Source organism: Rhineura floridana, chromosome 1, assembly GCF_030035675.1.
Source record: "Rhineura floridana isolate rRhiFlo1 chromosome 1, rRhiFlo1.hap2, whole genome shotgun sequence".
Taxonomy (NCBI): Eukaryota; Metazoa; Chordata; class Lepidosauria; order Squamata; family Rhineuridae; genus Rhineura; species Rhineura floridana.
Window position 1 is genome coordinate 219,189,900 of NC_084480.1, and position 72,089 is coordinate 219,261,988.

At 42.8% G+C, this 72,089-nt stretch overlaps 1 long non-coding RNA gene across 1 annotated transcript; it reads left to right on the forward strand.

Annotated features, from left to right (window-relative positions):
• Positions 1-13,210: 13,210 nt before the first annotated feature.
• Positions 13,211-45,510, forward strand: LOC133366052 (uncharacterized). The gene is made up of 3 exons (XR_009758346.1): positions 13,211-13,294; positions 40,293-40,426; positions 44,010-45,510. It is a non-coding gene; the product is annotated as an uncharacterized LOC133366052 (long non-coding RNA).
• The last annotated feature ends 26,579 nt before the right edge of the window (positions 45,511-72,089 follow it).

Below are 72,089 nucleotides of genomic sequence, written 5' to 3' on the forward strand. Positions count from 1 at the left end.
AATGTGTTTAATAACGTTGGCCTTACTGTCCGTGATATGGGTACAACACTCACTCCCAATTAACGAGCAAACCCGCCCGTGGGAGCTTAATAAAAAATCCAAGGCTAACCGGTTTTGCAAAACTACAGTTCTTATTTGTCCCTGTTCATTAGTAAGGTCTGAGAAAGAAATGGCAGAATCATTCATAAAACGTTCAAAAGCTTGAGAGAGCTCTACAAGCTCTTGGTATGTTTTGGCTGCACCGTACTGGGGAAAAAAACCTCTCAATACTGCCTCCCCCATGCTTCTCCTGTTCCGACGCCTGAGTGTCGGTAGCGAAGGGGAGACCCGGAGCCCGGGAACCACCCTCCCCAAGGTGCAAGTCCAGGATCCCACTGTTGGTAATTTTCTTACCGCTGAGTGACCGCAGAGCCACCAGAGCCCAGTCAGTGTTAGGTGGTCCACCAAGTCGGTTAAAAAAGGTACCAAGTGATGTTCCGAAAATGTGAGTTTCAACAAATACTGCCAAATGGCTAGCCATGTTGTGCCTTCTGCTGAGCGTGTTCCATTTAAGAAGGTCCAATTCCCTGGCCCCGTTGAGAAAATTAGACTTTCACATAGCATTCCTCCAGTCACTTGTTTCTCACTGCTAACACAAACCGGACTGGAGATGGGCCCGCTGAGAACCAACCCTCCCTCTAACTCTTGAGAGCTGGAATGTGACGCAAAAGAAAGATATTCTTTCAGCGGCAAAGGGGCCCCTGTTAAGGGGACTCCAGCCTGGCCGTGTGGCGGTGTATGTGCGCAAACATAACAGGTACCTTTCTTAGGGGCTGTTTCTTCCAGCAAAGCCACAAAAGTATTTCCATCCCATCCATCGCCTATTTTTGTGTCCCAATGTTTTAGTTTAGTTTTGAGGTTAGGTTCCGCTGGAACCTTAACTGTTGTCTGTTGTGGGGCTCCTTGTGCTTTTACCCTTTGTTCCAACCACGCGTAACAGCAAGGTTCACCAATGCCCACACAAAACTTTTCCTTTTCTGGTGTGTTAATCTGGAAGGAAAGCATGTTATATTCTCTTCTTATAGTTTTCTCATCCACATTCGGGGGACAAACATAGTTAGGCAGGGGGCGATATTTTTGACATCTTAAAGCTAATCTAATAGGCCATTCAATTTCCACTCGGGTGCAGTGTGTCACCCATTTTCCCGTGTAATTATGTTGCAAAATTACAGCCGCCTTATGGCACAATCGTCCTGCTATGTCTGCTTTTACCATCCCTTCCGTTATTTGCCCCACATCATATAAAAACGGATCTGGGCAATCCTTAGTTTTTGGTACTGTCCTTCCAAAGTCTATCAGTCTGTAATAATCAGCATCATTACATATCTTAACGTCTGGAGGGCAACATATAGTAAGTACATAAGAAATAATCACAAGAAAGATACACAGGAGGAAAATTGTGCATGGGAGGTGCTGGGCCATTCCTACACCGGCAGAGATCGGTTGTTGTTAAGTCAGTTCTTAGTCGATATCTGTGTTTTGAAAAGGAAGCTGGGCTGCTTGCCACTGTCCCGTTTCCTCGCTCCTTTGCAGGCGCAGCTTAGGAACCAAGGGAGGCGGAGACGCAGTCACAACGGCTGGTTTTACGTGTGAATGATGTATCCACGATTTCCATCCTTCCAAAAAAACTGCTGCTTGTGTAGACAAAAGGACCTGATGCGGACCCGTGTATCGTGGCTGCAGAGAATCACCCCTTACAAACTTTTTCGCCCAAACGAAGTCACCCGGACGGTATGGGTGTACTTGTTCCTCGAGGGGCACCGTTTTGGGGTGGAGTGGGGATTTGAACTCACAGATTCTGGACTCCCAGCCAGGCTCTCCTCCACACTGTGCTATACCAGCCACTAGAAAAGTGGCTAGTAAGTACTAAAATAAAATGAAATAGCTTTTCCTATTTGTTACAAGCTCTTTATGTGTGCTGGTCCTTCCATTCACAGCACTCTGATGTATTTGAGAAAGCTGGCTGGAGACAAATCATAAAGGCTGAGAGAGAATTGCTTGATATTTTAGAAACAAACTAACTTGCACATAGTTGAATGTGCAGATGGCAATGATAGGAGGTTGTTAAAGAAGAAACAAGTTGATCGGGAAGGTTTGCTTGACTGCATTTTGATTTTGTTTCCAGCAGACCTCCTCACATGGCATTGTTTATGCAAATCTATCCTCTTTTCAAATGGGGTCTGGATTCAGAAACCCCCTGGCAGCAGGACACAAAAGCTGAGTTGTACAGCAGCTAGCAGACCTGAAAAGGCCTGCTGAATGGAGCAATGGATGCAATATGCAGGCAGTTGAGCAAACAGAAGAGCCATTCTTTCCCGGGTACCAGTGGTGTGTGGAGAGAGGCAGCCTACCCTAGAGGCAGAAAGAAAAGGCCTCTAGGAAGGGGCGGGGGTGGGGGAAGAGCAGCTTGGTTCCTACAGAGAATAGAAAGCGCTAAAGAGATGGGAGTCAAGAATGACAGAGACAAGTTGGCAGGAAGGAATGGACTCCTTTAACTCTTTTTAGGGTCATTGGAAGGGTGGTTTGATTTGGGAGGGGGGAGTGAAAGACAGGGAGGGAAAGGTAAATATGCCTCAAAATCTGCCTAAATCGTTTTAAATTTTTAAATTGTGTTTTAAATTGTTTTTAAAAGATGTTTTAAATGTGTATATTTGTTTTAATGTTTTTAGTTACTGTAAACCGCCCAGAGAGCTTTGGCTATGGGGCGGGATATAAATACAATAAATAAATAAATAATCTACAGGTAAAGAAAGGGACCTGGCAGGGGAAAAATAGTACTTGCTTCTTTCCCCTTCCTTGTTCATAGACTCTCAGCAACCCTTTGCCTGATCCTTTTGGAGTACAAGCCGCGTGTTGTCACTGATTCTGCATGCTGACAAAGGCAAGGAAAAGTGGGGCTATGGTTATCCCAGAAAGCAGCACATGTTTAGGCATGCACAGAAAGCCATTTGCCCCACCTAGAAAATCGATCCCATTGTACCCACATTACTGCATAATCTATGGAAGCCTCTCTGACTCCATTTGAATTTGGTGGTTTTCAAAAAGATTTCCCTACAGTTAACAAAGAAGCCATCTCATCTGCTAAGTGAAAATTTTGTCAGCCTGTTATCACATTGAATAAATGAATAATGCATTTTTAATTTCAGCCATGCTGGGTCCTTGGATTTAAAATGGTAGAGAACAAGCCTAAAAAGACTCCCTCCTCTTTTTTGGTTTTGTAATGGCATAAAAGAGATACCATGAAATGCCTACAAAAAGCTTTTTAAATGCAGACGTTTGCAAAAACCTGGTCATTAATTTCTCTTTAGATCCTATTCTTTTGAAAGCACAAACATCCAAGAAAGCCAAATAAAATGGAAGATGGAACCCATCTGCATTTCAGTGGCAAGGTTTCAGTACAGAACCCTATCTCCTTATCTTTCTCCCCACCCCCAAATTACTGAACAGAGACTTTTTGGGTGGGTGGGTGGGGGAGATTAGAGGAATTTATTTGCTATCAGTCAGCACTTTGCATATCAATGCAAAAATTAATAAACTAATTTCAGGCATATACGACACAGTCAATGCAGCAGGCCCATTGTTAGGAGAGGAATAGTATATTCTTATCAGTGTCTTTAAACAGCTATTCATCATTTCTAAAGGGCAATTATTTGGAATCCATTAAACCCGAATTCATAATACCACTGTGTGCTGAATTTTAAATAGAAATCTGTATTTAGATGAAGGAATACATTAGTATAAGTCATTAGAGCACTGAGAAATCCATGACTTGTTCATTTTTCACTCTCTCTTTTCTCCCCAGATGATACAAATCATGAAGGATATGAGCACTTCAATAAGGGGAGAGCGGCAAAAATCATATATATAAAAAGCCCGTAACAAAAGTGACATGCTTTTCCTGGTGGATGCAGTTATAGATAATGATGTGTTTCTCTCTCTCTCTTTTTAATCACTGTGTTGCAGTTATTATAAATTACTGCTAGAAAATGAACCATCACAACCAACAGCTTAGCAATCAGAGACAGAATAATGATTGACTGATAGATAAGTACATCTGTATTCAAATGCCAAGATTTTTTTAAAAAAAATATGGTCATCAGGAATGTTTTCTTAAGAGAACACTACAAAACAGACAATGATAAATGTGCACAGCACATGTATTTCCTATTTAGAATTCTTCTGTTCTATTTGTGGTCATGATTCAGATTTATTTTCTGGATGGGATTTGTGATCAGCAAGCAAAACTAATAATAATAATAATAATAGTAATAATAGTAATAATAATAGTAATAGTAATAGTAATACCAAAATGCATGGCACAAAAAGATAAGGAGGAAAAATGGCAGACTGATCAGTAAATTTCAGCAAACCTCTCCTGGAATATCTAGAAACAAGTAAAGCCAAAGAACAATTGATTGCCCTTCAGGGATGCATAAAGAAAGTATCATATTCCTATACTGTAGATGTCATAGTGAGAATATTTCACTAGGTAGTCTAAAACAAACAAACCCTCTGTATAGAAAATTCCCAGATTGTTTTTTAATCATATGAATGTAATTAGCCCCAAGACTAAGAGATTACTTATCACAGCTGAAGCCTGTTTGACCATTTGATCAACACTGAGCTTATGCTCACTATGATAAAAAGGAGAAATAAACTTTCAGAAACTGTTGAAATTCATTTGCATTTTCAAATGTTGACATCAGAATTCCAAAACAGAAATTTGAGAGATGAAAATTAAAGATACCAATGTTTTGATTAGTTTTAATGAATTGGTTTTACCTTGAGGACTGCTTTTACCTATATCAAGCTGCCCACCCTTAGGAACTACTTCTGAGGCTCTGTTGCCATTAAAAAATACTAGATTGTCAGTAGGGATGTGCAAGAATTCCACCCAATTTGGATTTCGTAGCAAATTTTCCATTAATATGCCTATTCTCTATAGTTGCAGATCAGAATTTTATGTAGCAATTTTACGCAGCTATATTTAAAAATAGATTTTTTAAAAAATATCTGTCTCTAAAATATTGATATTAATAGTTATGAATAGTTTTATCAATATTTCCTTTCATTTATCAATTTCATTTATCAACATTTCCTTTCATTTATCGATATTTCTTTTCAAAATATCAATATTTATATCAGGTTTTTGTGAGGAAATAAGTGGATCAGTAAAAGCAGCAGCTAACAGACAAAGAACAAACTTGAATCAATACTGGCCTGCTAGGTTGACAAAATGCTTTTGAACCGGCACTGGCCAAAGGATCCCATCCCTAGTTTGCGGGTACTTGGAATAGGGTCTTTTCAGCAGTGCCTGTCCTATTATGGAATTCAATTCCAAGAGCAGTCAGGCCAGTGCCATCATTTGTTAAATTTAAATGGGCCTTAAAAACTTGTTTTTTTGATTATGGACTTTGAGGCTAATCATGATCTGTAAACTGAATGTTGCTTAAGCACGCTAGATTATTTTCCTTTTATTGTCCTTTGAATCGAAATGAGTAAATGTTTAGAGTGATACCCAACTAAGTCATACACAAAGCAGACCCACTGAAATAAATGGACTTGTTAGTTAAGTCCATAAGTGGATATCACTCTTCATGATTTTGTTGTTGGGATTTACGATTTGTATTGTATGGGGTTGTAAACCACTTAGAGAAGCATTTATGGCTTAAAAACGGTCTAGGCATTTAAAAATATTAAATAAAAATAAATAAAGAATGAATTCAACTCATCTATCAGATACTGCCAAATATTGATTGGTATTCCATGCCAGCTGCCACAAATTATAAAATGTTGATTAGTACATATCAGATTCTGTCAAATGTTGAGTGCTGTATCATGCCAACAGTCAGATACTGTAAAATGTCCAACTCTGTTGCAAAAACGTGGAGGTCAGGTACTGCTGCTGAATATTAAACATTCACTAAATACTCACACAAGCAGAGATGATTCAGAGAAAGGCCACCACTTTGCTGAAGCTAAGCAGGTCTGAGTCTTGTCGGTGCGTGGATGGCTGACCGTTTGGCAGCCTCATGTACACATAGATTTGGGTTCTATGATGGAAGACAGGCAGGATATAACTGAAGAATAAGAAGAAGAAAAATCGCACCAATAATTTCCTAAAGAGCATTTTATGGAGATTTTTGGTGCTAGATTTGATTCAGTTCTAATTGTGATTCCTGATGTAAATGAAGCCATTCCAAAAGTACAATCCTACTAGAATAAAGGCCTGTTAACAATTTGTTTACTCTGTAATCAATCACAATGTTACACCTGTTATCCTCCTTTGCCCTTCATAAACAGTGAAACATTGCACTATATAACCGGAAGGGATCTTGTGTTTTCTCTCTCTCGGCCTCTTCCTTCTCCTGTTCTCATCTCTTGTGGAGAACTTAGATTCTTAAAGGGCCAACTCACTGGTCTGAAGAAGCAGATGTCTCCTACATTCCATGGCCTTCTGCCTGCAGTGCTCTCGCTAGATCAGTGAGATACTGGGGGAGGCAGTTAGTTCTTCAGGTTTATGGAAAGGCACTCGTGAAGATCCTGGCTCTGGCTCTATAGGCTCTGGTGCTATGAGAGGTTGTTCTATGGGCTTCCGTCTGTCAGCCTCAGGTTCAACGGTCACCCAATCTTCCAGCAGCATTCTCAGAGCCTTAAACCTGGTCTGGCTCCTGAACTGGAGACACTAGCCTCTGACTGTGTTGAGATCACTGCTAGACTCTGCGGTCATGGCAGTCTGTATGGAAGACAGATCTTTTGACTGTATTTCACCTCCTTTCTCCCTTGTAGCCACAGGGGAAATAGCTGGCACCATGCAGCTGTGGCCATCTTGGAATGTTTAGCGTGACTTGAAGCAGGGAAGTAACAGAGGGTGATTTGTGGCAGCCTGCTCACACAATGGAAAAATGCTTGTCCAAGAGAGCTTCCGGTTTCCCTTCTCCCCCTCCCCAAATCCCCACATGGAGCAGATGTTGGGGGTGCAAGAGGGAGTACAGAGGTGGTGAAAGGAAGGAGAAGCCCTGTTGCATGAGTAGCTCCCCACTCAAGATACATTGGTTCTCCTCCCAAGTTGTAAACTGTCTCACTGTCCTGTGGCACGTTAGTCAACCACATAAGCTGCCTCTAAGTTATCAGTCATTTTGTTTTTATTTGTTATGCGTTTGACTTCTGTGCTTTCTCTCTTATTTACTAGCAATGCTTTTCTAAATTATGCACGGTTTTGTTTGAGCATTGGATGGCACTCATGAGTTTTGCTTCTTTTTGTGCTTCAAAAACATGATGTTTGGCTTCATCATTTTCAAACAGAGCCTTGTACATAAATCAAGGGGAAATGGGATCTAGGCAGCTACAGGAGGTGCCTTCTCTCCACTTGCATTTCTGGGCATCTAGCAGGCCATCACTTCCACCATGGCAGTAACTACTTAGTGGTCTGACATCCAATTTAGACTCTGAACAGGCAATAATGCTGTGTGTGGTGACTCAAAAGAAGAGTGGTTGTTGGGCAGCTCCTACTCTCCTATGTCTTCGCATTCACTCATCTTATTGGGCACAGGTCTGGCTGAGTGCATCCCCACTGCATGTACCAGTTATCAAAACCAATAGGGAAGTTCATCACAGATCTAACTTGTTGCCACATTTTGGATTGGTGGGAGCGTGTGAGGTTTTTTGTGAGAAACTTTTCCAGCTTGGTTCTCCATCAACTCAACTTGATGATGTGTGATAGGTATTGATGCCTCACCTCATCCATCCAAACAAATGGTGGAAAGGTCTACAAATTTATATCCTTCCTCTGCCACCAACCCACCAACCTAAAACAAGCAAGGTTAATTTCTGCCTCCGGCATCTGTTTTCAATGTTAAGGCTTAATCCTGGAATGTATGAAGTGCGAATAGATTAAAGTTTGGACTGGATTTCCCACACTATTGTGTAGGTCAGGAGACTCCTCACACATTGGAGCTTTCAGATGAGAGGTTTTGTTTCCAGGACAGGTCTGAGTCCTGGCATCTGTTTTGCTAGAAATTAAGCAAGGCCAATGCTTAGAACAATAGAATTGTTTTTTCCCCTAGTACATGTATACACTTTGTAGTACTTGTAATACCAGTCGGTCCTGCTCAGCTGATATGGTACAGACTAGAATTGCCAAACAATCAGAAAAAAATGGTCTAGACATTTTATTTAAGGTTACTTAGCTGAATGGTACAAACAGGGTCTCTCTCTCTCTCTCTCTCTCTCTCTCTCCCCCTTCCCCCCCACTATAGGTTTTGACCTATAAAGCCTATGTGGCACAGGACCCCAATACCTCAAATACCACCTCTCCCCAGACAAATCAACCCGGACCCTGTGTTCTTCATCTGAGACCCTTCTCCGTGTGCTGTCTCCAAGGACGTGCGGAGGTTGGCAACACACGAATGGGTCTTTTTAGTGGTAGCTCCCCACTTGTGGAATGCTTTCCCCAGGTAGGTAAGCTGAGCCACATAATTATCTATTTTTAGGAGCTGGGCAAAAACCTGCCTTTTTTCCAGGCTTTTGGCCCTTAATTTGAAGGGTTTTAGGTATCAATGGCCTCTTTTAATGTGGCAGGTCTTGCAAGACCTGTCTTTATTTGTACTGATCTGTTTTTAGGTTGTGTTATGTTTGTTACAATTGGTTTTAGTCTTATTGTTGTAAGTTGCTTTGGGTTGTTTTGCAGGGAAAGTGACTAATAAATATAAATTTATTATTATTATTATTATTGTTTAAAGGCAAAATAAAGAAATAACTTAAAGTGATCTGAAACAATTGCAACCCTTTACTCTTTTAAAGCACTTACTATACTCACAATCATAGCGGGTATTTTTTCTTCTTTTTCTTGACTACTTGATGGCAAAGCATGACAACAGTCCTAGAGGAATAGAAATATTGCTGTGTAATTACAGTTAGCTAGCTAACTAGCTGGCTGGCCACCTAGGCTGTAACTCAGGCCTAATTTCTGATTTTCCCAGTATGTACAGCTCAGCATGAGGCCTTTTCAGGGTTTGTGGACAGAAAAATCAAACCAGCAACTAGTTTAAAAAAAATGCAATTGCTTTCCACAATTAGTTTCCAATTGCTTAGTTAGTCATTTCCCTTGATTGTCCAACAGGAAGGAACATCTAAAGGTTAGGAACAAGACTAAAATGAGGGATTCTCAGAGAGGATTTAACAAACACACCCTAAAGTATTTATTTTCTCTCGTGCCTAAACTTCTTATATGGAAAAGTTTGTTTTTCAGGCGGAATCTAAAACTGAGATACCTAATGAAGCATCAAAGAAAAGCTCAGAAGCTCTCTGTCACTACCAAAGTAGTTCAGTTCATGAAGAATGAGAACACAGGGACAGACAACAGGTGAAAGAGTACTGTAGCTGTTGGCAAAGGCAAGCTTTTGAGTCTGGTTTTCCTGGGGATCTCTCAAAAAAGGGTGAGGCCAATTAAACTTCATTCATGTAAGGCCCTGTTCACACGTTACAGTCAACGAGTGTACAGTCTGTGTACCTGGGTACAGAAGTAGGCTGTACACTCGTACAGTTATTCACATGTAATAGTCAACGAGTGTACAGTCTGTGTACCTGGGTACACAAGTAGCTGGGCTGTACACTCGTACAGTTATTCACATGTAACATTCAACAAGTGTACAGTCTCTTATATACACATTTGCTGCCAGGGAAAGAAAATGGCTTCAATGACACTTATTAAATGTGCCATTGAAGCAATTCCCTTTTACTGGCAACAAGGCAAGGCATGCTGGGTTTGTTATACTTCCTGAAACCGTTTCTTGTCAAGGGCTGTATTCAATAGAAAGAGTGTTGGCAGAAACAGGAATATAGTTTTACTCTTTTCATTTTTCCTGCAGATTATTAAGTTTTTAAAATCAAAACACCAACTTTTAAAAAGAAAATACTCACCTGTAACTATCATAATTATAGTTATTAAAATATTGCATTTTTCACTGCCTGTTATTAGAGTATGTATGGGTTTTGATGTAGGCTTTCATGGAACAATCCTATACATGTCTATACAGTCCTATAGAGATCAATAGGACTTACTCATAGATAAATGTGTGAAAGTGCAGACCTAAATATATTGAATATTTATATATGAAAATATTTTGAGGGGGCTGCAACAAAAACAAGCTGCTTAAAAGATTATGAACTGAAACTATTCTTCCAGCATGGTACACCTGATTCTGTCTTGAGGATATCATGCGTTTTAACACACAAAACTACACTCAAAATATAAATGTGGGGAAAATTATTTATCAGTTGGGCTTTCCAGCCTACTGCTCCCACTGTAACATACTCTGTCCCCTGTGACCTCCTCCCTCCAGGAAGGCAGCTTGGCGGCCAGGAAGGAAGGAGGAAAGTGGCCTTTCCTTGCAGCCTTGCTTCTTTTTGCTTCACAAAAGCCCTCTCGTTCTGAGTAAGGACGTCATCAGTAGTGGTAGTGTGAGGAGACGGCAGCCAGTGGTAGTAATTCCCTCTTCTTTCTAGTAGCTCCACCTCAGCCTCCTTTGGTGTCTGTCATGTATTTTAGAGGCAGATGCCTGCCTTTGGTGTGCCTGAAAGATGCTCTAGCATTTGAGCAGAAGTCCTCCCTTCTCATTTGGAGCAAGGAGGAGGTGTCATCTGCAGCGGCAGTGGGGAGCAGACAGTGTCCAAGGAGTGAAGACTTTTTAAAAAAAATAATAATTAATTTCTTTACTGTTCGCAGCCCCTTCCAGATTACTTCACACACACCCAGGTTGGGAACCACTGATCTATGTCATAATATTTAGCTTTTGGATAGCACTTTAAATGCAGGGTGGGCAGAAAGTAGATCAAAATGTATTGGTGTATTCAGAGCTTGGAAAAGTTACTTTTTTGAACTACAACTCCCATCAGCCCAATCCAGTGGCCATACTGGCTGGGGCTGATGGGAGCTGTAGTTCAAAAAAGTAACTTTTCCAAGCTCTGGATCTCAGGATGACTCACAGAAGATCAGTGAGGATTTCAGACTCCTGTTTTACAATGAAAACAAGAAAATGACCACCCCACCATTATACTGCTGAAATGAAGAAAGTGGGGGGTAATCTGAGTGGATTTTTGTGTGGAAAGACTGTGAGCTCATCTCAGTTCTGATAACCCTGTGTTCAGCAGCTTCTCAGACACCATGTTCTTTCATACTAGACGTATGTCTTTTGCAGCTGGCTGCAGTTGGTGGTTCTTGAGGTTCTAGTAAAACGCAGGGTGGATCCCTGACTCTGCAATAGCAGTGCTCTCTCAGTAATCACAACATTGCCACTCACTGAATGAGACAAGGTGCCTTCATGTTCAGGGCTGGTGGCACCACCATCCTGCAGCACGTGGGCACACACCTGCAAGCTTGTGCTGCATTCCACCAAAGTACCCCCAACCTTGCCATCTCTGTGCCATTCCCCCCCCCATGTATCACTGCTGACCTATGTCATCAAATTATTGGAAGAGTCTTGGCTAAATTTCTCTTCTTGACCTTTAGGAGGAAATAGAAAGCACACAACAGAATTTACCTTACTATTGATTTCAATAGGTTTTAAAAGACCAAGGAAGAGAAGTATAGTGGGTAATTTATATTGGATTTATAGAGGTACTGTAGTGTACAAGTTCTGCAAAAGCCAGTGTGGTGTAGTGATAAGAGTACTGGGCTAGGGCCTGGGAGACCTGGATTCAAACCCTAATTCAGCCATGAAACTCACTGGGTGACTTCTGGGCTAATCACCTTCTCAGCCTAAACTACCTCACAGGGCTGTTCTGAGGATATATTTGAGAGGTGCAGGACTACGTATTCCACACTGAGCTCTTTGCAGGAAAGTTGAGACGTAAAGGAAATAAGGCATTAAATAAGATTAAGGCTACAATCCTTTGCACAATTACTTGAGAGTAAGCTCCATTGAACTGTGAAAGTTACTTTCGATAAACCTGCTTGGGATTTTGTTGTTAAGATACAAGGGATAGCTATTACCCAAAATTTCTATTATTTATTGATAACTATCATTTCTGAGCAATGTGTTACCTAGCCATTAAGTTATTTTATTATTGCAGTTGTGATAGCAGCTATTATTCATTACCTGCACAGGGGGGTTGGAGTAATTTTTGGAATCTATTTGTGGCACTATCCTGAATAGTAGGTGTACTACTTGTAACGAGCAACAATAAGAGTCACGTGATGACACATTGAACATTTAACAGACATTATAAATTATAATATTTATTGATAAATCACCTAGTATTTAAAGGAAAGGATTGAATTTAGAAGTTAAAGGCTGTAATTCTATATTAACATTCACTTCAGGAGTAAGACCCATTAAACTCAGTGGAACTTACTTCTGAGTAAACATGGCTAGGACTGGACTGGACTGTGAGCAGACAGAGAGGCAAACTCCCCTCCCTTTCTCTGCCCCCCCCACTGTTTATTTTAAGAGGCTTCTTACCTGAGAGTAAGTCCCACCAAACTGAATGGAATTTACTTTAGAGTAGGCATGGGGTTAGGATTGTACTTTAACATTGTAAACAGTCCTTGCCTAGCTCTAGCTTCTCTGGCAGAACACTTGCTTTTTTTTAGGCAATCCTAACTCCACTTACCTGTGAGTAAGCCCCATTGAACTGTGGGATTTACTTCTGAGTAAACATTTTCCCTCCTTCCTTCCCTCAAGCACATTGCTAGCACAAACAAGCTCCACTCCACTTACCTGGGAGTAAGCCCCACTGAACTCAGTGGGATTTACTTCTGAGTAGACATTTTTAAAATCCAAATGTGAATCCTGCAAAGCTCTCTCCTCTCCATTTTTTCCCTCTGTCCTTTCCTCAAACTCACTCATTGCCAGCACACAGAAGCACTGCACTCAATGGGACTTACTTCTGAGTAGACCTTTTAAAAACTGCAGTGAGTCCTTCAAAGCCCACCCCCCCATTTTTGCCTCTTTCCTTCCCTCAAGCTCATTTGTTGCTTCAGGCTGGTCTCCCTTCCCTCCATTTTAGCTTTACTTTTCCCCTTTCCTTCCCTCAAGCTCTTTCGTTGCTTCAGGCTAGTCTCCCTTCCCTTCCCTTGCCTCCATTTTAGTTTTACTCTTCTTTCCCGCTCTGTGGCTCCAGCAACTGACGTTTCCTTCAGCCCACTTCTGATTGGCTGCTGGTGCTGCTAGGAGGAAGGCTCAGGCTGTCCCCGGGGAGAAACTGATTGCTCACAATCAGCACCACGGATACAGCATGCAGGGAGAGTCACCACGTGAGTAGAAGAGGGCTTTTTTCAGGAGGCCTGTACACGTGGTGATTTTTGAACTCACCAAGTATACACTCTTTCTCATGAGCAGCTGTACCCAGGTACAGGGGGCTTGTACCTGGGTACAGAGTAACGTGTGGATACCCCTTAAGTTAACACATTATCTGGATTGAAGAGGAGTGAGGGTGAAGGTCACTGCTGTTCCCCTGGCCGAACCCTTATGTCCTCTATGCCAGTGTATGTGTATGGGGAGAAGGATTAGCTGGTGCTATGCGCCTCCCCTCCACAAATGGGGATCACCCCTCGGGGAGCCCCTTAGGGAGTGCTGAGGGTGAGGGTGCTACCCGCTTCTATTTTTAAAAAACCAGTCTGGAGGAGATTGGTAGTGGGGAGGGTATATAGTGCATGTATAGTTCTTGCTCAGGGTGAGAGTCTGTGCTGTGAACTGAATGATAGGAGAAAGTCACCAGATGCCTTCAGAGTAAGAGTCTCTAACTGGCAGAAGACTGGCCCTCCCTGAGTGTGAGACAGGGGGGAGTAGATGTGCCCTGTGTGAAAAATATTGAGTGGGCTGCCGCCTGACTGTTCCCAATTCTCTCAGGCCTGCTGGGATAATTGGTTCAAGTAGGTTTTCTTGGTGGGCTGTTGTTGGGTTCATATCAGGTATTTAGGAGGAGTCTTAGTAAGGAGGGACATGGGTGATGACACCCCAGTTTCAGTTATCATGGGTAGAGGGAGGTATAGCCATGGGGAGGTGAACTACCATAGAAGACAAGGGCAAGGCTATCTACACCTTGTTCCTTGCTCCCACTCCTCTCATGGATGGGTTCCTCATTGGTCATCTGATGTGCCCACTGGCCTGTGTGTGCTGTTGTTTAACACCAGATTGGTACACAATAAGACCACACTCATCCATGATTTGATTGTGGATGAAGGTGCCGATTTGGTGTGCATTACCGAGACCTGGTTGGGTGAGCTGGGAAGAGTTGATCTGACCCAGCTTTGCCCACATGGATACTTGGTGCAGCACCAGCACAAGCTGCAGGGATGGGAGGGAGGAGTTGCTGTGGTCTCCAGAACTTCCATCGCTGCCACCAGGAAACAACTCTGTCTTGGAGCTGGCTGTAAGGGCCTGCACCTGGTGTTGGACCAAGGAGACAGTAAATTAGGGTTGCTGTTGGTCCATCCTGCTGCCTGGCAGCTTCTCTGACTGAGCTGGCAGAGGCCGTCTTGGCTTGGTATGGGAGGAGCCCAGAAAGATAGTCCTGGGTGATTTCAATGTCCATGCTAAGGCTGTGTTTAGTGTTGCAGCTTGGGACTTCATGGCCTCCATGACTACTTTGGGGCTGTCTCAAGTTGTTACTGGCCTGACACATAGGGCAGGGCACACCCTAAACTTGGTTTTTGCTCCAGATGGAGGAAGGCGTGGTCTGGAGATGGGCGGTGGTGGATGTCATTCCATAGTCATGGTCAGACCACTTCCTGGTGAAGTTTAGACTTATGGCTCCAATCTTCCCCTGCAGGAATGATGGACAGATTAAGATGGTCTGTCCCCAGAGACTAATGGAATCCACTGGATTTGAATGCCCTGGGGGAGTTCCCAGTAGATAGAGCAGATGAACCTGTTGAAGTGCTTGTCATGCTATGGAACAGCGAGGTGCAGTGGGCCCTTGACATGGTTGCCCCCGAGCACCGTCTCCTGCATTGTGGAGCCCGGTTTGCACCCTGGTACACCAGTGAGCTAAGGTCAATGAAACAGGCTGGACGACGGCAAAAGCACAAGTGGTGAAAAATGGGCTGTGAGGCTGATCGGGAACGAGTAAAACATAACTGTCATGCCCACTTCGGATGAGTCCTCAGAGGAGGAAGACTGGAGGGCAGCAGCAGCAGACCCAGGAGAGGGAAGAAGCAGAATCTCTCTCAGCTGGAGAGTGTTCAGGACACAGCTGAAGCCCCTCAGTCGGATTCAGAGAGTGAACAAGAGGCTCCCCTCCCCCCTGTGGAGTGAAGACGCCAGCGAATAATGCAACAATGCCACCGGTCTGGCTGTTTAAGACAGGGCTGATTACCTGCACCTGTCTTAGGGAGTGGGATTTAAAAGGCAGTTCTTGACTTAATTGGGCTGCTGACTACAACATCGGTTGTGACCTCCATGCCAGACCCAGATTCCAGAACCCAGAACCTTGGACTGACCTCTTGGCTAACTGGACCCGGAATTCCCCCTTGACTTCGCTTCTTGCACACTGACTCAGTACGTGCACTCAAAAAGACTCCTCTGATTTTCCCTTGTCTCTTCCCCATTATCTTCCTGGCCTTGGCAGATTTACAACCCAGCCAGCTGCCAGCTAATGAGTTTATGGCCCAGCTTTCACCCCGTCGAAGCTGACAATAATCATGCCTACTGTGCGGTGGTGAGGGTGGCGAAGAAGGCCCACTTCTCTGCCACCATCGCATCCTCAAGTAGCCATCCAGTGGAGCATTTCCATATTGTCAGGGGTCTGTTGACATCAACTCCAGGAAATGGAGTTTTAGACCCTTCGGAGGCCCACTGTGAATTGTTTACAAGGCACTTTGAAGGTAAAGTTGCTTGCCTCTGTAGCAATCTTGATTCCTCATCCACATCTACTGTAGCCCACGGTTAGGTGTCCAGTGCAACTTCTGCTGCAAATTCTTGGGAACGGTTTCAGTTGATGTGGCCTGATGACATAGACAAGGTGCTTGTGACAATACAACCAGCAACATGTCTTCTCGATCCTTGCCCTTCTTGACTTATTAAAGCTTGCTGAGGAGGTTTGACTGAGTGGATCCAGGGTGTGGTCAGCACATCATTGCAGGAGGGAGTGGTTCCAGCCACCCTGAAAGAGGCGGTGATTCAGCCGCTCCTGAAAAAGCCCACCCTGGACCCATTGGTTTGCGACAACTACTGCCCAGCCACAAATACCCTCTTCTTAGGGAAGGTGATTGAGAGGGTTGTGGCGCAGCAACTGCAAGTACTCTTGGATGAAACAGATTATCTTGACCCATCTCAGTCTGGGTTCAGGCCTGGTTATAGGACTGAATCGGCCTTGGTTGCCCTGATGGATGACCTTTATCAGGAGGACAGCAGGAGTGTGACCCTGTTACTTTTACTAGATCTCTCAGCGGCTTTTGATACCATTGACCATGATATCCTTCTGGGCCAACTTGGTGAGATGGGTATTAGAGGCACTGATTTACTGATTTACAGGGTCGTTTTCAGAGAATAGCACTAGGCAATTGTATTTTGGCCCCCTGGCAGATGTACTGTGGGGTTCTGTGGGATGCCACAGGGTACCATCTTGTCACCCATGCTGTTTAACATCTATAGGAAGCCCTTGGGAGCGGTCATCAGGAGATTTGGGGCAAGGTGTCAGCAGTACGCTGACAATACCCTGCTCTATTTCTCTGTAACATCTGAATCAGGAGAGGCCGTGTAAGCCCTGGACCGAAGCCTGGACTCTGTGGTGGGCTGGTTGAGGACCAATAAACTGACAGAGATGCCGTGGGTTGATGGTTCCCGAGTTCAGATAATTGGTCAGTTGCTTGCTTTGGATGGGGTTGTACTCCCTCTGAAAGAGCAGGTCCATAGTATGGGGGTGCTCCGGATCCATCCTTGTTGCAACATCCGTTGCAAGGAGTGCCTTTCACCAGCTTCAGATGGTAAGACAGCTGCAGCCGTTTCTGGACAGGGATAGCCTGACCACTGTTGGCCATGTACTGGTAACCTCCAGGTTGGATTACTGTAATGCCTTCTATGTGGGGCTACCCTTGAGGTTAGTCTAGAAGCTGCAGTTGGTGCAAAATGTGGCAACTAGATTGCTCACTGGAGCAGGTTATTACCACCATGTCACTCCACTACTGAAAGAATTGCACTGGCTACCTATTAGCTATCTGGCTACGTTCAAGGTTCTAGTTTTGTTGTACAACGCTCTATACAGCTTGGGACCAGGATACCTGAAAGATTATCTTATCCCTTATACAGGCATACCCCACTTAATATCGCTTCACTTAACGTCACCTCGCTATAACATACATGCTCCATACACCACCATACCCCACTTAACATACGCGTGCTTCGCAATTATAGACACTTAATGGCATGATGCAGCAGCCATCTAGTGGCGATTGCAGTGCAGTACATGCATAGATAATTGCTTCACTTTAAGTACATTTTCACTTTACATACACGCTCCGGTCCCATTGCGTATGTTAAAGCGGGGTATGTCTGTATACCCAGTTGATCACTGTGCTCTGCAGGTGAGGGCCTCCTGCAGAAACCATCTCATCAGGAGGTCCATTCTGCACAACATAGGGAACAGACCTTTAGTGGCACCAACCCTTTGGAATTCCCTTCCCTTAAATATTAGACAGGCACCATTTCTGTTATCTTTTCGGAGCCTACTGAAGACCTTCCTTTTTCAACAAGCCTTTTAGAGACCTTTTCCCAGTCTGCATCTGTGTTGGAATTGTTTTTTAGTATATTTTTAAACCTTATTTTTTAATGTTTTTAAAGCTTTTTTAAAAATGTTTTTAAAGATGTTTTATTTTAATATGTTTTTAATGGTTGTGTTTTAATATATTTTAAAGTCTGTTTTATGATGTTTTAAAGTGTTTTTAGTGCTTTTGTTTACCACGCTGGGCTCCTGCTGGGAGAAAGGGTGGGATATAAATCAAATAAATCAAATAAATAAATAATAAATAAATGCTCCACTTAGAAATGGGGCTGCCCCACCTAACAAGCAAGGCTGGCTACAGGACTGTTGGCTTGTCTATATTTTAGGTAGCTGACTTGAGAAATAAGTGAAACTAAGAAACCTTTTTTGTCTGGTATTGTCGATGATGTGAATATTTATTTATTTATTTATTTTATTATACTTGTATACCGCCCCATAGCCAAAGCTCTCTGGGCAGTTTACAGTAACTAAAAACATTAAAACAAATACAATTTAAAACAGATCTTATAAAAACAATTTAAAACACAATTTAAAAATTTAAACTGTATAAAACACACGCTAAATTGCCTGGGAGAAGAGGAAAGTCTTGACCTGGTGCCGAAAAGACAACAGTGTTGGTGCCAGGTGCACCTTGTCAAATAGATCATTCCATAATTTTGGGGGCCACCACTGAGAAGGCCCTCTCCCTTGTTGCCATTCTCCAAGCTTCCCTCAGAGTACGCACCTGGAGGAGGGCCTTTGATCTTGAACATAGTGTATGGGTGGGTTTGTATCGGGAGAGGTGTTCCATCAGGTATTGTGGTCCCAAGCCGTGTAAGGCTTTATAGGTCAAAACCAGCACCTTGAATCGAGCTCGGAAACATACAGGCAGCCAGTGCAAGTGGGCCAGAATCAGTTTTATATGTTCGGACCGTCTGGTCTCTGTTACCAATCCGACCGCTGCATTTTGCACAAGCTGCAGTTTCTGAACCGTCTTCAAAGGCAGCCCCACGTAGACTGCATTGCAGTAATCTAATTTGGAGGTTACCGGAGCATGGACAACTGAAGCCAGGTTATCCCTAGGGACGTAGTTGGGCCACCAACAGAAGTTGGTAGAAGGCACTCCGTGCCACTGAGGCTACTTGAATCTCAAGTGACAGAGATGATTCTAGGAGAACCCCCAAGCTACAAACCTGCTCCTTCGGGGGGAGTGCAACCCCATCCAGGACAGGTTGGACATCCACCATCCGGTCAGAAGAACCACCCACTAGCAGCATCTCAGTCTTGTCTGGATTGAGCCTCAGTTTATTAGCCCTCATCCAGTCCATTGTCACAGCCAGGCACCGGTTCAGCGCATTGACAGCCTCACCTGAAGAGGATGAAAAGGAGAAATAGAGCTGCGTGTCATCAGCATACTGATGGCAATGCACTCCAAAGCTCCGGATGACCGCACCCAACGGTTTCATGTAGATGTTGAACAGCATGGGGGACAGAACTGACCCCTGCGGAACCCCATACTGGAGAGTCCAGGGTGCCGAGCAATGTTCCCCAAGCACCACCTTCTGGAGGCGACCTGCCAAGTAGGAGCGGAACCACTGCAATGCAGTCCCTCCCACTCCCAACTCAGCCAGTCTCCCCAGAAGGATACCATGGTCGATGGTATCGAAAGCCGATGAGAGATCAAGGAGAATCAGCAGAGTCACACTCCCCCTGTCTCTCTCCCGACAAAGGTCATCATACAGGGCGACCAAGGCTGTTTCTGTGCCAAAACCAGGCCTGAAACCGGACTGAAATGGATCCAGATAATCGGTCTCATCCAAGAGTGTCTGGAGCTGGCCCGCAACCACTCGTTCAAGGACCTTGCCCAGGAATGGAACATTTGCTACCGGCCTATAGTTATTAAGATTTTCTGGGTCCAGGGAGGGTCTCTTCAGGAGTGGTCTCACTACTGCCTCTTTCAGGCAGCCAGGGACCACCCCCTCCCGCAGAGAGGCATTAATCAACTCCCTGGCCCAGCTGGCTGTTCCGTCCCTGCTAGCTTTTATTAGCCAAGAAGGGCAAGGATCCAGCACAGAAGTGGTTGCACGAACCTGTCCAAGCACCTTGTCAATGTCCTCAAGCTGCACCAACAGAAGCTCATCCAAGAAATCGGGACAAGGCTGTGCTCTGGATACCTCGCTTGATTCATCTGCTATAACACTGGAGTCTAAGTCCTGGCAGATGCTAAAGATTTTATCCTAGAAGTGCAAATTCATTACAGCAGGCCTCAGATGGTTCTACCTTGTCCCTGGGGCCAGAGTGTAATAGCCCCCGGACAATTCTGAAGAGCTCCACTGGGCGGCAGAGTGATGATTCAATAGTGGCAGCAAAATATTGGTTTTTTTGCTGCCCTTACTGCCCCTAAATGCAGCTTACCATAGGCACTTACCAGTGTATAATTACATCCACCAGGAGTTCGTCTCCATCTGCACTCAAGCAGTCTCCGATATTGTGTCATTGCTCTGAGCTCTGGGGTATACCATGGAGCCGTACAAGCTCTACACAGGAGTGTTACACATTGAGTAGCTACAGTATCATGAACATCAGTAATTTGCACAGGCAAGCAGCTTTCCAGAATATGAAAGAATGATAAAATCCCGCATTACTAGCTAATATATGAATTTCAGTGTGAAGCATGCATATTGCAGATAGTCATAGTTAATTGTTACAGTGAATTAATATCATTGTCTCGGTGGATAACATCACCTGTTGCTCTTCTCCTATTGACAGGAAAGTCATTAGGGTTTAACAATGGCACGATTAGCCCAAGGCTTCTTTCAGAAAACAAATACTGTCAAATTCTTTGGTGGGGCCTATTTCAGGGGAAGAATTCTGGAAGGAAACCTCCTTGGAATTCTGTCTAGGGGTGCTTCCCAACAAAGGGTTTAATGTGGAATCACTATGTCTCATAACAGCCTTCTGGATGAAGCCAAAGGCCCGTCTAGTCCAGCATCCTCCAGTAGCTAGCCAGATGCCTCTGGGAAGTCCACAAGCAGGGCCTGAGTGCAACAGTGCGCTCAGCAACTGGAAGTAGAACATACCTGTTCATGGAGTCTTATGGAGGGTACACACATGGTTCTTGTCACCAAATTGTCATGCTCCCTTGTTTTCCTACTGCTTCTGCTTTTTTTCTGATCTCAGAAATCTGTTAAGGACATAATGAGCAGCACAGGGTCACAATATTTGCAGATATGGATAGCAAAACGTAGGACTGAGAGATTTGTAACTTTCCCTGGTTCATGCCTCTCACATTCCATGTTCCTATTGTGTATGTCGTACAACTCCGGACTCTCCTTTCACATCTGTGTACACCAGCCTCTGGGATTCCATCCGGCTTTGATCCAGCTGTGTCATTAGTCACAGCGCTGCTCGTACTTGTACGTTGTTCTTCCCCAGTGTCATCTGACCTGGGGGTCTCATCTTCCAGCACTATTTCGTGTTGCATTTTGGATACTCTGTTCTTAGGGTTTTCATGGTAAGAGGTATTCAGAAATGGTTTATCATTGCCTTCCTCTGAGTCTGGATGCATCTTAGTGTGGTGTCTCAGCTTTGACCATTCCGCCTTGGGTGCCCCTGCTAGGAGTCTAGCCTCTTGCTCTAGACTCCTGACAGCATTGCTTTCAGCTTCTTCAACACTCTCAAAACCCCTCACCGCGTTAAGGTGAGCATCATAGAGGAGAACAACAAACTCTACAGATATTTTATATATTTCCCCGAAAATACTTATACATATTGATGTTGTACATGTTATTGTATTATTGTATTTATTATGTGTAATAGTGTGCATATTAAATATAGTATTATTGTACCAATATGGCCAGTGGTAGGAGTCACTGAAGCAATAGTCATTTGCACAAACATAGGTAGATTGTCAAAAAAGGCGGATTGTAAAGGAAGGTTGTTTTCCCAGTTTTGTGATCATTTGTAGGCCATCTGATGTTCCCTTGCAGGATCAGAATTCCCACTGGAGGGGATAATTGTAGGATCTGGATTACTGAGTCTTGATTAGCACAGAAGGCCTGTTCCTGACACAATTTTTCTTTCTGAGCTTCTCAGATGTGCAGCTTTTTAATACACTGCTGTGAGGTTTAATAATAATACATCTTTTTTTCCTGTCTTACCAGAAACAGTAGTCTCTGCTTATTATATTTTACAAATTATTTGGTGTAATGGTAATAATATCCACGGAGCCAACTTCCATGAGTCAAAAATGGTCTCCTGCTTTGAAAATAAATGCTTTAATGTCAACATTTATTGTACAGCAGGAGACTAAAATACGATCACAATGTTCAATTTCATTGACATTAACACTGAAATTGAATCATAAATGGGAGAGAGATTTTTAACATAATGTGCTGACTTGGACAATGCTGTGAATAAGATGGAATTTTAGTTCCGAACGCATGAAACTCTCGTATCTTTTCTTGAAAGGTGCTGAATCTCATGAACATTACATGGGCGCTGATACCTCAGTACTTCAAAATGGGAGTGACTGGCAGAGTGGTGGCATGGGATGATGCAGAGGTGGGACAGGGCAGCAGTGAGATTGGAGTGGGGTGGGCACACCAATAGAGCCAATCCAGTGTTTCTGCTGATGCATCTGACGCTGAGCAGCCTCAACTTTGCTGTCACCCTGCTCTGCTCCATCTCACGGCCAGCTCCATGGCAACACCCTGCCAGATGCTCTTGCTTCAAAATACCATGCCTTGGTATTCTGAAAAGCAAACTCCTGCAGTCCACCTGATGTTGTAATTCCCAAGCTTTTGCAAAAGTTGCTTTGAAAGTACATATGTCCACATCCAAGAAAGAAGCGGGCACTGCCAAGCTGCTCCTGGATGTTGAAAGTACTCCACTTTTTTCCTTTTGTTGCATTAACATGGCAACAAATTCAAATGACTGAATAAAAAAAATACCTCTGGCACTCATACAGAGTAGGGCAAGACTGGTACTATATTTAGTTCAGTTTTATCCCTTGTTATTAATTTTCTCTGCCACTTGGATTCTGAATTTGTCCACTTGAACCCGGGCATCCATGAGGATGGAAGGAAGGAAAGGGTGGAAAGACTGAGTGAACTGTGCACATTTCACTGACAGGTGAATAGACAGGTGTATAGTATATCACATGTGGAACAAAGAGGCAGGCATCCAGACTACCACCACTCAAACAGGATTTCTGCTTGACTGACTGCATCAAACTATCCTATTATGAGCTCTTCTGTGACATTTTGTACACTATCATGTGGCCACTGATAGCCTTATCCTCCATGAATTTGTCTAATCCTTTTTTTAAGCCATCCAAATTGGTGGCTATCTCTGCCTCCTGTGGGAGTGATTTCCATGGTTTAACTATGCTTCGTGCAAAGAAGTACTTTTCTTTGGTCTGTCCTGAGTTGTGGTGAATCCCTTGTGTCCACTTGGCAATAATGATCTGCCACTGGATTAAGAGGTCTGTTGTTTCTTCTGGATCACACTGATCTCTCCATACAAACCTTGACTGGAAAAAGAAGGCATGCGGGGCCAGCCCTCGGGCGCTGACTTTCCAGAATGTGGAGGAGGCCGAGTTGCGGGGTGCCGACACCCAGGGCGCTGAGTCTGAGGACCGAGTTTGAGGTTACCGACTTCACCCTGCCCAGCTAGACTTGGATGCCGCCCAAAGCGGGGGGGGTGATATGGGCAGTGGTGGCAGCAGTGGAGGAGGAGGAAGTTCCACGCAAGGCACCCCTGGAGGCACCCCTGGAGTCCCCGGAGGGGCAGTGGGGTTGCCCTATGTCGCCTTGCTGGGGAAGCTGGACGCCCAAGAAAATCAGGACATTCCCCTCCCAACAACAAACATATGAAACTATAGACCTGGTTGCAAATGCAATTCAGCCGGCTTTGAGGAGACTGGAATTTAACACAGAAAATGCAGTTACTTGTACCACAGATAAAGCCACCATTAAGAGCTATTATGTGTATTGTTATTTAATTTTTGCAGATTGTATTTTGTATTGTTTTATTGATGCATTTTTATATTGTATTTTATATTTGTGTTTTTTGTAAGCCGCCTTGCGGGCCTTTGGCCAAAAGGTGGGGTATAAATAAACTAACAACAACAACAACAAAAATAATAGGAAGGGAATATGAAGCAAGCACCAGGGCCTTTTACTAAAGATATGTACAAGATAACTGCCTCATGTTTGTTCCTTGTAGAAGAGAAAGGTCTAGAGCAGCCTTTCCCAACCAGTGTGCCTCCAAATGTTGTTGGACCATGACTCCCATCAGCCTCAGCCATTGGAAATGGTGGCTGAGGATGATGGGAGTCGTGGTCCAACAACATCTGGAGGCACACTGGTTGGGAAAGGCTGCTCTAGAGGATCTAGAGGTGGGGATCAACTACTGTTCTGCTTTTCCAGTAAAAGTAAAGTGTGCTTGTTCAGCCGTTCAGATCTGAGGACCTTGGAGGCTGTGCTAAGACGTTTGGGGAGCATTATATAATTGTGCTAGCACAGCTGTTATTTTGAGGCTCAGTAGTACCAATCACTGTGCTAATATAGTCAACTCATCAAACCCAACAGTCAGAACAAAGGACCATTAGAAGAATCCTGCTGGATCAGACATAAGGTCTTCCTAGTCCAGTGTCCCTTTTCCCACAGATGCTACCAGATTCTCATGGGAAGCCTGCAAACAGGAAATGAACACAATCACCCTCTTCCACTGTTGTTCCCCACTAACTGCTCTTCAGAGGTATAGTGCCTCTGATCCTGGATGTAGCATGTAGCCATTATTAGTAGCCATTGATAGCCTTGTCCTCTATGAATTTGCCTACTAAGAATCCTTTCCAAATTAATCAACCTTAAGAGAATGTAATTATAATATCATTTGTTTTACTTGGTCCCATAGAAAGAGGAGTCATCATTATCCACTCTTACTTTAAGGAACATAAGGGTCCTCTTCGTCTTTGAAGCTCCGTTTAATTCTATTTCGTCTGTGCTTTTGTGAGTAAAATTGGTCATTATTTCCTAGATCAGGCTTTCCCAGCTGTATGAATGGGTGGGTCTCTGCCACTGGCGTTTTAAAATTTATCTGCTGTTTTTTCTGTTTTTTTAACTGTTCTTTTATTGTACATTGCCTAGAGATGATTGTAGAAGGTGATTAAAAATAATGATAAAAGGCACAAGCCTTTTAGAAATGAGTTGCTCCCTATATGTCTTATTTCCATCCCGGATAGCACATCAGCAGATGCATATCACATGTGCTTCTTCATTGGTGCAGGGGTGGTGTCACTAAGATGACAGGGTCAGGTACAATCATAGGTCCTATTCCAATCCAAGAGGAAGAAGAAAAATACAGCACCATCTGAACTTTCCCCTAGTAGCTGGATTAGTTCAAATATTGCCTAAGGTGATACATTTTAACTGGTGGGTGGGGACTTTGGTTGCTGGAGTCTGCAAAACTGCAGGTCTCAGAATGCACTGTGCATATGCACAGCTCTGATAGGTGCCTCTCTGCCATCCCTAGACACCCCTGTGAAGTCAGCTCTGAGTCAGGGATGGTAAAAGACTGCACAATCAGCTTCACTCACCTGGTAACAATAACTGCACACACACTGCATCAGGTGGAATAGTTCTATGAAGGAGCAGCTCCCAAGAGGCTCAGTGTGTCTGTGAAGAAGTCTAAGTTGAGGGTTCTAAGGATGATGACTTCAAGCCTCCCAGGGCTTTCTCATTATGCAGGCACAGACATAAAAGTTACATTGTAAGATAAACAGAAGTTATATTTCTGGAGATGGCAAGGTGGGCCATCTAGACATTTCACATTGACCTGTCACATCCTTAGAAATGCACTAAGGAACTTTCAAGTCATACTGACTTTTTTGGTTCAAAAAGAATAATATCTGTTTATCTGAGTCAATTTACAATTTCTGGCAGAATCAGTGATTCTTCTATACTTAGATTCAGTTCAAGCTTGTTCTCACTGACTTGCAGTCAAATGACAGCTATGTCAATGAATCTAAGATCATGCCAATTCTTGTTAGAACAAACAATAAGGCAACTTGCAGATCTGTATGAACAGTAGAATGCCAATCCCCTGACAAACACTTTGGATTTTACTGGCATTCTTCTGGATTATTGAATAGGATATGTATATTTGATTTAATCTGGTTGTCAAATAGCGCAATCATAATCTGATTCAGCATGGGCAGGATCTGTTCTAATGTAAAACAGCAGCATTACTTAGGTACATTGATTTCAATGGATCTTCTCTGAGTATGACTAGTGCTGGATATCACTCAGTGTACTTTTCCTATAGATTTCAATTTAGGTATTTGCAGAGCTTGGAAAAGTTACTTTTTTGAACTACAACTCCCATCAGCCCCAGCCAGCATGGTGCTGGCTGGGGCTGATGGGAGATGTAGTTCAAAAAAGTAACTTTTCCAAGCTCTGGTATTTGATGAAAACAAAATGCCCTGATTCATTTTTTTCTCTTTCAGAAAGACAAACTATGTATGCATTCACAAGGTGGATACCACGCCACAAACTTAAATTAAACCATATGGGTCTTTTATGAAAATAAAACCTTTTAGAATAAATGAGATTTTTAGCTGGCACTCCTGATTTCTAACATGTGTTTTTCTTTGGGGAAAAATCCTTAAGATAATGTATATGCCCACAAGGCAATTCCTTAGGCACCTACAATACTGAATTATTTTTTTAAATGGCCTTCTCATAAAGGTCCTCTGTTCAGTGAACAAGAATTCAATATTTGGAATGAGAAGTTGATTTTCCTGCCTTGACATTTGTTAAAAATGAACTACCATATAATCCATCAAAGAAACTATGTGCCAATATTGTGTGGCAATCATTGGTATTTTCAGTCTGCAGCTGACATTGTTTCCATAAATATAGACTGGTCATATGTAGTTGAAGTTAGAATAGTTGCTTGACTGTCGCAAAAGTCTACATCAACCTTTTCTGGCTGTTGCTGACGGGAGTTGTAGTCTCAAACATCTGGAGGGCAACCAGGGTGGTGAAGGTGATATAGACTTTCATTTTCATATCATTTCAATGAACAATAATTAAGGCCACTGCAAAAAGCTAAAAAAGTGCAGGCTGCAGGATGGTTTCATATTCTAGCCTTTCTGCACCCAGATTCAGTTGCCCCAACCTAGGGGCCAGAGTGTATATGTGGATCAGCTACTTGTATTGAAATGAATGAATCATTTGAATGAAATCTCTTGCAAATAAGAGGGCTCCGTATGTGTGTCAGAGCCACCATTCTAATCAGAAACCACTAGATTGGGTCATCCTAAATGGAAACATTTATAAGATGTACCTGGAAATCTTTGTACACTACAAAAGACATTTATTTGAATAAAGATGCAAAGATACTGAAACATTACAACCCTTTGCAATCACCTCCTGGCAATAACATTGCTAGTTTGGTGTTTAGGCAAGATTGTATAACTAAAAAGAGACAATACAATCCTATGAGACACTGCCCTAAGGCACTGGCTAACAGGACCAGATACAAGGGCATTAGCACCATTGCTAGCACTCAACTCCAATGCAATGCAGCAGCAGGGTTTAGCACAATTGCTCCTCTGTTTCCACAAGTGCTGTGCACCACAGCTATGCCATGCATGGACTGTTATTACAGTACCTTGGATACAAGAGGTCAGGATCTCCTTTTTTCCCCATGGTCCATAGCACATTTGGAGGTTACTTCTAAGTTGATTCAAGCTCATGAACTGGAGCCCTTGCTCTCACTGCAGTGGTAAATCTGCAGCTCACCATAAGTCGGCAGGGCTGGGGCTCACATTCATGATTTTAGATTGGAGATGCTCCTTGATTTATCTTTGTCACTGGAGGCACAAGTTGCTTCTGTACTCTTTACTTGCTTAGACTGGGACACAGGTACAACCCAACTTGGACAGTTAGTTATCCATACTCTGGTAACCTCTAGGTTTAACACCACAGTGCAAATTAGTCCAAACTGGAGATAATAGAGGGTTTCTCCTCTGGCATGGCAGCTGTCGTGATCTTGGGGTTGGATCCCCCTTCTTCAGTGGATGAGGTGAAGGACTTAGAACCAGAAGGGGAATTTCATGGAGGGTCAGCCCCAGAAGCACAACACAAGCCCATGATGACAGTGACCATCTGGCCCAAGGATGTTGCATGGTCATCCTCTGAAGAATCCACCACAGAAGTCCCAGTACAACCAAAGTCCCCACTCTGTCAGAGTACAAGCTTGCTAGAGTGGGTGGGGCCCCTGTAACTAAAGATAACCTGAAGGCTGAGCTTCCACTTGAGACAGACCTGCTGTTCCTATATAAGGCTCAGCCTTAGGTTGACTGTTGCTGAAGTAACATTGGAGTTCTTTTTTAGCATTCAGCCTGAGCCTCACACAAGGCAGTTTGCCCTTGCTGAGGTCAGTGGCTTTCTCCCTAGGCATAAGCTTGACCTTTGACTAAAGTAATATGTTATTAGTTCCACCAGTATCAACTGGTCTATAGCTACCCAAGATATTTCCATTTGTAACCCGTCTTGCTCTCTGTTTACCTGGGAACTGGTCATTTTTTCATTCTGCTCATTGAGATGGTTACCTACTGGAAAGCAAACAAGCTTGTTGAACATAATGGACGGCTGTTCTTAATTTCTGGGTTCAACGAGCCCTCTCTATACCAACTTATAACTTAAAGCACCACACAGCTCTGCCCACTTTTCTACTTTAAAATCGTCCGGCTCTGCATCCAACTGATTAGTCCCCACTTGTAGCTGCTGGGATTGTTGCACCTTTGGTAGCGTGCTGCTAGACTTAAATAACAAAAGGGGATTGTGTGCTTCCCCCTCCCCCCTCCCAATGTTCACATTGTGATCCTTTGATGTTTTCCACTGACCCCATTATAAGGTAAAATGTCATCACACCACCTGACTTTCCAGGACCATAACAGAATACGGCTGACTCATCGTCTGGGAATTTGGAATAGAGCTTTCCTTTGTAAGGAAACTTTCAGTACTAGAAAAACTGGTTGCTTGGAGCAAACATAGATCAGATGTTTGACACCTTTCCTCCCTTTCTCCCCCACCCCCAGTAGTTAATAGTCCAACCACTTTTAGGTTGAAGGTGAAGTGCATTTGCACAGCCTTGAGAAGGGGAAGCAAGAGACCTCCTGCTCTCATTATTATAAAAGTCACTTCATGTGGACTGTGGAACCCCTTAGAGATTGACCATTCCTGTAGGGGTAAACCCAGGCTGAGTTAAGATCTGAAGGGAGGGGGTTTAGCTCTCCCATCCAAACAGCAATTGTATAAAATGCTCTGCTCCACAGGAGCAAAGCTAATGAAGGAGATGGGAAACATCAAGAGGTGCTTCGTCTATGACGGGAGAAAGGGCATGTCAGCCTGCCTTTGTGCTGGTGCGTATGTTTGTGTGACAGGAGGACCAGAGAGGAGAAAAATACAGCAAATGATATAGACCGGCTGGTGACCTCCAGTTGTTGTGGACTTTTTGCACTATAATAGAGTCTCCCTGGGCTGGCGACCCAAGGGAACAGGTGCTTGCCCTTGCCATGGGTTGAACAGTAGTGCATGAAGAGAGGGAATGTAGGTAAGAGAGTGATCTTCAGGAACATTTCTCCCAAAGATGCCTATACAAAAGGATGAACAAATGGAGGGGGTTAGGCTCTCTTCCTATGATGCAGAGGGAAGAAAAATGACTTGAAAATCTCCTCAAGGCATGATAGATGCAAATGAAGAGGGTCTGGAAAAGAGAAGGGTGGGGAGATGAAGTACAGTGGTTTCTTCAATTTATTTGCAGGAGAAGCTGAAAATCAGGACTCTTACAGCCTGCACTTTATAATCAAGTGTTGCATTGGTGTGTGCATGCGTGAGGTGTTAAGGATGTTTCAGTTTAATATTCTATGGCAGCTTTTTTCCCCCAGCCTTGTAGTCCAACATCTGCGGACCCAGCTCCCATAATCCTTGGCCATTGACTAAGCAAACTGGGAATTATGGGAGTTGTAGTCCAATGACATCTAGGGACTCGTGTTTGAAGGACACTGTTCTAGGAAACATATGTCTGGATCCCAATCGCATGAGAACCATGTGACCTTCCTAGCAATAACCAACCATGGCTTCATTTCCTTTTATATGCACAATAATCAGTTAAGTATTGGATGCCCCATTAGTCTCCGAGACCCTGCTTCTTAAATAGATGTCTGTTTTCCTCCACTTTCTCCTCTGGCCGACTTAATTTAATTTATAAGAAATTAGTCAATTACCTTAATTCTGATAAAAAGTATTTTAAATGGAGCCTGTGTTATTTTTTAAAAAAAAATGTTCTGTGTCTGTCTTAGTGTTGTTGCTCTTTATATTCCACTGTTACATACATGGGTGACATTTTTTAATACGTTATCTATTCTCCTCCCCCCCCAAGCCTATGGGCTAGAGATTTGGCAGCAATATGGCAGCTGAGTTCTGTGAAGTAAAGAACTAAAAATGGTATTTTTAAAAACTGGCCGCATGTGCTGACATATTATCTGTCAAATCATTTTGAAAACTGGGCAAAAAGACCGGAAAAAAAAAAAAAAGACCAAATCCACAAGCTGGTAATCCAGTGCTTTGGTGTGGAAACAGATATAGGATGCAAATTCAATGCTAGATATTCACTTTAGAATCAGCTAAATCAGATCCTCCGTGGCGCAGAGTGGTAAGCAGCGGTAATGCAGCCAAAGCTCTGCTCACAGCCGGAGTTCGATTCCAATGGAAGGAGGAGGTCAAATCTCCGGTAAAAGGGGTTGAGGTCCACTCAGCCTTCCATCCATCCATGGTCGGTAAAATGAGTACCCGGCACACGCTGGGGGGTAAAGAAAGGCCCGGGACAGAACTGGCAATCCCACCCCATATATACGGTCTGCCTAGTAAACGTTGCAAGTTGTCACCCTAAGAGTCGGAAACGACTCACACTACAAGTGCGGGGACAGCTTTACTTTTTTTTAAAAAAATCAGATTACCGCTTGCAGGATTTTTCCCAACAAGATTTGAGAAGGCATACAATTGCTTAGGATCTTTCGTTTAGGTATGGTCTTCTACATGTGGTATTGAATCTCTGAAATATAAATGCATATAGTGTGTTCTTGCAAAATAAGATTTTCTTCTATCCACTCCTGATATTTCTTCCTCTTCTTTTTCTTTCAGTTTCCCCTGAAGTTTTTTTTAAAAGCAAGGAACATTTATGTAATGATATAATTTACATATCACATGCAAATCAGATACCTTATGTGTCAATAATAATACATTCTAGAGTAATAGAATAGGTATTTGAGACTTGTTTAATATTTTGTAAAAGTTAGTTCCTGTTCAGAGTAGCAGTTCAGGATGCAATCCAATACCTATATCCCTGGGAGTCCAACTGAGCTGCATGGGATTTAGTTTTTGGTAGCCATGTACAGACTTGTGCTGTTAGTTCAGGAAACAGGCAAAAATAAAATGAAATACAATAAAAAAATAAATGCATCCTTCCAGGTGTGAGAAAGAAGCAGCTACTTACCCATGAATAACCAACCAGCAATCAGCCAGGATAGACTGCAGCTGGGCAAGGGTGGAGCTAATAAAAGTCTTCAGATGTGTGTGCGTGAGCGAGCAATGGTTTATAAATCTCTGAGGGAGCCATGGAAAGGGGAGGGAACAATGGAGAAGCCTGAGAAAGGCAAAGGCTATCGCTGGAAGGAGGGTATTATCGTGGGTGTAGAATGTCAGGAGAGCAGAGCTTTCCTGGCTTGACAGGAAGATGAAGAAGGAAGGACAGTCTGTGCCTGAAAGAAGCAATGGTAGTTCTGAGGGGTCTGAGACTGTGACACTAGACAATTTGCTTCCAATAACAGGGAGACTTGCCCTTCCACTCCACATTACGTTACAGTGTGTTTTAACCTTGCACATTTTAGACTAATGATTCTCAAACAATGTTCCTGGGCCCACAAGTGTGCCATGAAAGTACTGTGTATCTTGGGAAAGTAAGTTACCATGTTGGACACAACACCTGTATGTCCATTAGACAGGAGGCCACATCCAGCATGATTCCTCCTATCCTGTGCTAATACACAGATGGCCAATGACGTTGTTGCAAGAGAGGAAGGATGCTGTGGGATTCCTTGAGGCAGTCCATGTTATAGCTCACTGCCTGGCACGGGCAAAACCTACATGGTTATGTACCTGAGCCCTACTAACTGGGAAGGGAAGGACAGCATGCTATGATGTGTGGAAGTTGACTGAAAAAATAAGTATCTTTTTGAGTGTGACAGTGAAACATACCTCCATTTCAACTGGGTATGGAAGGAAGGTGGGTTGGTGGGAAATCACACCTATCAAAACTTTATGAAACACTGTTTTCGTATATAATATCTCTATGTTTCTCTAGGTGCATGAGCTTTGCAAGAAGTGAGGATGTTCAAAATGTTGCCTGTGGAGCACTGAAGAATTCTAATTTTTTCCTCCTTAAAGCACAGCAGTGGTGGATTTTTTAAAAAAGGAAATGCTTCATTTAAGTTTTTTTTAAAAAAATCCTACATTGGGCTGCTTAAACAAACACGCAGCATTCTAGACAGCCTCACATTATAAAGGTGTATTGTGTAAAGGTGTATCATGAGGCCTGTAAAACCAATCCAAGGCAACAAACAGGAACTAGAAAGAAATCACTTTTTGGTTTAATAAACCACTTTTTAGTTTAACTACCCTGGACAATTGGGTAACATTATAAAACTTGACTGCCTCACTGCTTGTTTCTAACTCAAGATCATTTATGAATGTTGAAAAGCACAGGTCCATATACCAAGCCTTGGAGGACTCTACTTTCTATATCCCTCCATTGAGAGAACTGTCTATTAATTCCTTTTCTCTGCTTCCTGTTCCTTAACCAATTACTGATTCACAAGAGGATCTCTTTTCTTATCCTATTACTGCTAAGTTTAGGAATCTTTGATGAGCTACTTTGTCAAAGGCTTTTTGAAAGTCAGTAAGTCCCGTGGAAGTTACTATGGGACACATATAATGCTATGCAGCAAACGTTCAGAGTACACAAAACAAGGAAGATGTAACACAAGAAAGACAAAATGCCCTTTAGAACCATTGTGCAAAAGAAATACTGCAGCCCCTTAAGGAATGCCAACAACGTGGGGCAGAATGTCAAATATTTTGATTTGTTCCTTTTCTGTGGATTTGGAATATTTATGCAAGCCAGTGAATAGAACGCAAACAAAAGGGAGGATGGTTAGCATATTTTGGAGCACATTTTTCCTTCTATAGCATGCCCAAATGTCACAGCTGCCTGTACCAGTCAGAGGATGTCATGTGAACTTTAAAAATCCCTTTTCATAGAATGGACTTTCTGAAAGATCTTAGTAATGGTGTGTGGCTGACCAAACTGGCTTTCTCCCTTCCTCCCCCCCTTTTTTTGGCAAAACTGTAATGCAAACCTCTGCTTGAGTGAAGCGTGTTTAGAGCATGAAGGGTCAAAGAGAATAATTATTTTCTTCTGAGTAGAATTAGTTGTGGAACAATATTCACTGTCTTACCCACCATGGAAATGAAAGCAGTTGATAGAGAGGAAGCATGCTTTTCACATATTTTCAGGATGAAATATGGGTATGCCTAAGGGATTGAAAATGTATCTATTGTCTGCTGCAAAAAATGTTGTTTGTTTGCTGGTAATTACTTGAAACTGCACACATTACAGCCATGCAGGGTCGGCAGCAGGCATGCCGGGGCCCTTGGGCACCAGCCTGCCCCAGCACCCACCCGCATGCCCCACCTACCTTTCCCTTGAAGTGAATGCTGGCTGCTCTGTGCGCGCATGCCTGCCATCAATCAAGACAACGGCAGGGGCATCAGCCCCTTAGGGAAGCCTTGGCCGCCATCTTGATTGATGGCAGGCAGGCATCTGCAGTGTGGCCAGCATTTACTTCAAGGGAAAGGTAGGTGGGGCATGCAGGTGGGTGTCGCGGGCCTGCACGGTAGTAGGGGAGGTGCCTGGGTGCTCTCTCTCTGTGATCCATGGCAGGGTCAGGAGCCGATGCTGCCACAGATCGCAGAAGGGAGCATTACCCATGCACCCTAAGGAGGGGCCCTTTAGGGGGCCTCAGCCAGGGCCTTACCTGGCCGCCCTCTGGTGCCAGCCCTGCAGCCAGGATCCAGAAGTCCATGCTCACATGCAAAGTGCTTCAGTGTAAGAATAAGGAAATAGCACTCCTTTTCTTTCTGGCTATAGGCCACATCCAGGGCCTCTATGGACAGTCATCCTCCTTCCCCCATTCCCAACTTACAGGGATGTGCTAGAAAGGCAGGCTGTGGTAATACAGCCCTTTGAATCTTGGCCTGTGCTTCTACTGTATAAATCAGCCCTGGCCTGTGCTTCTACTGTATAAATCAGCTTTGCAAAAAGGCAAGTGCCAGTGCCTGCAGGAGAAAGGGGACCACCACCGTCCAGGGAAGGAGAGCCGTTGCTGCCTGCCTGTCTGCCTGCTTGCTTGCTGCTGCTGCTTGGCTACCACTACCACCACCCTCTCCCTGTTGGACTCCTGTGCTGCAGGTTGCCACACCTTGCAGGACCAGGCCCCAGGTACTCAGCCAGCTGTGGCTGATTTCTTCCTCCTGTCCCTTCCCCAGAGGGGATACATAAGCCGGCTGGCTGAGGCGGCTGCTGCTTTGTCTGCCTTTTTGTGCGTCTTCAGTTATGTGCCTGGGAGAGAGGACTCAGAGCCAAGTGGGGAGATTTGAGGGGGCCCCAATTAGTGTAGTGACGGGTAGAGGGAGATATAGCGTTGTGAGGAGGACTTGCCAGGTAAGGGGAACGCAGCCCAGGCAGTTAATGACTGTGCCTTGTTCTGGTCCTCCTCACACCCGCAGGTTTGTTGGTTGCCCTATCAGCCAGCTCTCAGGCCTCCGGATGCTGCATCTAAACGCCAGATCAGTGCATAATAAGATCTCCCTCATTCATGATTTAATTGTGGATGAAACAGCCGATCTGTCATGTATAACTGAGACCTGGGTGGGTGAGCAGGGAGGAGTCAGTCTCTCCCAGCTATGCCCGCCAGGGTACCTGGTCCAGCATCAGGGTAGACCTGAGGGTCGGGGAGGGGGGGTTGCTGTGGTCTATAGGAGTTCCATCTCCCTCTGCAAGCACCCTGTCCATGTGACTACTGGTCTGGAGTGTTTGCATCTTATGTTGGGTCAGCGGGACAGACTGGGGATTCTGTTGGTGTACCACTCACCCCGTTGCCCAACAGACTCCCTAGCTGAGCTGATGGAGGTGGTCTCGGGTGTACTGTTGAGATCCCACAGACTTAGTTCTGGGGGATGTCAACATCCATGCCAAGGCCACCTTATCCAGGACGGCTCAGGATTTCATGGTCTCCATGACAACCATGGGACTGTCCCAATATGCCATTGGCCCAACAGATGTAGCAGGGCATACTCTAGATTTGATTTTTGCAACTGGACATGGAGTTGGTGATCTGAATGTGGGGAGCCTTACATCAGTCCCTCTGTCATGGACAGATCACTGCTTGCTGAAGTTTAGACTTACAGTGGCTTTTCCCCTCTGCAAGGGTGGGGGACCTATTAAGTTGGTCCACCCCCAGAGACTAATGGATCCAGATGGTTTCCAAAGGGCTCTGGGGAGTTTTCCGGCTGATAGGGCTGGCACTCCTGTCGAAACCCTGGTCGAGCTGTGGAACACAGAAATGACGCGGACGGTTGACATGATTGCTCCTGAGCGCCCTCTCTTGTGTAGAGCTCGTATGGCTCTATGGTATACCCCAGAGTTGAGAGCGATCAAACAATATCGGAGACGGCTTGAGTGCAGATGGAGACGAACTCCTAGTGGATGCAATTATACACTGGTAAGTGCCTATGGTAAGCTGTGTTTAGGGGCAGTAAGGGCAGCAAAAAAACAATATTTTGCTGCTACTATCAACTGGCTGAGTTGGGAGTGGGAGGGACTACATTGCAGTGGTTTCCTCTCCTACTTGGCAGGTCGCCTCCAGAAGGTGGTGCTTGGGGAACATTGCTCGGCACCCTGGACTCTCCAGTATGGGGTTCCGCAGGGGTCAGTTCTGTCCCCCATGCTGTTCAACATCTACATAAAACCGTTGGGTGCGGTCATCCAGAGCTTAGGAGTGCATTGCCATCAGTATGCTGATGATACGCAGCTCTATTTCTCCTTTTCATCTTCTTCAGGTGAGGCTGTCAATGTGCTGAACCAGTGCCTGGCTGCGACAATGGACTGGATGAGGCTAATAAACTGAGGCTCAATCCAGACAAGACTGAGATGCTGCTAGTGGGTGGTTCTTCTGACCGGATGGTGGATGTCCAACCTGTCCTGGATGGGGTTGCACTCCCCCTGAAAGAGCAGGTTCGTAGCTTGGGGGTTCTCCTAGAATCATCTCTGTCACTTGAGGCTCAGGTAGCCTAAGTGGCACGGAGTGCCTTCTACCAACTTCTGTTGGTGGCCCAACTACGTCCCTATCTGGACAGGGATAACCTGGCTTCAGTTGTCCATGCTCTGGTAACCTCCTAATTAGATTACTGCAATGCAGTCTACGTGGGGCTGCCTTTGAAGACGGTTCGGAAACTGCAGCTTGTGCAAAATGCAGGGGCCAGATTGGTAACAGGGACCAGACGGTCTGAACACTATAAAACCAATTCTGGCCCGCTTGCACTGGCTGCCTTTATGTTTCCGAGCTCGATTAAAGGTGCTGGTTTTGACCTATAAAGCCTTACATGGCTTGGGACCACAAGATGGAACACCTCTGCCGATACGAATCCACCCGTCCACTACGTTCAAGATCCAAGGCCCTCCTCCGGGTGCCTACTCCGAGGGAAGCTTGGAGAATGGCAACAAGGGAGAGGGCCTTCTCAGTGGTGGCCCCCAAATTATGGAATGATATTTGTGATGAGGTGCGCCTGGCGCCAACACTGCTATCTTTTCGGCACCAGGTCAAGACTTTCTTCTTCTCCCAGGCATTTTAGCATGTGTTTTATATTGTTTTAAATTTTTAAATTGTGTTTTAAATTGTTTTTTTAAAGATGTATCTTAACTTGTATTTGTTTTTGGTTACTGTAAACCGCCCAGAGAGCTTCGGCTATGGGGTGGTATAGAAGCATAATAAATAAATAAATAAATAAGTGTAAGTTACTAATCTGCAAATGTTTTTTACTAGTTTGCTAAAAGGCTACATTCCCATGCTGGTCATGAAGGAGAGGAAGCCGAGAGCCAGTCCTACCATTAGGCTGAGGGAGGCAGGTCTTTCCCCAGAGTCCGTTAAGCTGCCTACTCTCTGCTAGGATGGTGCAAAAGCTCCCCAATCTACCCTGTGGCCTTGATTTGTGGATCCCAGATCAGAGGGATCCACCTTGTGCTGACCTAGGGACCACCCACTCCAGCCTGCATCCGTCCCTGAAGCAATTTGCAGGGCAGGGCTAAATTGTTGAAACCATAGTTTATACATATGGTTGGGAGGTGAGAGGGAGAAGGAGGAGATGCTGGATCTCTTTTCTCCCCCTTCTGACCAAGAGCAGGTGGGTTTGATCCTGCGGAGTGCTGCTCCTTCATGTTCAGGGAAGCTGCTTGTGAAGGAACAGCAACCAGCACCGCACAGGAGCAAATCCTCTGGTGTACCATACCCCCCTTGATTGTAAATATAACCTTTGCAGATTGCAAAAAATTAAGCAAACATTAAAATTACCAATAAAAGATAAAAACAGGATTTTTTTTAAAAAAACCTTTACAAATACTTAAAATGTACAATAGACTAAAAACAGGTTAAAACACATTTTGACTTCTACATGTCTGGATAGGTTTGCCTGAACAAAAATGTTTTAGCACAGCATGTTGGAAGTTTCACCTCCATCAATGCATTGTCTCGATGTGTGCTCTGAATCTATTGACCATTAGGGGCAGGAGATAGAGTTAGTCAGTTGAAAGGGGACCTGCTTGAATTCTTTCCTTGTTACTTTCCTCAAGTTTCAGCTTGCCTCTGATTGGTTAGAATGATATTCTCAGGGCTGTCATCACTTCCAGTTCTTCCTCCCTCTTCCCACAATTCTCTCTCTCCCTACCTTTTGAATTCAGCTAGTGTAGATGATTAGGCTTTCCGATCCTCGTCAACTTCCTTAATAAAATGGGCTTATTTTGTTTGAACACCACTCTCTTTCATTTTCTTTTATATCTCCAATGAACTCTGCTGCATAAAGCAACTCTTTTCACTGCAAAGGTGCCTGCCTGGTGTCATTAGGCAGGGAGTTCTAAAGCATAGGTGCAGCCATGCTAAGAGACTGATTTCTTACAAGTGCAGAATGAATATTATGCAGCACCTGTTAACAGTACAAGTTCTGCAGATCGAAGGGGTCTGGTGGGCATATATGGGCAAGGCGATCCCTTGCGCAAACTGGGGCCATGCTGTTAAGGGTTTATATACTAATAGTAGCACCTTGGACTTGGTCCAGTAACAAATCAGCAGTCAGTGCAGATCTCTGAGCAGAGGTGTTAACTGCTGATAGGATCTTCCTTCTGGCAGCAACTGGGCTGCGGCATTCTGTGCTAAATGCAGTTTCCGTACAAAGCATTAGGGAGGCCCTACACAGAGTACATTGCAGTAAGCCAGTCTTGAAATTATTTATTTATTTATTTATTACATTTCTACCCCGCCTTTCTTTTCATGATAGAAACCCAAGGCGGCTTACATATGGTTCCCAGGCGGTCTCCCATCCAGGCACTGACCAGACCTGACCCTGCTTAGCTTCAGCAGGGAGCTGGCCTTATGTGCCTTCAGACCATAGCCTGGGACTTGAAGTCTTGAAGCAGGGTCAGGTCTGGTCAGTGCCTGGATGGGAGACTGCCTGGGAACCATATGTAAGCCACCTTGGGTTTCATAAAAAAGAAAGGCAGGGTATAAATGTAAGCACCATTAGTAGCACCATTCAGGCTACTAATTCTTAGCTGGCTCCTGTGCAGGCTACAGAGGAAGCAGCTTTCCTTCCTCCATAGCTAGCGTGGAAACCAAGCAGGCTAGCAGAGGAGGGATGGAGTAATGTGCCCCTCCTCCACCAGCTTGCTTAGTTGCCTGCATGGAATGCCTGCTCACCTGGCAACTTCTTAAACACAAGGCTGGTATAAAGGCACCAAGTTACTGGCTGGAGGAACAACTATGGACACAGTCCTGTGCAAGCCAAATTGACCTGAATGTGAGTTGTGGAAAGAGCATGGCTGAAAGCTAAATGGGTAATTGGTTTCAGAAATTTACTAGGTTGACAATTCTTGTGCCGATGAATCCTAGGAGACATTTTGTAGCTATGATAAACAGTGTGTGTATGCTGTACTATGCTACTTGTTTATATGCATTATTTCCACCTCCCTGCTCCCCCCCCAGAAGTTCAGATTACTTTTTTATATTCATAGGCAGTGACAGCCTATCCTGTCACATGATAACATCTCTAATTCCTGGTCCTCTGCAAACTTGGGGTGGGGGTCAGCGGCACATTGTGATTGAGGGCGGCTGCCTAGGCACAGGATTAAGAAAGGTCAGAATTCATGCATAGAATGTTATTACTTAGTTGTAATAAATGAAATCAGCTGCTGCTCCCATCTCTCTGTGAAAGGGTCCAAGGCGTTCCAGACTGCGTGTGTGGAGACTAGAAGAGGCTGATGGGACACCTGTTCTGTGAATGATAAGGGAAAACAAATGAATTTCACCTTGGCAGCTCATTAATCCATGACCTGACATCCACATACATTGTGTGACCAAATCAGAGTTTGCAAAAACTCCTTTACAGGAGCAAGTCCTGTTTATGTGAGATCTGCACAATCTCTGCATGAATGTCAACCATATATAATCATCGTATTAGTTCACATGTGATTAACTCCAGCAATGGAATTGTCATTTTGCTCTGCAAGCACTGAGGTATAAATGATATCTAATAGGGACATGCACTCTATTCCTTCGTCCCCGCCCGCCCATACTTTGCCCATTGTATTTATGCATTATACCTCATGTCGAATAGTCAGTGATGAGATTGGGCATTTTTGTTTAATGGACCAAATAAAGGTTTGTCTCCATTACTCACGCGTTGTCCCGAACTTCAAGGGGACACTATGCTCCCCAGCCAGCAGGGGTGTTCCATTCACTTTGCGTATATGAACTGGAAGTCAACAGGGAGGCTTACATGTGCATGATTGCCATGTGTATGTTGCTGCACACATAAGGTTCTGGATCAGAGTGACTCCACTGCAAATCTCAAAAGACTTAGCCAATGGCTTCATATATGCAACTATAATTTGACTATAGCTAAGGATGTCACAGAAATCCAGAATTACACGTGTCTCTGGCAGCTTCCTGAATACAAATCCAATTAAAGTTATGTCCATTAACTTTTTTTTAATACTGCTGAGGGCCTCTGTAGACTTTAGAAATCATATTTGCTTTTGTACCACTTGGGTTTTTAATTCTGATGTTGGCCTTACTTGTCCTCTTTTTCTGATTCTAGGTATTTTAAGTCATCAACTCTTTTCATTCTTATATGACCCAGGACATAACAGTTCACCAGTTGGCCAGTGCTGGTGAAAACTGGAAATAGCAAAACTCAGAACACAAGTAGGAATTCTATTCTACATTTTCATGGTATCTATATTTCTGCAATACTTTTTTAAATAGAAGTCTTCCATACATCTCATCTGACAGTGTTTAATTTAATTTTTGACAGCCCCATAAAATGAATTCATTGTTGTCTACATCATCCCATGTAGACTACAAAGCCTATGCTGCAATGCTACATTCATTGAGTTCAAATGCACATATGCAACAATTTGGGGACCTACATGTGACTGTTTCAGGGAAATATATAGTGTGTCTAATACTCTTCATTTTAGAAAATTGAGAATTGAATCCTCTTGAGAATTTGAACCATCTATTATAAGGAAAAAGCATATTCCTTGCAATTTCACTACTATGTCCAACTTTATCTATACTTATCCTGCAATCCAGACTGCTGACGAGGACCTGCCGGTCAGCACATATAACACCTGTTCTGGCCCGTTTGCACTGGCTACCTATTTGTTTCCGAGCCAGATTCAAGGTGCTGGTTTTGACCTATAAAGCCTTACACGGCGTGGGACCACAATATCTTGTGGAACGCCTCTCCCGCTATGAACCTACCCGGTCACTTCGCTCAGCATCTAAGGCCCTCCTCCAGGTACCAACCCATCGAGAAGCCCGGAGGACAGTTACTCAATCTAGGGCCTTTTCTGTAGTGGCCCCCGAACTGTGGAACAGCCTCCCCGAAGAAGTACGCCTGGCGCCTACGCTTCTATCTTTTCGGCGCCAGGTTAAGACCTGGCTATGCTCCCAGGCATTTTAAGCGCTTATGTTATAATTTAAATTTTTTATTTTTTATTTTTTTCTTTAGTTGCTGCTTGTGTTTATTGTTTGTTGTCTGATTTTATTGTTGATATTTTGTATTTTAACCTTTTTGTACACCGCCCAGAGAGCCACTTGTTATGGGCGGTCTATAAATGAAATAAATAAATAAACCCAAATCCTTTTTGTACCAGGCTGGGGTGTGTGTAGATTTGGAGGAGGTGTTCCTACGCCCAGCCCTGCCAGCCTCCAACCACAGAGTAAACCCTAACCTAATATAAAGAACTCGAGATGGCCAATATTCAGAAAAATATGGAAAAATAGAGACACAGCCTGTAACGGTCTACTCTGAGAATTGGATACCAGCCATTGATTTCAATGGGTCTACTTGAAGCATGGCTAAATCTAGATCTAACCTATTGTGTGTTTATTTTTTTCATACAGTAATTGACATTTACCAAAACAGCCTTCCCTAGCATGACACCAATGACTGGAGCCCAAGTATGTGTGACACAGAGCCTTCTGCAGTGGAGCTAAATGAAGCTGTAACTTTGCAGCCCTATTGAAATAGCATGGATTAGATAAGAATAATTGGTCTCACTTAACATTAATTCCATGGGCTTTGTTTCATCTAATAAAACAGAAAATGCCTAAGGCATCATATTTGCTGATTTGTATTTTCAACTCATCACCAAATCCCTCCACTTCACCACACTGTTCCTTGTAACATTCTCCTATCAAAGCTCCAACACTAACACTGAGCAATACCTCAGAGGACCATAGCAATCTCCGTCTTGTTAATTACTTTTCCTCAGATATTCTCTTCATTTGTTTCTTTGTACTTTATAGGGTAAAGGGCCACGAGAGGGAAGGAAGGAAGGAAGGAAGGAAGGAAGGAAGGGCAACTTGGAGAGATATTGTTATGGCTTTGATGTGTGAAAAATGGAGTACAGAAGATATGAGAGACTCAGCCTTTGGTCTATAGAATTGTTTGTACAGCCGATTAGCATTGCCATCAGATTTAGCCTAAAGCAATGTTTGGTGTGAGTTTGCAGCTTCCTATTCAAGCAGGGGGAATTTCAGGGGAAGGTAAAAAGCTTATATCAGACTAGTGAAATGTCCCCCCTACCACTGAACTTTCCATATACACTTGAACACCATAGAGGGGGCAGTATTCAGCTAAAAAGTTGCTCTAAGGCAAGGGCTAGTGCAATAACAATGGGACTTTTCTCCTCTCCTCCCCTTGTGCATACCCCATGCCATTCCCAAATCTGCTCTGGAGGAGTGAGGAAAAACCCAGAACAGATTTAGGAGGGGCACAGGGGGAGAAGATGGGGAGATCTGGTTAGCACTATGTTGAATACAACCCTCTGTTCATATTTTGTCACTCTGTTTACTGGTAATGAATCTAGTAATCTGGTAATGAATCATTAAATATATCATGTACAAAATATATTACAATACTTTGGGATAGCGATAGGCAAGATTCAGCTGAACTCAGATTTAGCACTGGATTTTTCAATGCTCTGCATAGTCTCCATCTTACCAGAGTGATCCTGTTTGCTCTGAACTTCAGTGGCTTTTCCCCAACACCGGATTTTTCCCCTTGAATATTCCCTCAAATATATATATGTTTATTGATTTTACTCACAGCACAACAGTACAGTGCTTTCTCTTTGCCACCACCCTCCACTAGAATAATCCAAGCTCCAAGTGGGGAGGAAACAAGCCAAGACTATAATAGCCTATAATAGTGGAGGAGGAGGGTGCAAAGCTGCTTTCTTTAAAAATATCAAAACTTCATTTCAAAATATTAATAGTCTCTTTCAAAATATCCATAATTCCTTTCAAAATATTGATAGTTTCTTGCAAAATATCAATATTAATATTGACATTTTGGGGGAGGAAAAAATTGGACTGGTAAAAGCAATGGTTAGTGGACAAAGAACAAACTCAAATTGATACTACCTGTTAGGTTAACCAAATGCTTTTAAAGCAGCACCAACCAAAGGATCCCATCCCTACTATGGGACGATGTGTTGACTCAAAGCAGTTCTTGTGTGAACACCATTGATGCCATAAAAATACTTGCTAATGGTGCTAAAGCTGTTGAGAACTTGGGTTCCCGTGCTCATCCAGGAAGCTGTAGGCATTGAAATGCGATTGCATCAAAGGTTTCACTGGAGCTGTTCTGAGGAGTCAAAGGACGAACATCTTTACTCTTGGGGAGGAGAGGAGGACTGCTCAGTGGCCTACTGTGATCAGTTTGCTAGACACTTTGTGGACAAAGTTCCTCATATCCATTCCAACTCAGACAGTAGCAGCCCATGTGGTGGGATGGAGCCATCCCTCCGACAGCAGTGTCACTGCAGCTTACCTGGACAGGATTGGTGCAGGGCAGTGAGTGAGTGAGGTTGGGTCTGCCCAGCAGTGTGCCCAGGCAGCTCTGATTTTGCTGCTGCCCTGGCCTGCCCAGCACTATCCAGGTAAGCTGCAGCAATGGCAGTGTCAGGAAAGTGGCTCTGTGGCTCCACCCCACCCCATGAACTACTTCTGGACTTAGATGTTCTGGTTAGAGCAATACCAGCAGATACATCTGTGAAGCTTGCGTGTCCAGTTACATTGAGATATTTTTCTATTGGTGCAGCCCACTGATGTGAACAGAATTCTTAGAGAGGAGAGACTGAGTGTGCACTCAAACTTTGCCCATCCTGGCTAATAAGAGTGGACTGGCCAAATGGGAGATAGGAGTAGTAAATGCCACCTGGTGGGAAGGTGGGATCCCAGCAAGTCTGAAAACTATTGAAAACTAAAGCTGAGCTCAATATCTCTCTCCCTTCTCCTATAGAAAGCTGCCTGCCTCCTGAGATCTTCAAGAGAAATCTTTCTGTGTATCCCAGAAATTTGTTTAGTTGGAACTAAGAAGAGGGCCTTTTGAGTGACTGCGCTCAGACTGGAAGTCCTGAAGGAGGCTCTCCAATGGCCTTCAGCCGTGCAGTTAAAACTTTCATTTTCAGGAAGGCTTTTCAGTGTTGTCCTATTAAATTGCTAGAAACTGTCCAGTTAAGGGATTTCTAATGGGCATCTGTACTTTTTATCATTTACAGTCTTCTCCTGCTGCTTTTATTGTTTTACACTTGTTGAAATTCTTTTAATTTATTCGTGCTAACCACCATGAATTCAGTTAAAGAAAGGCAGAGTATAAATCAATGGTGGGGAACCTCTGGCCTCTGGGCCTCCCATATTTGGCCTGCAAGGCCATTTTGGCCAAGCCATGCTCACCTGCTGTATACCTGACAGCATATGTGATGTCAGGTGTTGGGCAGGTAAAGATGCAGCTGGGCCAAAAGGGGGTTTGACCCACCAGGGGTGGGGGAGATAAGCATCCCAGTATAAAGGTTTTAAATAAATAAATCCCAAATATTAGTCCAAATTCCATCTAAGCCAGAACTAGTGTAAACTCTTATCAGAGAAGTAGAACTCTAGGTCAGGACTGGATCAAGACAGTATTCACTGTCACTCCACTTTTAAATACACCTAGTGCTGTAGAGTCTCACAACTATACACCAAAAAAAGAGATGTTCAACAGCATGCAAAATAGTGCTACTGTATCAGAGCCACATACGCTCTGTTTGGATTTTAGGCAGTTAATAAAAAATTATTTCCACAGATGTGAAACAAATAGCTAAAAGACAAGAATTCTGTTGAACGTCATTACCCAGTCTTCTGTGATTATACAATAATAGCTTTGATTGTGAGGGCAATAACAGCAATCACTTCTACATGATAAACAGAAATGAATTTATCTTTCCCATTATAAACCTTGTACAGATTTAAGATTCATTGTGGTTGGCAGTTGATAGCAATTCATCCAACCTCTAACCTGTGTGTCTGCATCTATATACATCATCCTTGAACTTGTCTTCAACCATTTATGTGTCAAGTTTTCTCAGATAAAAATAACTTCATAGGAGCTAAGAATGTCATTAGCATTTAGCTTGCTATGTCATTCCTTTATGACATTTCAATTAATTATATGCTTATTGTCTGAATTACATCGACCTTGTTTTCTTACCTGTGTGTGGGTAAATTATACAGAAATATTTCCAAAGTTCAACTAATCCATTGTTTCCACAATCCTCTTGTGGACTATTAGTCGTGTTTCCAAAGGGCATTTTTGACACACACAGTATGGGGCATATATGTGAGACATACTGTACTTGGCATAACTGTGCAAGACAAATTATTTGGTGTGAGAACTCTGTCAGAATGGCAGGTCAGTCATGTCAATTTACTAAAGAATTGATTACATGTAGGAATCAATATATTCTTGGTACGCTGTCTTTCATACTTGACTATATCGTGAAGATCATGCCACAAAAATTTCCTCTTGTATCAATGTTGAATGTTTGGAGGATTTGTGACATCCTCTCATCTTTAAATAAAAAATGTCTTGTATCTTCTGTGTACAATCTTTTTTGTTTCAATTTACGTCACCATTAAACTTGATCAGAATACTTTGCTCTTCAACTTTAGTGGGGCAGTGTGCTTCACTGAATAGAGTACTGTATTGAATAGTTCTGTGTGAGACCCAGTTTCAAATCACTTTGATGTTTCTTCCTTTTTAAAATTTTATCTTTTATGATCATCACAACATACATAATTCTGTATCAAGGAAATAAAAAGAAAATTGATTATAACAAGAATAAGCAACAAAACCTTAATCACTTAATCCGTAAGCAAAAATTATAGTGAATATACTTGATCATTCTTGGGCTCTTTAACACTGGAGGCATTCAAGAGGCAGCTGGACAGCCACCTGTCAGGTGTGCTTTAACTTGGACACCTGCATTGAGCAGGGTCAATGGCCTTATAGGGCCCTTCCAACTCTGCTATTTCATGAAAATCATATCGACTTAAAGAGTTGTTAGGAGACCCTATTCCTTTCACAGGTGTACAGTTCCCAGAGTGGTATAACAATCCCTCTTCCTAGGGAACTGTGGGAATTATAGCTCAGGGGGAGGGGCTAAATAGATGTCTCCTTACAACTCTCAGCACCCTTAACAAACTACAGTTGCCATGATTCATAGCCCCCGGATTGAACTTGATGAGAGTTTGTTTTAAACTAGGATCCTGGTGCATACATAACACTAAGTTGAATTTCAGGGAAACTGAAAGTAATCTCAGCAGAGGGGGGAGCATGTAAGTAGGCTCTGCATGGTGCTTTGCTTGGGCTCACTGAGACTTGTTCACATAGTGCTAAACCATGGGTTTGCATTACGTATAAACACCGTCACAATCTTTTAGTCTAGCCTACTTTGCAGTGTTCTTTTTTTTTGGAGGATCAGTAAGAACTGTAGTACAACAAAATAATCTATAGTAATGATAAGTAAGCATGAATTCATCAATTAACCCAAATTATACCCTTTTAATCTTATTCCCCTCTTTAACCTTGAACACTTATTTCAAAACAGTTGATTTCATAAATCCTTATCAGGCTACAGTAGTGGGCAATGGGGACAAAACAGCAGAAGGATGAAGGGGATATTCACATCTGGATTAAGGGCAGAACTACGTATTATAAGGTAAAGAGATGGCTCCCAACCCCATGCTTGCCTCACAATGCTAATGAGAGGCAGGAGAATTTTACACAGGAGACTCATCTTGTTGGAGGTGCATAACTCTTCTCCCATATGCTAATTCTCCCATGCACCCCCCCAAGACAGATTTATTTATCTTTTTCTACCAGCCATTTCCAAGAGCGAAACAAGATTGCTTTGAAAGAAAACAACAAACACATTGAAAGTAGGGATGGAAAGATCTGTCAATTTCTGTTCTCTCAGGTTCTCCCTTTTCTAATGTTAAATTCAGTCCTCTACATTTCTGCTGCAATCTGTGATTTTTTTTTTTAAAAAAAACCTCATGAAAATTCTCTACCATATTAGTGCGAAGTTCTCCAAATAAACACATTTTTGTAGGCCATTTTAACAAACGCACACATTTTTGCAAGCAATTTCTCATCATATCATGCCTTTTTGCATGTTATTTTCACTCATATAGTCATTTTTATGCACACTTTCCCCTAATATATGCATTTTTGTAAATATTGGTTAGTTGGCAAACTGCATCCCAAAAGTCTAATAAATGCAAATTTTGAAGGATGGCTGTGTTTTGGTTCTTACATTGTTTTGGAAAGTGCGAATTTGATAAATTCTGCTTGAAATGCGAACGGAACCCATCCCTAATTGAAAGAGAAACCTAGCTGTTCAGAAAACAACACTGATACACATTTACACCCTCACTAAATAAATGGCAAGTGTCTCACAGTTTTACATCTGTATATTGCAATGTACAACTCACATTATTTTCAGAAGGGGCATGTTTTTGTTCTAATGTGCATCGCATAAAATTCATCACTTGGGCTGATACTTTTGGTCAACATTTGCATAAGAAGAGGTCACCTTGCAGTCAGTTACTTGCATTGCACAGTGCACTACAGAAGCTCAGCTATCTACAGAGACTATTGGCTCTGGAATGTGAAATGTGTTATATTTGTATCCCAATAATTAATTGAAAGGTTTACTAATGAAAGTGAGTCTCTGAGCAGTAAGCTGTACAAGATCAAGGTTGTGTGTGGCTAGAAAACATCCAAAGGGATGTAAACTTTTCAGATAACTTCAGGTTAAAAGTAAATGTCAAATGAATTGCCATTCCTGACAATTGTTACTACTAAATTCATTCACATAGAAACCCAGCTGCTCCCGTCTTCCCTCTAACTAGAATTCTCCCTGCTGCTCACCTCTTATTCGAACATGTTCAGATATGATGCCAACTAGCATTGCAGAGTCATGAACCTGCCCATCTGAACTGATCCATTCTTTGTTTAATTTCTATACCAGCTTTCTACAAAATGGTGCTCGAAGCCATTTGAGGCTGTTTCAGAGGGAAACGATTTGCTGCCAGCCATCTACTGACTATTTCTGTGTTCCAAGCCAGAGGGCATCTTTCTGGAAGAAATGGCGCATGGGACTATATAGCAGGGCTGAGGAACCTGTGGATTCCCCAGGTGTGGTTGAATGTCAGCTCCCATCAGCCCCAGCCAACATGGCCAATGGTCGGGCCTGTGGGACTTGTAGTTCAGCAATATCTGGAGGGTTACAGATTCCCTGTCCCTGCTGTATGCTAAGGGCAGGTCTGGGACTCCCAATTTATCCCTGGGCACAGAATCTTTTCAGCTTCCCTATACCCACACCTAAATTGCCAGAATAGGGTCCAGATTCTTACATACTGATATCAGATAAGACATGAGGAACAACCCCCTCCCCCAGTTTGGGAACTCCCGGACACCCAGCAACATATGCAAAACCCTGTGTTTTCAAAGTAATACTCCTCAGATGACAAGCGTTCTGAAACTCTTTCCCCAATTAGGTGTGACACTTGCACATTTGAAGAAGGACTTGAAAGTGTGGTTGGGTGTTAATGGCTGAAAGTAGATGAGGTCAGGAAAGTATATTACAGCTGTCACCATGGTGATCTTCCTTAACTATTGCAATTTACTGAACAGATGAGAGTGTAAAACATGCCCCCAAGGCAAGATGTATGTGTATAAATTATAAGCATCAGTTCAATTGGGCTTGGAATAGTAGTGGTAGGTGATCAGGACTGTGACAGAGAATCCTTGAGACAACTTTGTTGTTTCTTGCCATGTGGTTAGCCTGTCAGCCTGCTCTCATGGACATCTTGGGCTCCGTTTTTAATTCAGCGATAGCAAGGGTAACATAACTGTTGCCGAAAAGGCCAAAAGAAATAAATTCTTAAATAAAGCCACAATACAGCTATCGTGTGTGACTGCTGCTCTGAAGGCAATGCCTTTCATGTGAACAAAATTCTTTTCACACTGCTGCTGGATTGTATTGATCAAAGCACGTCAAGTAGAAACGACGTATTCAGAATTGTATGTCTCAGTACTTGAGGCAGTTGCAGGTGTAGACATTATAAACGACCACACACCAAAAAGACCCCAGAGAAGCTCGTAAAGAAAAGATGAAAAATACAGAGAAGACTGTGATAAGTCTGTTGTCTGTTGTGATGAGTTTCTGTTTCTCTCACTCCTATCCCCTAGCTTTTACTGTGGTAAATACGGAGGCATTTCATAAGTTCTAAAGACCCTCACAGTGAATTCTGTTCCCTTACCCTTTTGGTTAGTTGATTGTTGGTGCTTGCAAAGCACCATGCTCAGAGCTTTGCAGGTCCCACCAATCAGCTGATCAGTGATGCCTGCCAACCCACTTTGGCTCAGCTGCATCTTCAAATTAACAACATATAGAGGGCCACAAATTCTCCACCCAACCCTACAGAATGTAGGCTGTTTGGAACACGACCTTTACGACATATTAGTCCCTACAGAGCAGAGCAGTCCTGTGCCACTTGAATAATGCCAAAAACTCCAGGACACATGGGAAGAGTCTATGCTACAGCTCCTTCCCACCCCAGGATTGTCTCAGTTTGGGGAGGGGTGAGATTGGGATAGGAAGAAGCCATATTATGGGCACCTTCTATTTGACCTATCCCAGTGGAAGAAGGGACCCAGGTGGTCCCTACACAACAAAGGTGACATCAGAAGAGCCCTGTGTTGGAGGATGTGATCACAGGGGTGTCTCAAGATCACTCCAGGATTCCCAAACCGCTGAAGGGCAAAAGCTGGGTTGGATCCCAGGGATCATACTTATCTTCTGCCCCCAGTGACTTTTAGAGTAATGTAAACCACCAAGTATAAACCTACTAACAGTGCCAATCTTGACTGCACAGAACATACAGTTTAAGTCCTTCCTGCTGAATTCAGCACCAAGGCATAGAAGGAAAAGTGTGTTTTATAGGTCATTAAAAAAAAAAAAGTTTACAGTTCAGCATAGATGCAATGCAGAAGTGACTCCAGTTCTTATTTGCAGAACTAGCCCTTCTTACTCATTGTAGGTGGGTTTTGGGGGGACAGAGAGGGAAGGTGAAAAATCCTAGCACCAATACAAAACAATGGTGGGCTTTGAATAAATGTGCACTAATGGTGTCATTCAAAAATAGAAGTTTTTATGCATGGCCAGAATGGATAGGAATGAAGGATACATCTGTCAATGCTCCCTATCTGAGTGAAAGGCACTCATTTTTAGAGCTAGTTCACTTACCCATTCATACTTTGAAATGTGATTCGTTACCATTTTCTTGCACTTTCTAAGGCATGGCAATGAAAGACTAAGCATGCTAGATCAAAGCAAAAACTGGTCAACTCTCCTGAATGCTCATATCTTTTTCTTGTGAAGCTTTATTCAGTATGTTTCCATGACAGACCAAACAATGTGTGCTTAAAAGCATAGTGAAATATCACAAAATAAGTTGTTGTCAATTTAATTAATTAAGAAAGATGGAGAGTGTTATCATAGGTTAACCTGAGGTGCCTGCTATAGATTCTGTGATGTGCAAGTTCTGTTTTTTAAAAGCTGTGATATGGAAACAAGGACATGAGCTGATGATGGAGAAGTTGGTTTCACCGAAATCTTTTCACCACCTTCTCCCCATAATGGGAGGCCATTCATTGAGATACATGTGACATAGATTCAGTTCTGTCCCACATTGGGAGATATCTGATATGTGTTTTTAAAAATATAACGTGAGAATAAAAAGGGAGAAAAACATTCTCAATGGAAGATTAAAGACAGCTATGTCAGCTACAATTATTATTTCTCTTTCTACAGCATTTGCATTTTTACATGTATAAATTAGATAATTAGATGATAACATGAATCCAACAGACCAATAAATTAAATTATCCAACGCTATTGTGAGTCTACTTTCCAGATATCCATTTGTTATACGTTGCACTGCTTGTATAGCAGTCTTTTCTTTTATTGGACTTGTCCTTAGAAATAGTTAATTACATTAATATTTAGAACGTGAACTAAAAGCAAAAAATGCCCCCCCCCCGATTGAAAGTCTGAATCCAGACAATGTGCAGCACACCTTGGCTGGAAGCAAATAGCAGTACGGAGACTGTGATTGTAAATAAAAGCTAGAACTGACATACATTTTACATGCTCTGAGAAGCAACAAGTACAGAACAAGCACATTGTTAAGCAGACTTCCAGAGGTGCTTCCACACTAAGAGTTTTGTTCAGTCATTTTATGAGGCATTTGCATGATGTCATAAGCAAAACTTGTTCCTCCTATATTTTATCTGGTCCCCCCTCCCCCTCCCCGAGCTCAGAAAAGGCACGGTTTTTTTTAAGTTAACAAAATGGAACACTTGTATAATCTCTCCAGATGAAGATGTTCCATTGCTATTCTGTAGGGTTTTGTTGGAAAACATATCTGTTACGGCCTGTACAGATCACTCTGTTTTAGATGTTTCCTGTCTTTGTAGTTTTAGATGTTTCCCTCCTTCCTAGGAATCAACTCTATCACTTTAACCTTTCCTTTCCAAAATAGTATTGCTTTTACACCAGGTTTCTTCCCTTAGGTTAGGTTTAAGTCAGGTTTATTAATTGTATATATTGCTTCCCACTAAAAAAGCCCTGAAGTGATTTATAGTTAAAGTAAAAAATACAATGATCACATAAACATATTTATTTTTTACCATATTATTAAAGTGAGTCATGTCATGAAATGAAAAGCTGGTCTGATAAATCTGATTCACACAACCATTTTACCTCATTTTAGTGTAGATGCGGGAGCCAAAGTGATCATCTGTATTTCCTGCATACAACAGAGCGTCCCTGGTCAGTGCAGCTAGAATGCATATCCCTTTTCTTGTACAGATTTCTCCCTTCAAGTAAGAAGTGAATGGAGAAGTTATATATGCTCATTACAGTCCAGATGTAGCTCTGGGTCATGTGCTGAAGATAATTTGAGTTATTTATTTCTGTGCCTAGATGGAATGGCCATCAGAGTATGTTTTGCACACAAAACGTCCCAGGTTCAGTACCTAGAAGACCCCTGTCTGAAAGCCTGGAAAGCTACTGTTGGCCAGTGTAGGCTAGAGATGGAAAGATTCACCAGTTTCGGTTCTCTCTGTTTCTCAATTTTCCAATCAATTTTCCAATCTTAAATTCAGTTCTCCGCATTTCTGCATCAATTTGAGGATTTCTCCCCCCATCCCAGTCTGCATCTATGCTGGAATTGTTTTTAAGATGTTTCTTAAAATGTTTTTAAAGATTTTTGAAAAGTTGTTTTTAAGGTGTTTTGTTTTTAAGATATTTTGTTTTTTTTAAAGATGTTTTAAATATGGTTTTTAGTGTTTTAGCATGTTTGCTGCCCTGCACTCCTTCTGGGGTGACTTCACTGGATACAACTCTCTGACAGTAATATTAAACTTGTAGACTAATGCAGAAATTGAACAGAACAAAATGATGGGTGAGCATATGCAAAAGTCATACAGGCAAGATCCGCCCATCCCTACTCTCAGATAAGCCAAAATGGTCCCAGAAAGGCAATGTCTGTGTCTACAGTACAGTTTACCTGATTGAACTGATATTTTTTTGTATGGCTCATGTGGCTACATGGTGGCGGTTGTTTTCTTCTCTGATGTGGGTTCATATTTCCAGATAAAAAAAACGAGACACAGAGCAATGAGGCTGTAGGTGCTGCTTTCAGACATTCCTGTGTGATGTTCCACTATAAAAAGTGAATTAGAGGAATATATCTGCAGGCAAAAACAGCACTCAGTGGAAAATGCTTTTAACATTTGGTTTTAGTACATTAATAAGTACTGGAACTTCATCACCTACATTGCTCTCTCTCTCTCTCTTTGTGTGTGTGTGTGTGTGTGTGTGTGTGTGTGTGTAAAAATACATTTTTCCAATCTTGAATTCAGTTCTCCACACTTCTACAGCAATACTTTCTTTAAAAAAAATCCTCATGAAAATTCTTCAGCATTTTAGTGCAAATTTATCCTAATAAGCACATTTTTATGAGTTTTGACTAATGTACACATTTTGGCAAGCATTTTCTGCTAATACAATGCATTTTGGTATGTTATTTTCACATATATTCATTTTCATGACCTTTTCCTCTAATAAATGCATTTTTTTGTAAACATTGGTTGGTTGGAGAACTGCATTAGAAAATTCGGATAAGGGTGAATTTTGAAGGATGGTTGTGTTTTGGTTCTCATACTGTTTTGGAAAGTGGAGATTTGGTAAATTTGGCTTTAAAGGTGAACTGAATCAACGTTCTTCCCATCCCTAGCTACACCTACCCAAGTTTAATCTCTAATGGTGCATGAATAGGGCTAAACTAGTAGCAGAATGCAGGTAACATACAACCTGCACATTTCCTTTCTTTGTGAATAGTAACAGACAAAGCATGAAATACGAAGGTCTGATCTGATGCCTGCTTACTCAGGGTTATAACAGAGTTTCTGCTGCACTCATGCAAGAAACAAAACATAGTGCTGTGCCCAGTTTACAAATATGATCCTAAATATTTGTTCTAGCATCTATGACTTCAGTGCTAGAATAAAGTCCATGCAGTAACCCTATAATCCAGCACTTGGTCATACTTTGTGACATTAACCTGGTTGCTACACTCAATCTCTCAAAAAAGATGAATCCCTGTTCCAGTCTCCAGTTGCAGGCATGTCAAGTTATTGTGGTTGGGTCATCATCCTCTCTTGAAGTTAATGCTGAGCTTCAAAATCAGTGCATTGGGCATGGCATCAGGTTTTACTCTGGTTGTATCTTGCATAGTATGGCAGCCTGTCTCCTTCTAGACTGAGTGCTGGAGTCTTGGAAGAGGATGTGCAGAACATGGCATTAGTGTAAGTGCTGACAGGTTCAGACTGCTGTTTTATTTTTGGAAAGTAGCCTACAGCTATTATGACTGGCTTTTTGATAGACACCGTGCAGTGCTATTTCAAGGGAGAATGAGCTATAAAAATTCAAGTAGCCCAAGGCTTTGGAATTATACTTAATTATACTCAATTTTTTAAATGTGTTGTCAAGACAACAGGTATTAATTTGAAAAACTGGATTGACTTATCTTCATTTGCCCCCTTGCTTTTCTGTAGGGTATTTTTCTGAAGACATCTTTTGTGAGAAATAAGGCTTGCACATTTAGTGTATCCTGTCCATGGTGGCTAAGTCTTGGCTCATGCATTTGTTTTTTAATGAGACATCATGGGACAAGCCTTCCAGTAGCTGTGATCTCCAGCTGTAGGCAGAGGCATAAGATGGACCCTTCTTTCAAAGAAGGAAAGAGATGGAGGGAGAAAGGACACAAGAGGATGAACAAAGGAGGAATGAAGCTCTGGAGAAAGTTTGAGCATGGGCCACACAAGCCCAGGAACCTTGGGCACAGAGAGGCCAATGGTACACAGGGCTATGATATTGGACAAGTTGATCTGATCTGATCTGTGGGGATTACAAGGGAAGAAAGACAGGCTGAAAATAACCACTATGTGATTATCTCCAGTAAAACACGTACCCCTTTGATGACCTGACCCTCTTTCCAGGGTGTATGTGATGGATATTTTTGGTCATGAATCCTGTTGGCACCTAAGCCAGCCTTTCCCAACCTTTGGGTCCCCAGATGTTGCTGGACTACAGCACTCATCAACCCCAGCCAGCATGGCCAATGGTCAGGAATTATGGAAACTGTAGTCCAGCAACATCTGGGTACCCGAAGGTTGGGAGAAGTTGCACCACACCATGCTCTTGGGCCCAGCAATCACTACAATCACTGGGTGGCTTCTTTTAGCATGATGCAAACATATGTTTCAGACTTCAAAAGTTTTGAATATGAAAGACCAATTTCAGAATAAGGACATACATTTTTCATGGTATGCATCCTTTAATTTCTTTCAAATAATTCTGGCGTCTGAATTTAAATGCTGCTGGAAATAGATATTAATTGCCAGAACCAGATTCTGGATGATATTGGTTCATTTAAAGGTTATACATTGACCCTCCCATCCTGAAAACACACACACTACTGCAGTGGGAGAAAATATGTCTATTCAGAGTCTGGTAAGCATATCTGAAGAGTGTTGTACCCTGGCGCAATTCAATTTTAGGAATTTGTTTTATTAATACAAAAAATACTAAAATAAAAGACCATTAAGGATGCTGACCAGAGGCATTCTTGCAGCAGAACAACGGCAGCAAAGATACTTTCTTACAATATCAGTCTTTTTGTCACCATCTCAAGTTGTCTTTGTGATGGGCAAGGAATCTAGACCCTAAATTCTTGTAATCCTTTATTGACTTGCACTTATGGGACCAATGGGTCAAAGCCAACTAAAGCTCTCAGCTTGTCATTTTATTCCCTGATGCTATTTTGCACATAGCTGTGGCCCCTGAAGATATCAGTCACGGGCAGGCAATATTTCATGTTCTCCTAAATGTGTGTCTCTGCTGGTCTCTAGATCTTCAGGAGCTGTGATAATATGTCTAAGGATGAAAACAGCTGCCACCTGCAATTGAACACAATTTAGGTGTAGTCCACATGCTACAGGCAAGCTGCCAATGTCTCAATGTAACAAACAAAGCTTTGTCCACTGGGACAGATTAAATGTTTCTTTTTCTCATTTCTTTCCACCGCTATAGACTAGGGCAAAGCTTTCACAAAGATAGTATGCTAGTCTATCTTCTGTTTTTAGAGGCAAGATAAAAAGGGCAAGCTAAGCACTAGACACAGCTGAAAAAATAAGAATGGTTTCAGTGATGTGTTACATTTCCATAAAATGGTTCCTAGCAAGAAACCTGTGCGTTTTGCCTAAAGATGAAAACAGACCTAGGAACAGCTGTTTTTGTATTTCCGGAGATGGGGAATCAGCCATTGTATGTTCCTCCTTCCCAGTAGGCCAAGGCGCAAAAGACATCTGGATAGTAAGGGTGTGCATTAGCTCTCTGTGTGAGACAAATAATGAGGGAAATTGGGGTCTCCCATTAGCCCAACTTGAAGTGTGATATCAATAACCCCCCCAAGTTGAACTAGAGTCCTCACAAACCCTCATGTCACTCTGCTTTTGCGCTTTCCTGTGCCATATACAGATCTATTCTTATGTAATATCTCCATATTTCTCTAGGTGCTTTGCAAGAACTGTGTTCAAAATGTTACCCATGGAGCTCTGAAGAGCTCTGAATTGTTTTTTCTTAAAGCACAGCAGTGGAGGATTTTTTTTTAAAGTCAAATGCTTCATTTAAGTTTTTTAACACTCTGCTTTAAACTAACCAACCAACCATGAGCTTTTCAGAACTTGTCAGGCAGTATTCTAGACAACCTCACATTGTAAGGTCTATCAGAGACCTGTAAAGCCTATTGGAGGACAGGAACAACAACCAGATAGAAAGGCCACTGTTAAGCCACTAGCAGAGCAATCCCATATATGCGTACTCAGAAGTAAGCCTAACTGTGCTCAATGGAACTTACTCACAGGAAAGTGTGTATAGGATTGCAACCAAAGTAAGAAAGACACCCATCCACCAATAAGGGATTATGGAGGAAAGTGAATCCCTTTTACTTCCCCCACAATTCCCTAGATCTATTTTTCTGCAGTTTGGCAGGCTTAATACACTCTGAAGTGGCTCATGTGCATGTAAATTTTATCCACTTTGATCAAAAGGGGGGGAAGATACTGCTGTTTTTAGATTCCACATTATAGTGAATGGGGGAACAGAGCTTTGCTTTATACAGAACAGCTCAGAATCCAAACCACAACTTCATCTGAATGTCTACCACCTCCTCCTGCATTCCATTTTAAATCTCTTACCAGTTGCAGACTTGATGGCTTCCTCACCAGACATTTTTTTTCTCTTGCTTTGTTTACCATCTAGCCTATGAGGAGTTCTGGAGAACCTGAAAGCATATACACTATTTTGTGACATTTTGGGATTTTCCATAACATTTTTAAGGAAGGCAAACCATTTCCCAAGGCTTACTATTCCATGGAAAATGAAATGGACTGCCTTCAAGTCAATCCTGACTTATGGCTACCCTATGAATAGGGTTTTCATGGTAAGCAGTATTCAGAGGGGGTTTACCATTGCCTCCCTCTGAAGCTAGTGCTCCCCAGCTGGCTAGGGCCTGCTCAGCTTGCCACAGCTGCACAAGCCAGCCCCTTCCTTGTCCACAACTACCAGTTGGCGGCAACTGGGGCTCCTTGGGACTATACAGCTTGCCCAAGGCTGCGCAGGTGGTAGGGCACATAATCCCTGAGCCACTCACTGTGGGGGTGATCTTTAGCTAGCCCTTGACACCCAGGAGACACGAGCAGGGATTTGAACTCACAGACTCTGGACTCCCAGCCAGGCTCTTCTCCCCACTGTGCTATACCTGATGACAATAAAACAGAAAGCAGAGCAAATGTGTTAGAGTTAAATTGCCTTCAGTTTATAGTCTCGACTTGTACAAGTAATGAAGAGCTAAAGAAGCAAATTTCTAGGTTTCCCAGAATTTTAGGAAATACCTTCGATATAGCAGTTCTGTAACTCATCATCAAGCGGAATGTTTCATTCAGAAAACCACTGTTTTACACCAAGGAAGCAGATCCAGCAACAGTTGGACTTTTGTGGGCGGATTGTGAAGCACCTCAGTACAAACAATCGAAGTCATCTTGAGCAATACTAGTGAAACAGAGAGTGAACGCTCCATGCAGGTAACAATCTATCAATGCTTCCTGCCAGTATCTTGGACAGCCCTAGTAACATTTTCTCTGGCCTTACTAGCTCAGATACATACCTGAACTTTGAGAAAGTAATTTAAAATTGACTTTTGGGCTGAGTGGAATGTAGCCAAGTCAGCTGCAACCACAGAAAATAACACAGTGACATTTTAAAGGGAATGCTCTAAATGCATCCCTAATACTTAGAGAGATGGGCCTCAGTCTGGGTCATCGTGACCTGAGGCAATAGACAGTTTCATCTGAAAGACATGCTGTATTAACACTTTCTTGTGACGGGGTGTAAGGATCACAAACACAGTGCAACATTACAAAGCTTTTAGTACTGGTGATGTCGCCACACAGTAGTGTTCGATGTAAGCAGAAATTGCCAGTTACATCTTGCCCAGGGATGTAAAAAGTAATCACTTTCTGTTCCATCCCATATCCATTGCATTCAGCGTTGTTTCTGTTCCTAAGCAGTTTGGACACTGCAAAAAAGAAGAAGAAATGACAGCATTTATCTTACTGTTCACTATGGCCAGTTTAATAATATAATTCATTATGTTGTTATGCGATCTTACAGTCCATACCATTCATTTCAATGAGGGAGGGGGAAAACATCAATAATGTACTGTAAAAATTGCCAAAGCAAAGTGCAGATTGGGGAAAAAAATGACAGTGATTACCAGTCATATTCACTGCTTGTTTTCTGTCCTTTTTGCAGAAGGTCACAAAACAGACACAGTTTCTCGTACCATTTTCCATTCCAAATTGTCCCTTATCTTCCCTCAGTGTGTGGACAGTACTGAGCTAGATGGACCAATGGTCTGACTTGGCATAAGGCAGCTTCCTAAGTTCCATGGCAAAACCTGCCTCTTCAGCCATAGCAAGAGAAAAATGTCCATTGCTCTTCAGCACTGACCCCCCTCCCCTTGTCCAATTGTGACATTGTCAGAGTGAGGTAAAAACAATGTATCCAGAGGAAAATGTGCCATTAGCCTGCTGGGAGGCTTTGTGACACCAGCTCGACTCTCTTTGCAAGCCTCAGTGTACTCTGATAGAAAGCATCAAGAAGGCTGAGGCAGGCTTCTTCCAGTATCTGCTACAAGCATTTTAGAGTATGTTGTTTGGCTATATCTCATTCAGACAGGAGGTACTTGACTCTCACACAATTCATGTCATTTTTACCGCTCTCCCTAAAGTGAAGGGAGGGACAGGGGAAAAAGGAAAGGGCAGGCTTCAGGGTGTTGTGCCAGTGTATTAACTGCTGATAGTGAAATATCCTGAGGTGTGTGTGTTTTATCAGGTGGGTGTGAAACACGGAGAACAAAGCCGCGTTGACCCATTGGTGCCCATCCTTTTTCATTTCCCAATGAGTCACTCCAAATAGCCGGACAAGGCATTGGAATGGGATCCCAGTCTCGATAGCTGGAAAACAAACTTGGCATTGAAAGTCTTCATGTGACGATTACAACACAAAGCTGAGTGAAGAGCTGGCGTCTGACTGTGGAACTTAAATTATCCCTGTCAGAGATAAACTAATGGTGAAGCTGTGATAAGGACTTGGGAATCTAGCTTCCATGCCCTCTTCTCAAGCTTTACTCACTGGAAGCTGGGCATTTTATTCCTCTGGGCTAAGGCATGAAAAGATATTGGAACAAACTCACAACCTCATTAGAACAGTACGCAGCTCTTTAAATAGAGAGGATTCATCTTCAGCCTAGCCTTGCTTTTTCAATTTTCAGTACAAAATAAACAAACAAGATGCTAAAATCTCCAGGTGTGGATTTGAGGAACTATTTTGCTGAATGGATTGTGCCCTAAGTCTTCAAAGTCCAGTCTAAAAAAGGTCTGGGGGAAAAAGAGAGAAAATAATACTGCATCAACACCACAAAGAGGAATAAAAACACAGGTCCTGATCCTGCCAAAGAGAACCTCTTTTAAGACCCATTAATTTCTGTGGAAAAGTTAAGCATTTAAGCAATATGTATAGCCAACGCCCTAGATCATTAGGGTTTTAAAGGACAGCACCAGGTCTTTAAATTGAGTCTATAAATGAACAGTCAGTGTCATTGGTGTGATGTGTGCTGATTGTCTTGCTCCTGCCAGCATCCTAGCTATCAGAATTTGGTACCAATTGATGTTTGCAAACTGCCTTTAAACGCAGCCCCATATAGAGATCATTACGTAATCTGTCCTGAATGAAATAAATACACGGATGACCTGGAGCCAGATTCAACTTCTTTAGTTGATGAACCACCTAAGCTATTAAAAGACATACATAGCTAATAACCTGGTCCTCCAGGAATAGGCCTAGTAGCACCCTCAAAGTACATAGTTATTTCCTTCAAGGTGAGTGCAATCTAGAATTGCCAGGTCTGCTGTTTACCACTCCAGTTTTGGGGGGTTCTCTCTGGGTCTCCGGGTGAGTCACCCCAATCTCCAGACTCCAGAGTGCACATAGCACAGGATTGTGTTTGAGTTGTAAATCTTTCTCTCTCCCTCCAATCTTTTTTTTTGTAAGCAATTAGGCAGGGCTTACTTAAGTGTCACTGCTTTTATTTGGTAGGGAACTAATACTAATTTTTTTAAAAAAATGTTTTGCAATGACCAAATGATTTTGACAATAAACTCTTATATGAGGTGTATGTATTTTTACATTCTCAGTGTGTGTATATGGAATCTTTCCAACAACCCTGTGAGGTAGGGTTGGAAACCAAGGCAGCTCATGATAAGAAATAAATCCATTTAAAATACAATAATCATGAAACAAGTATAAAACAGTTGCAAAACAGCTTGAAGTGCCATGATTCTGAATTTTGGGTTGGGTGAGTGACATTCTTTTCATTTGAGGTTGCAGTCCCACGCATGCTTCCCTGTTTGAGTAAGCCCCATTGAATACATTGGGACTTTCTTCTGAGTAAACATACATAAGATTGCACTATAAAAATCGTTACAGATTGTGTAAATAATAACATCTTTTACATTCATGCTTATATAAATATTTCTTCATACTATGTCTCGATACATATCTGATTTTACACTATGGTTGTACATTACTAATTCATCTACATTTTAACTGTGCACTTCTTGCTTGAGGTGGTCATGGTCCCCCTCTATTGTTTTCACCCTGAGGGGCGGATTAAGCTGAGAGATGATGAGTAGCCCATGGTCACCAAGTAAACTTTGTAGCTGATTTCCATTTTAAAAATTATTTAAAATGATTTATATGCAGGCAAAGTTTATGAAGTAATGCAGATCCACATAATATATTTAAAGCACATCCAGCTCACATTTAAGGTGCATGATTTCCCCCAAGGAATCCTGGGAAGTGTATGCTGTGCATTCATTAGTGAACTGAAAAGAATAATTTTAAAATATACTTTTCTAAATAGGGGGAGGACTGTAGCTCAATGGTAGGGCACATGTTTTGCATGCAAAGGTCCAGAATTAAGTGTCTGGCAAAGAGTATTGCCTGGAATCCTGGTGAGCCAATGCTAGTCCATGCCATTAGTACTGAGCTAGATGGTATCAAATGGCCTGTCGGTATAAGGCAGATTCCTTTGTTCCTAAAACAGGAAAGCGACCCAAGGGCCACAGTGATTCTGAAATTTATTTATGTGTCTTACTTACAGCATTTATATACTGCTTTATTGGGGAAAAAACCTCAAAGCAGTTTACAGAAAGAATTAAAACAATAAAATTATTGGCAAAAACAGTTAAAGACAGGTACTTAAAAACATTCAAAATAATAAAACTAACAATGAGTTAAAAACAGATAAAAAGCATAATAGCTTCTGCATGCCTGGGTAGGCTTACCTAAAGAAAAAATATTTTTAGCAGGTGCCAAAAAGAGTACAATGAAGGTGCCTACCTAATGTCAATAGGCAGGGAGTTCTAAAGTGTAGATGCTAAAGGATCAATTTCTTACAAGAGCAGAACAAGTACTATGTAGCACCCGTAATATGGAAATCACACCTTGAACGTGGCTTGGTAGCAAATCAGCAACCAATGGAGATTTCAGAGCAGAGGTATTATGTGTTGACAGGGTCTCACTCATGCCAGCAATCATGCCGCAGCATTCTGTGCTAACTGTAGCCCCCGGGGCCAGGTTGTGGTACATGGAGATTGCTGTGACTTTGGCTGACTGGCTGCCAGGTTTTTTAGTTTTGGTTTTTGGTTAGGAATCCTGACTGGTTGTGGAATGTGGAGTTTTCTGATTTACTCATAGGAATCTATGATATTGTATTTAGTAAATCTATGGTACTGCGTTTAGTAAATCATCACTGTCTTTCATTTTCCTTTTTCTATTTGCATCTCATTTATTTCTGACCTCACTCCCTTATATCCATAGAAGCAACAACAGTGGTTTGATGCACTCAGCTCAACCCCCTTAAACCCGCTGATGATGCACCTTGGTGTTTGCATGATGGTTTGTTTCTTGCCCAATAGTGGTAAAAGAGAATTCACATACTGTGAAGTGTGGCTTCATCTGCTGCTTTTCTCAAGCTACTGCCTGTGAAGGTAAACCACACCATGCGTGTTTTCTGTCCGTCAATTATTACTCACTGGAACTGGGTTGGCTGTCAAAGTGAGTTCATAACAGCCCACAGGGTAGGCAGGAAAGGGTAGAAAATGTTATTAACTCTTACTCATGTCTCAAACTTCTCTCTGCAGTGAAGAGCCAAGTCTCTAAAGCTATTTTAAAAGGCAATCAGGGCATTCCAGGCAGAGGGTTGCTAACCCTTGTTTGATATGAATATCTTTGCAGAGGATCCCAGTCAAGCCTCACCAACAGCACGATCCTAACCATATCTACTCAGAAGTAAATCCTGTTGAGTTCTATGGGGCTTAATCCCTTAGTAAGTGTGTTTAGAATTGCAGCCTTCAGGGGCATCCATCTTTACTCCTGAATCTCCCATCTAACAACATTAGGCTCACTTCTTCCTACAATGGCTTTCTGGTGACTGGCCTGGCCTGAGGGCACTTAAACCCTTCTTGCCAGAAGCAAGTAGGCTAGATTAAATGTTCCCTACTGAGGCTCCCTAAGCAGATGAGAAGGAATGATCCCGTCACTTCAGATAGACCTGGGAACACCCGCATTTAGCTAAGATTTCTATTTTAATTTCCAGTCAGAGATTTTGTTTTGTTTGAGAGGTATGCTCCAAGCAACTGTGGTTGATGCTTAATGTATTTTGCTTAATGACATCACTAGGGACCGCCCCATGACATCATGAGGGGCTGCTTCTGTGACATCATTAGGGCCTACTGCTGAAATCTCAGGTTTTAGAAAGCTTCTAACCTGGCAACCCTAGTACAACCCCATCCAAAACAGGTTTCATACCTCCACTCAGACTAGCAGAAGCTCCAAACAGCAGCACTTATATATTAAGTTAAGTTTAGCTTGTTCGCCTTCAGACAGACCAAAGCTGTCTCCACTCATTGGTTCAGAGTTTCCCCCACCTCCCTCAGATGAGCTGATAGAAACAGAAAGTGAGCTAAGAAACCCACACACAAATAACACTTCAGTCCAAAGCTGTTCATTAGTGGCAAACTCTACCGCTATCTGAGGAAATCACCTTTGAATAGTACTAGTCATGCTGAGTTCTTACTGAAGTGGTCTGGGCTAGATCACTTTAAACTGCAGATGGGGACTCACATGCCAGAATGATCCTTCATTAAAAAGTAAGAAAGAAACGTCTTTCCATATAGAATGCCAGTTGTCAGGGATAATTAATAGAAATTAATGTCCTAGTCTAGCCTTCTTGCTGACATGGTAGTTTTCTATGTTTTGGAATATATATATATTCCTTTATGGAATCAATCCATCTCTTGTTTGGCCTTCCTCTTTTTCTACTCCCTGCTGTTTTTCCCAGCATTATTGTCTTTTCTAGTGAATCATGTCTTCTCATGATGTGTCCAAAGTATGATAACCTCAGTTTCATCATTTTAGCTTCTAGCGATAGTTCTCGTTTAATTTGTTCTAACACCCAATTATTTGTCTTTTTCGCAGTCCATGGTATGCGCAAAGCTCTCCTCCAGCACTACATTTCAAATGAGTTGATTTTTCTCTTATCTGCCTTTTTCACTGTCCAACTTTCACATCCATACATAGAGATCAGAAATACCATGATCTGAATGATCCTGACTTTGGTGTTCAGTGATACATCTTTGCATTTGAGGACCTTTTCTAGTTCTCTCACAGCTGCCCTCCCCAGTCCTAGCCTTCTTCTGATTTCTTGACTATTGTCTCCATTTTGGTTAATGACTGTGCCGAGGTATTGATAATCCTTGACAAGTTCAATGTCCTCATTGTCAACTTTAAAGTTACATAAATCTTCTGTTGTCATTACTTTAGTCTTCTTGACGTTCAGCTGTAGTCCTGCTTTTGTGTTTTCCTCTTTAACTTTCATCAGCATTCATTTCTAATCGTTACTGGTTTCTGCTAATAGTATGGTATCGTCTGCATATCTTAAATTATTGATGTTTCTCCTTACAATTTTAACACCTCCTTCATCTTGGTCCAATCCCGCTTTCCGTATGATATGTTCTGCATACAGATTAAACAAATAGGGTGATAAAATACACCCCTGTCTCACACCCTTTCCGATGGGGTACCAATCGGTTTCTCCATATTCTCTCCTTACAGTAGCCTCTTGTCCAGCGTATAGGTTGTGCATCAGGACAATCAGATGCTGTGGCACCCCCATTTCTCATTTCCTGCATAAAATATTTTGTAGTTGCCTGATTGAAAATGTCTCATTGCAGTCCATTTTAATTCAGTCACACCAAGTATTGTAATGTTGATATGCTCCATTTCTTGCTTGACAATTTCTAACTTTCCCTGGTTCATGCTTCTCACATTCCATGTTCCTATTGTGTGAGTTGTACAACTCCAGACTTTCCTTTCGCATATGTGCACATCAGCCTCTGGGCTTCCTTTCAGCTTTGACCCAGCTGCGTCATTAGTCACAGCGCTAGTCGTACTTTTCCTTTGTTCTTCCTCAGTAGCTTGGTGAGTGCCTTCTGACCCGGGGGTCTCATCTTCCAGCACTATCTCGTGTTGCATTTTGGATATTCTGTTCATAGGGTTTTTGTGCATTCAGAGGTGGTTTACCACTGTCTTCCTCTGAGTTTGGATGCATCTTAGTCTGGTGTTTCAGCTTTGACCATTCCGCCATGGGTGCCCCTGCTAGGAGTTTAGCCTTTTGGTCTAGACTCCTGACAGCATTGCTCTCAGCTTCTTAAACACTCTCAACCCCCCTCACCACATTAAGGAGTGCATCCTAAAGGGGGATATATATATATATATATATATATATATATAGTGGAGAAGCATTCTGCTATAGGAGCCCTGGACTTCAGACGCAACCTTACCATTTCAGTAAAACCTAGGCCTCAGTTACTCACATTTTAGGAGTTGATCACCCTTGGACTGACTCATCTCTGATGAGATACAGTGATGAAGAACCACCTGTATTTCACCAAGGGAAGAAGAAAATCAATCTCCCAATTGATCCATTCCTTCTCAACAAATGGATTAGTATATTGATTGGCAAATTGTGTTCTCTCTCTCTCTAACTCAGTGCATTGTCTTACATCTATTTTGTTATTTCCTATTATTTTTACTGCATGACATCTCAAGCCAGTGCAATGCAGTATGCACTTGACCCAAATATTAATCGATGGCACAATGTCAGAAAAATAAGGCATCCACTGAACATGCTGGACAACCTGTCTGCTTTTACACTATTGCATGTGCCTCAAAATACAACTTTTATTAGGAAATATTTCCAGTGTGCAAAGAAGGTGGGTCACCAGATAAGGCGATCAACACACGTGAGAAATTGGTCGTATTAATTATAAGTTATAGATGTGCACAGTTGTGTTTATCCCTGGTACAGAACAATATTAGTAGCAGTGTAGCTATAGTTCAATGAATTACTAGATCTCTTATTTATATCTTTACATGGTCTTAACTGAGGACATTTGTTTAGTCAGGTGCAATCTGACTATTGTTTTACATCTGCGGTGGAGAACTCAGTTGCTGCTATGTTAGGATGGGTACATTGAATTTACTAACTTAATGGGATCCTTGTAAGTAGCCTATGACTTGCCTCCCACAACAATCTCTAAATATCAGTATACTCCACTAGAATTTAATATTGCTATAAATGTCTTGTGAATCCCAAGTGTTGGATGATAGCTGAAAGTATGGTGCCCCAGCAGTTGATTGCATGTTAAAACCCTGCTATACCATGCAGCATCGTGCAGATTTTGTCAGTTTCAAAAAACATCAGATAGTTTTGCTTTTTAGATAGCAATGATGAGCAAAGGTTCAAAAGGCTGTATCAATTGCCTGGAAATATAGCAAGTGGGGCAAGCCGGTTTGTGCAAATTCTTCATGTGGATTCTGCTGATTTTAATCACAGAATCACAATTGGCTGTCCCCCTTCTCCCCCCCCCCCAAATTGCTGGAACAACATACCATGGAAGGCTACTTTGACACTGATGTACTTGTATCTAAATCCAGTTTAAGTGCTTACTACCAAGTAGAGATTTGAAATAACACCACTTATTTTGTAGTTCCACAATGTTTTTAGTGTGATATATATTGGGTGTCAATCCCATAGTTATCCATTACTCCAGGAATGGGAAACCTGTGGCCCTTCTGATGTTGTGTTTTATTTTTATTTTATTTAACAGAATGTGTATGCGGCTTGATTGTAAAACAACTCTAAGCAGTTTACAAGAAACATTGAAATTATCATTAAAACAATTAAAAACAAGTAATTAATTTTTTAAAAACGAGTAGAACAGCAGTAAATGAAAAAGATATTAAAACACATCAACACCTAGGTGTCTAGATAGGCTTGCTTAAGCAGAAATATTTTAAGCAGTCATCAAAAAGAATAAATCAAAGATGCCTGCCTGAGATAAAGAGTAGGTGCTGTCCCTCTAAAAGAACAATTTCTTAAAAGTGCAGAATGAGTATTATGAGGCACCTGTAGCAGTGCCACTTCCACACTCCATCTCCCATCGCCAACATACCCCATGGCCAGGGATGTTGGGAATCGGAGTCCAACAATATCTGAAGGCCACAGGATCCTCATCCCTGTATTACACACTGCATCTAATCTTCAGTGCACTGGCTCCATGGAATGGGAATTGGAGGTGCTGTGCTATGGTGATTCCAGTCCTACCTACAGGACTGAGTCCTGAGAGTAGCACTGGGTGATTGCCTTTTGGCCCCCTGGCAGTTGTGCTGTGAGGTGCTGCAAGGTACCATCTTATTCCCAATGCTATTTAATATCTACAGTATATGAAGCCATTGGGAGTGGTCATTAGGAGTTTTAGGGAAAGGTGCCATCAGTATGTTGATGACACTCAGCTCTACTTCTCCATAACATCAGAATCAAGAGAGTCTGTGTGGGCCCCAAAGGCAGTGGTGCGTTGGATGAAGGAAAACAAGCTGAGCTTGAATGCTGGCAAGATGGAGGTACTGTGGGTGAGAAATTGGTCAATCGCTTGTTCTGGAAGCGGTTGCACTCCCCCTGAAGGAGCAGATATACAGTCTGGGGGTGTTTCTGGAGCCAGCTCTGTCACCAGAGGCCCAGTAGTCTCAGTAGCTAGAAGTGCCTTTTATCAGCTGTGCTTAGTAAGACAACTACAACTGTTCCTGGACCAGGGCAGCCTGACCACAGTACTTCAAGCATTGGTGATTTCAAGACTGGATTACCGCAATACACTCTGTGTGGGGCTTCCCTTGCCCTTGACCCAGAAACTGCAGTTAGTGCAGAATGCTGCAGCCACATAGCTGACAGGAATGAGATCCTGTTGGCATATAACACCTCTGCTCAGGGATCTGTGCTGGTTGCCAATTTGCTACCAGGCCACGTTCCAGGTGTTACTATTGGTATATAAAGCCTTTAACAGCTTGGGACCAGTTTACTTGTGGGACTGCCTTGCCCAATATGTGCCCACTCAAGAACTTTGATCTATGGAACAGGCACGGCTATAGGTGCCACTTAATATCCACTCCATACTTGTAAGAATTTGTTCTTTTAGTGTGGCAGCACAAACTCTTTGGAACTCCCTGCCTATTGATATCAGGCAGACGCCTTCACTGTAATATTTTGATGCCTTCCTAGATTGGTTTATGATGCTTGCTCAACAAGTTCTGATATTGTGCCATTGTCGAGACTGCATTTCTTTCTCTTGACCATTTATTTTCCTGACACATCTGGTTTTAGGAGCTGTGATCAAAATATGTGATCTGTATGAAAACGTCATATCTGGAAAAGAAGTTTTTGAATCAATAAGCTCGCTGTGTGTAAAATGCATGTGAAGTTTGGTTTGTCTACAGAAAACCTTGGTGTAAGTGCTGGAACTAGAAAATAACACACCTGAAGTCATAAATTGGAAGAGAATAATAAAATATCAGAGAATCCAGAATGAAAAGATGGTTTGGGGGAAGAACTTTATATTACAATTTTAAAAGAAGGAGAGTATATGGTAGACCTGAGATAAAACATAACATTTCATTTCAGGTTTTCTTTCCATTGTATATTAAAATCTTAAAACTTATACCAAAGAATGAAATAAAAGCTCTAGATAACTAGGTCACATCAAGTTTTATATCTTTCTGGGTTCAAGTCCGAAAGCAAATCTAAACATTCCCCCATGCTTATGAGTTTGATGGGTCACTGGTACGCATCAGATAAAGGCAAGGCTAAAAGGAGCAAAGAGAAGAACATGGAGCATAAGATAAGGAGCAGATGAGATGTCAACTTGTGTAAATAAGCATTCCACTCTATAGATTATTACCAAACACAGTATGGGCAGCAGCTCACAGGTAGCTTTTGTCAAAGATCCTGCACCTACACCAGCTGCTGGTCCTTTGGCAACCTTTACCACAGGGATGGGGAACCTGTGGCCCTCAAGATGTTGTTGGGCTCCAACTCTCATCAACCCCAGTCAGCATGGCCAATGGAGAGGGATGATGATTCCTGTAGTCCAGCAGCATCTGCAGGATCACAGGTTCCCTATCCCTGCTCTACAGCAACACGGCAAAGGCAGTGACTCATGCACAATCCTTTCTCACTTGACGAAACCCTTTCGGATCAGCAGACCAGGGTGTGGCCAGAAATCTGATTCTGCTGACTGCCACTAAATCCCTAAAGAGCGGAGGGGATTTAAAGTCCCTGAGGAGCAGAAGGGAAAAGGTGCCTCCCTCCACCCACATTTTGCCCTCTGAAAATACTTCTACCCATCCCTTTTCCTTGTGGGGAAAGACAGAAGTAATCTTTGCTGGGGAGAAGCAGAGCTTGGAAGATTGCTTTTAAAAAGTAATACATTACAGTTACAATTACTTGGCCCAAAAAGTAGTAATTACCGTTACAATTACAATTGCTCTGAAAGTAACTGATTACTTTACTTTTTCTCAAAAGTAATCACTACAATTACATTTCAGTTACTTTTTTTAAAAAACTCCTGCAAGGTGTTGGCCTTGGCTGCTGCACATCTAAGAAGCCTAAAACAATATTAAAAATAAACACACACACACAGGGGGTAGTAGAATAAAAAAATTATCCATAAGATTAACATAATGGCATAACAGAATGTCACATCCCCCCAAGCAATGAAGATACCCCAACTCTTGAAATCAAATTTTACACTTGAAATGCTTTTATAATATGTTTCTGTTATGTCTCAAAAGAACAAGATGCTCAAAGAGCATGTCAGACAAGGAATGTCTTTTTACAGTCATTACGTTGCCACCAGTACTGAACAGGCGTTCTACTGCGGCGCTTGAAGGCATGCCTGTGTTGTGCTGCAAAAAACACCGCAGCACACGTGGAAAGCCATGGAGTGATGACACTTCCCTGCTGGGAGACCTCAGGTACCTCACCAGTTCCTCCTCAGCAGTGTCCACTGCTGACTTCTTGCCCTGGGGCAGAAAGTTAAAGAAGTCATCTTCTAAGTCATCTCCTTCCTGGTCTTTATCTGAAGACTGATCACTGTCCTCATTAAGTACACCCATCTTTATTTCAGCTTTCAACAAGGCTTCCATTGTGCATCTAAGAAAGAGAGAGGATATGTTAACACATATATGTTAGGAAACCATCATCTGCTCTTCATTTCCTGATGCTTGTCATGTCCCCTGGTTCAGGGTCCAGCCTGAGCCTGTGGATGATGACATGGAAGGTAGGAAGGTGACCAAGTCACCACACTCATGGGGCAGCACAGCAGACCCTTAAGGATTACCTGCAGCAACCCAAGGTTGTGATGAGGAGCCCCAGGAAGAAAAGGCCCAGCCCCTGCCTACCACCTTAAGCCCTCTGATGCCTCCCTTGAGACAACATTTCCCTTGGAGTAATCCACCCAAAGGGCTTCCCTAATGTTCTTACTTGTTGGTATGGGTGGTGGCCTGACACGATTCCAGCCAATCTAGTTTGAAGCGAGGGTGTAGGCAGGCTGCCAGAAGAAGCCTCCTGTCCTCCCAGATAGCTGCAAACCGCTTTCTTAGGGCTTCGCGCACACCTCTCAGCAGCTGAAAACAGTATGTGTACCTCTCAGGTTTGTTTTCCAGTCCTTCTAACTTGCGGTCCAGATTGCAGAGCGTTGGTAGCAAATACCCCATGAACATGCTGTTCTCCCGTTGCAGGATATCTAGGGACTGGGCTAGTGGTTCCATAATCTCTGTGTATTCCTGTACCACTTCAATCTCAGCAGCTGTGATCCTGGACAAGGAGCAGCGGTCCATTATGGCATGCATTTTTAGTGGCACAGTTGACAGGAGCTCATGTAGTTGCTTCAACGCATCAAAGGTGGAATTCCACCTGGTCTTATTCGGTACTTTCAGATACACACCACATTGCGCACGGATATACTCAGCAATCTGGGCTGACTGATTCTGCTTGGACCACAACTTGCTGCACTTTCCCATCAAGGAACGAAATTGTTTCTTGAAAGGACCAAGAAGACTACTTTTGGAGGAGTCAGAAAGCATGGCCTCTATGTCTTGTGTTGCCACAAGGTTGAGGGTGTGGCTAGCACGTCTCTGGTGTGGTGGTAAAACAAAATCCTCTCCTGAGTCTGCAGCTTCATCCTCTGCCTCAGGTCCTGTGTCCAGGATCTCACAGATAGGCACAAACTCCACCTCAGGCTCCTCCTCCTCCTGGTTATCACCATCATCGTCACTGGTGCCTGCAGCTTCCACTGGTTCTTTGGCCATGAAAACTCTGAACGCTTTCACAAAGTTGGAGCCATTGTCTGTAGTAGTGCACATAACTTTGTTGTGGATCCTGTACTGCACATGTACATCATGCAGTGCTTTTGAAAGGACATCGTATGTATGGCACCCCTTCAGACGCTTACAAGCCAAGGCCCCGACCTCACGTTTCAGGGTAGTTGGATTGATCCATTGGGCTGTTACCCCAAAGTAACTCTTCTTGCCATTGGTCCAACAATCTGCAGTGGTTGCTATATATGCCACAGCACCCATTCGGTTTGCAAGAGTTTCTCTCATGTGGCATGCTCTCTTCTCAATTCTGTCTCTCAGAGTCTTGGCACATATGATGGTGAGATCTTTGGGGAGTCCAATGCGAACCAGATTAATGAATGATGGTTTGTCCACAGTCTGAAGTGGTAATATCTCCTCTACAATGAAATCAATGATTCTCCTGTCGAGATTGCTCTGGGTGACAGGCTCCCTGCCAGATCCCCACTTCTCAAGGGTTGTCTGCTGCTGCTGCTTCAGCATTTTGGGAGGAGGGGTGTCATGCATTGGTTCAGGAAGGCCACATCTCCTTGCCTTTATTGCTTCTTCAATTGCTCTCAGCTTCTCAGGGTGTGCCCTCTGAGGAAGAAGAACAAAGCATGAATCCAAGAAAAAATGGAAGAGGAACTTCACAATTTAAACATAAATAGACAATGGACACTCTTTGAGGACCAGCATGACAAAGGCTTACCTCAAAATGTTTCTTCACATTGGATGAGGAGGAAACAGCTGATCTCAGATCTTTGATCCTTGGAAGGCAGTAATTGCATCGTACAACAACATTGTTCCCACTCTGGCTCACAAATGTACAAGCTTTCTCAAAGCCAAACCATGGTACTTTGTTCTGCAGATGTGGCTGTGGGCAACTGGCACTGCTTCATGCCCTCCTCCTCCTCATGCACAGGGCCTCCTTTCTGACCCTCACTTTCTAGTTTTGCCTCCTCAGGATCAACAAGCTGTGACTCAAGTGACCGCACTAACTGACTGCTGCTCTCAGC